Here is a 71,834-nt window from a genome sequence, read left to right on the forward strand (position 1 = left end):
TGATTTCTGTTCTGCCTAGATCTAGCTGTTAGCGTAGCAGATTTCACTCAAGTTAGTTTAATTTCCTCAACAAAAAAAAAATGCGTGGCAGCAGCCAACCCAAAAATAGTCCCGAATCTTTGAGCATGCTTAATTACGCACCCATCTCTGTGGATCGATCCCTACTTCCCTGTGCTAATTTTAGTATAAGTGGTTGAGGGTTTTTGAAGCGATATTCTGTGTGTCCGACGACCGAGGTCTTCCAACGATCCGTGAGTTCCTAGACCTTGTGATCTAGTGGATTCGCTGGACCTAGGAGACTTGTTATTCCTTTCTGTGCACACATTATTAACACACACACACTCGCGAGACCGTGAGAGCTTCACTGAGCGTAAATTGGCACATCTTACATCCATTTGCTTGTCATGGATACATGCAAAGAACCTCCCAAGAGAGTCGTGGGCAGCAGCAATTCAATCAGCAAGCTTTGTCGTGAACCGCTTACCTTCGTGGCCAGGTACGGAATCATGTCCATATGAGTTATTATACCATCATATGCTGAATGTGAGTCTATTTCGAGTTTTTGGTTCGATTTGCTACGTCCATGTCTCAAAGTCTAATAGGACTAAGCTTGATCCGAAGGCAAAGCGTTGCATTTTTGTTGGCTATGACACTCATAGGAAAGGATGGAGATGTATGGATCCGGAAACGAAGAAAGTTGTTGTCTCTCGTGATGTGGTGTTTGATGAAATTTCATCTGATCAAATTGATGCAAATGACAGTAGTGTCACAACTGATCTTTTGCCTATTCTTGATGATACTGAATCAAGTGAAAGCAGGAGTGTTGCTACTTCTCCTGAAGAGAATTTTCAGCAAAATGAGACGACAGAAGCTGGAACTCGAAGGTCTAACAGACAAAGAAGACCGCCTGCTCATTTAGCTGACTATGATGTGGAGGTAAATCTTGCATCAGTGATTTATGCATTTCTAATGGGAGAGTCATGCGATGATGAACCAAAGTCTTATGATGATGCTAAAGGCGATCCTAAATGGGTCACAACAATGAAAGAGGAAATTTTGGCTCTAATCAAGAAATACGCATGAGAACTTGTTAAGAGGCCAAAAGATATTCAACCTATTACTTGTAAATGGGTTTTCAAATTGAAGAAAAAGATTGATGGAACAATTGATCGTTATAAAGCTCGTCTCGTTGCTCGTGGTTTTTCTCAAGAATATGGTCTGGATTATGATCAGACTTTCAGCTCCGTTGCTAAAATGGCAACAAATCGAACCATTATTTCGTTGGCTGCTTGTAAAGGATGGAGGCTTTGGCAACTAGATGTGAAGAATGCATTTCTCTACGGAGACTTGGATAGAGATATCTTTATGGAACAACCAGATGGATTCGTTTCGGAAGAGTTTCCAGACTATGTGTGTCATCTTAAGAAGTCATTGTACGGTCTCAAGCAAGCTTCGCGTGCTTGGTATGGTAAAATTGCTCAATATCTTAAATTTTGTGGTTATAACTCTTCTAAAACTGATTTCAGTTTATTTATCAAGAAAACATCTTCATCTTGTATAATGGTTCTTCTCTACGTGGATGATATGATTATTACGATTAATGATGATGCTGAAATTATTCGTCTTCAAGAGGCCTTGTCTGTTCGTTTTGATATGAAAAGTTTGGGAGAAGTTAATTGTTTTCTTGGCCTAGAAGTAACAAAGTCAGATGGATATTTTGTCTCGCAACGAGGATATGCTTCAAACTTATTAGATCGTTTTCGTATGCAGGATTCAAAACCAATGACTACTCCTATGGAGTCATACTTGAAGTTAGCTAAAGATGAAGGAAAGCTGCTAGCGGATGCAACACTTTTTCGTCAACTTGTTGGTAGTCTATTCTATTTATCTATCACAACGCCTGGCATTTCTTTCTCTGTTGGAGTCATATCTCAGTTTATGGGAAAGCCACGAGAGCCTAATTTGGTTGCAGCAAAGCGAATTCTTTGCTACATCAAGAATACTCTGCATTTCTGATGGCATTATAAGCAGGGAACTTTATTCTCATTGAGTGGTTTTATAGATGCGGATTGGGCCGGTGATATAAATGATAGACGCTCAACAACGGGCTATTGTTTCGATACGGATCAGCAGCAATCTCGTGGTGCAGCAAAAAGCAAAACACAGTTGCCCTCTCAAGTTGTGAGGCTGAATATGTGGCAACTTCAATGGCTATTCAAGAGTATGTTTGGCTCAAGAGGCTCGTCCAAGAAATTTTTTGTGACTTGAAGTATTCAGTTTAGATTCGTTGTGATAACGAAAGTGCTATTAAGCTTGCTGAAAATCCAGTGTTCTATGCTTGAACAGAACACATCGAAGTGCATCACCATTTTGTTCGAGAAAAGGTTTTGAATCAAGAGATCGATTTGCAGAAGATAAGAAGTGAAGATCAAGTTGCTGACATATTTACAAAGGCACTTGGCAGAGCTAAACTTGAACAATTTCGAGCTGCTCTTGGTGTTGTTGACAGTAAGTTTTCACTAAGGGGGAGTGTTGAAAAATAGTGAAACTTACCGTTGGAATGGTCAAACTTTTGTTCCATTTTATTTATGTCTTCAGTTACAATATTTAGTGGTATTTAGGAGAGGTCAAAGTTTCTTCCATTTTATTTAAGTTTTCCGTTTCCTAATTTGGTGGTATTTAGGAGTAGGGATGTCAATCTAGTCCGAAACCCGCGGGCCGACCCAAATAACCCGGTAAAATCATAGGGTTAGGGCCGGAAAATTGTAACCCAAATACATAACCGGGCTACACGGGCTTACCCGTTTGGGTCGGCGGATTATGCGGGTTGGCCCGGGTGGGTTGTGGGTTAGCCCATGGGTTGAGCATTTAAAAAAAATATTATCAAATTTTGGGTTTATATACTTATATATATGAAATATATATGGCATATGAACCTATATATGGTAATTATGTCTTCTTTCTCAAATTAAAAGTTAGGGTTAAATGAAATATAGACTGTAATAATATCGTAATATGTACTCATATAATCACATGAAACTCCATAGAATTTATTATTTGACATACTATTATCTATACTATATTTTTTAACTTCTTAGAATTTATTTTTCGGGTAAATAATTAAGAACGTTATTTAACTCCTTTTGAAATGCATGATTTCCATTTAGTTGTCATTTAATTGTATTCAGATTCACACGTGCTACTAATTGAGTGATATGTTTATGTATTTTGTTTCAACTTTCAATAGCTATTATTTTCCTTCTCTTGATCATTTTGATAATACTTCACTTTACGACAATCTGTTTTTTTTACAAGTTAGAATATTGAATTGGATAGAAAGTAACAAATAAGATCACTTCTGACCCGAATAGCCCGTGGGTTAGCTCGAAACCCGAAGAGTTAGGGTTAGGACCAAAAATGTAAAATCCGAAAAATCCACAGCCCGAATAACCCGCACCCAAATAGCCCGACAATCCGAGTGGATTGGCCCGAACCCGAGCGGGTTAGCCCAATTGACATCCCTATTTAGGAGACTTAATTTTCAATAAGTTGAGATAGTAGAGGTTTTCTTTTGCCTTTAAATATCTTGTAATTTTTGTTATTTTATTCATCTTCAAATTTACAGAGTAATAAGATTTGTGTTCTCTGTTATCTCTCTTGTTCCTCCATATTTGTTGCTTTTATATTTATTTACAGAGAGTTTTTGTATTTCAAACAGAAATCCTAGAATAGGAATTGAGTCATTATATAGTTTTCCGAATGGAGATAGTTTTAGTCATTAGGATAGATTCGGAATGGAAGTTAGGCCATCCAGAAAATGATATAGAATGAAGGCTAAGTTTTCCATTAGAAATGTTTGGCATTTCATATGCCAAAGTGCTTATGATACAACACAATCTCTTTTCAAAAGGCTATTTAATAACAGTGCCATATAATTTCTTTTAAAAACTTAGTTTATCTGTTCAAATAAGTGCATGTCATTTGAACCTGATGTTATGCACTCTAACTATAGAGTGACAATAACAATTTAGTAACCTCAAAAGGATTAATTTATAAGTAATTCAACTATATACGAAATAAATCAAGGATTTCATAGCTTTTCAAAATTGACATATCTTAAAGAGGGTCATCATGATTCATGGTGAAACTTACAACACCAAGAGGTTAATCTGCATAGACATAGTGAAAATTATATGAATTAAATTGTACTCTCTATGTTCTAGCTAAGATGACACATTTCTTTTTCGTACTTATTCTGCAAAAATGATATAAAAAAATAGTTAAAGCGAAAAGAAAGTGAAATAAGAGAGAGAATAATATAGAAGAAACTCTCTATATTATTTTCTCTCTTAGTTGACTTTCTTCCCACTTCAATTATTTATTTATTTTTCCGAAAAACATGCGAAAAAGAATTGTGTCATGTTGGGACTGACGGTGTAATATAATTTTTGCACTTTAATAAGTGATTTTGAGACTCAATATGATTATGGTGCAAGTTTGGCATTGTGAGTATAAATAAGCACTTTACTTACATTATATTTTTCATTCTAATTTATTGTTTTTTATTTTATTTCATTTAACAATCAATTCAACTTATTTTTTTGTAACATATGCGCACAGAGTACATATTATATGCTTAATTTCTGCAACCCAAATACACAGAGTGCATACAATGTGTGTATCTGAATTAGCCAAGTAATAGAGAAACTAATGCAGAAGTCAAAGATTTCAAATTCGAACATGACCTTTAAATTTAAATTCATTTATCCTTTTAAAAAAGTGCATACACATTGATTGCACACTTACTTAAATGTAAGCACTTAGCATTATTCTTATGCAATATATGAACATATAGTACGCACTCGAAGTGTAGACCACAAAACAGTTATGATTTCTACTAATACTTTCTTAATGGAACAATACAAACACCGTAACGCCCCACTTTTTCAAACCCTAATTTTCGGGTTATAAAATTTTTGCATTAAATGCCTTAAATGCTATGATATGTGGATTATTTAATGAGTAATTAATTGCATGGTGTCTTTGTGACCTAATTGCGTATGAGAATTGAGATTGAGTTGAATAGTCAACTTGTTGAAATTATGACGTGGCTATTGAATAGTCAAAGATGTGGAAAATATGACGTGGCCGTTGAAAGGTCAGTGCGTAGAGAAAATGAAGTGAAAGTGAAGAAATGATTGATTGGTGAATATTTGATGCAGAGTAATATAATTGTGGTGAATTATTTTCCTAAGGGATGAGTGAGAATTAAATAGGGGCATTATTTAAACATGTGGAATTTTCGGTCTCTCCTATTTTTATTTGGAGAAGAAATCCTATTTTTCTTGGATTTAATTATTTGTTTGGGATGATTATCCAAATTAAATCTAAAGTCCAATTATACGTTAATTCCATCATGGAATTTTCGAAAACACCACCTTTGATATCCATGAGATTTTCAAAAATCTCATCTAGAAGGGAGGGAGAAATTATTTATTATACTATTTGATCTCTTATTTATTATATTCCATGAATAAATATAAATATGCTAGAATATCCTACCATATCTTGCCATATCTAAGAAGATATTGCCATATCCTAATTTAATTAGGATTTATATTAAATCCCTTTTGAGAATGAAACTACACGCCACTTTTGATATATATTGGGGAGATTTAATTATTTATTCTTGCTCCGTGAAATATTCAAATTAAATCATAGGCTAATTAAATAGCCTAGGAATTTCGAATTCCCCATTCTTCTCAACCTAATTAACGCCACTTCCCCTATTATCTCTCCCAAATATTTTTATTTATTTATTTGTGGGATATTATTCTTAACTCTATAAATACATGAAAGATCCTAAACCCTAGCATTCACAAAACCGGCGCCCCACTCCCCCATAATTTCGAAAATCTCTCTCCCCACTCTCTCTAAATTTTCTTCATCTTTTCTTCAAGAATTCTTCATCAATTGAGAAGAATCCAAGTTGAAATCCAAGAGTTTATTGTATAATCAAGGCTATAATTTGTTTCTACCGATTGTTCTTTTGGAAAAGGTACTTTAATTTTGATCTTTTCTTCTTCTACCGATCAATCGGTGTTCTTGAGTCCACATGCATTTAGATTGAGAGTAGGGGAATTAAATTGATGAATTTGGGATGTATGGATGTGTGTGTGTGTGTATGTGGCCGTGTGTGTGTGGCCATGTGTGTGTGTGCGCGCACGCCTCGGCTTGCGTGTGCACATGTGTGGTGTGCGTGTGCGTGTGTTGTGTGTGTAGAACACTCATGCGTGACACGATTTAATGGTGAATTTGGAGTTGTTATTTGAATAAAAATGATATGATAATCATACTTTGATTTTGATTGATGGTTTTGAAAATAATCGATGGGAAAAAGGGAAATATGGGAGACATGCATGATTTGAGATCAATGATTGAAACTGATTTGTGATACGCCTAATTTAAAGGTGATACTTCGCGCTCTCAGCGTGATAAACGAGGAGAAGAGAATACTCTCGAGCTAAGCCGACGAGGTGGGTTTTCTTTTAAAATAAGGACATTGTCCTAAACTGATATTGATGAGAATGAAATATGTGTTATCATGCCTTGATTTGTTTTGTCGTGCCTATCCCTCGTGGTTATGCCACTATTGATTTAATCGAATTCGGATCCTTGTAGAGCCGCAAACTCTACTTGGGTTAGTGTACACCAATGTTAGACCGAGTGTCAGCGTACGGGTTGGCCGGTCTAGTGACCTGGATTGCGGCCGCATTCCTTGTCATGTAGAATGAGGATATGGTAAACGTCGATGAGAAAAATGGTTGCGCGACCGTGATATTTGATAAAGAATATATTTTGGTGCCTCGGGTCTTTCTAAAGTTAAAACCCCGATGGACACTTGAAAATGGCATGATAATTACTATTGTTGATAAAACTGTTTTCGGCAATGAGTCCACTGAGTATGATTATAAGTATTCAGCCCTGCATGTGTTTTCCCTATGTGCAGGTTGAGCGGTGGCGAGCGGGCGGCGGTGTTGAGTAGGAAATAATAAGATGATCTGTTGGAACTTTAAGTGTCGTTGTGTCTCCATACATAGCTTCACTTCTCTCTTGATCGCTTCCGCTATATTATGAAAACTTGTGATCTATTGGTTGGGTTTAAACTCTTTTATTTTGTGGGAATATTTTGGATATGGAACAGTTGAGAATATTTTTGAATCTTTGATAAGCATTTATTGCGATAGCCTTTTGTTTGATTTCTTTGCTAAGGCATTATTCTTCTTCTACTTAATTGTTCATTAAATGCTTTGGTTAAATCCCTTTTTAAATGGAACCCTAGCCTATGATCTTTGATGTATTTAAGTCCGACTAGTTAACAATCGCCGCATTTACTATACCCTAGATGGGCGGATCGTTACAAACACTATATTTTAGGTATGTATGATAATTAGGCTTATATTGTGCTATAGAATATGAAGAGGGAAGAAGAATATTAGTACACATACTAATGAATAAGAAAGTGGGACGTACTATTATTCAATAATCTACATAAAGATTTATATCTAAAAAATTGTTGTACTATTTGAAGATATATTCTCAATTTTCGCCAAACATTCACTCATCAAATGATATAGCGCCCGCAAAAAGACCAATACATACCTAAAATTGATAAAATATATAATCACCATCATCAGCCATTAATGATTTTTTTTTCAGGTGATCAGCCATTAAATTTTAGTCTTTTTATAGTAGTAAGTATTTGATAACTTTGGAACTCTACTTTTTTTTTTTTAAACGCTTTGATAAAAGATAAAGGAGAAAATGATTGAGAGAAAATTAAAGCACACCTCGTACCGATGCAAAAACCTCTACAATATCCGACCAAATTAAATAAAATCATGAAGTGAATTAACTTCGATTCAAAGCAAAATTTTGGCGCCGAAAGATAGTGTGAGTAGTGGTAATATATTGTACCCCCACCACTAGCAATGTCATTTTCCCACCACTTATCACGTAAAACCCCCTATTTTGATTGCTTAATCCTTAATTATGCGATTTAGGATAAGGTTTTGAAGGTTACGGATTCGCCTAAGGTTTCGATCCCAAAAATCTTGACCCCAAATCGAAAGGGTCAACTTGTCGAGGACGAGGTGGTCGCACCTAGTTTTTTTAGTAAATACGCGAGGTCACATTATATAGATATAAATTAATTTAACAAAAAAATCGATTTATTCATAGTTATTGGTTCAATATCAACTTATTTAAGTTTTATATATTTCTAAATTTGGCTCCATATATTGCACTACCCTCCAAAGTCTGAATTTCTACTACTCCATTTCTTTCAACAATAAAGTCATATTTCACTTTTATCATAAATGATAAGTAGGTCTCATATTATACTAACTCATTTCACTCACATTTTACTATAAGACCAATAGTATAAAAAAATGGAGCTCATATTCCATTAACTTTTAGAATCTATTATTCTTTACATTTCTTAAACTCATATCTATATCCATACCAAATATGACTCCAAATATAGGACGAAAGGAATACAGTTTAAACAATTTGATGAGAATAATTTAATGGGCTTAAGATCTAATTTCACCAAAATAGATCAATCAATCAATGAATTATTTTCGTCCATCTATTTTGCTTGTAAAATAAATTCTAATGACTTTAATAGTTTATTAAATAAATTTTTTATATGGGTACACAATGAAATAGATAGATCAATTAGTAAACTATTGTTATCTAAGTATTTGGTTGTTAAAAGAAATCATAATGACTTTAATATTTGATTTTAAATAACAAATTAACATATTTAAATTATAATATTATAAAAGAGATATATCAATGATTTAATTATTTTAATAATTTGATTTGTAAAAAAACTTAATCTCATCCAACTATGTAGGAGTATGATTAAGATATAATATCACAAAATAGATAGAACAATTGATGAATTATTCTCATTCATCTATTTGAATTGTAAAATAAATTGTTTTTATCTACTCCTTCTGTTCCTTAAATTTGATCACATTTTAATCGAACACGGATTTTAAGAAATATAAGAAAAAAGTAGTTGACACTTGACAAAGTGTGTTATAGTGGGTAGTATTTCGCCATCTTTCATGTTTGCATGTTATTCTTTTAACTAAAGATTGCTTGTTATTCTTTTAACGAAAGATTGCATGTTATTTTTTTAACGAGTAACAGTGGAAGCTTGCATTGTTTTCAATTTCATGTCGTCTAATTAACCAATACTACATCATTACAAATAATATGAAAGACTGAACTACTTTATTTGAAAACTACGTAGTGTCTACTAGTAGTAGTATACACTGTATATATATGGTCAATATTGAAATTTTTTTAGAAAATTAAAGTACTAAAGTGGGAGTTTGAACCATAAATATTTGTTAATTTTCATAATTTTTATACCTATCACAATATTTTATATAAATAGAAGATAATGAAAAAAAAATTCAAGTTTGCGGGTATACCCAGTTAGTCGGGTTAGGTGCCCCGCATCGGGTATTAGGGTACCCGAAATCACATGCGGGTTGTGTAAGTCTAATTAATTTTAGGATAAATTGTAAAATATATTTAGTTTAGGCCTGTCCCAATTTTCTTATACCATAATTATAAGTCCATCTCCAATCATTAACACCAAACTCAAATCCATTTTTGAGTAGTATATGTTAAACTAAAAAATAATTTTACTTAAACTATTTACGTCAAATTTAAGATTTACACTATTTTTGAGATTTTGTCTCACAAAATTTTTGCAGTAACAACAAATATTGTGTTGTTTCACAAAAAACACCAAAAATGAATTTGAATTTTGTGTATGGTTGAAGAAAATTTCTACACCAAAACTCATTTTTAGTGTATGATTAGAAATGGTCTAAATCTCGAAGATTGCAAATTTAAGTCTCGAAGTTTGCAAATATCACGATGATCACATCTATCTCATTTTTTGGCGAAATACGCGATAACGTGACCTTTGATTTCAGACATATGAAAATGTTATGATTGTATTAGGATTGTTAACTCACTTCATTACAATATCATATGTTTATGTGGCAGATGTCATATTTTAAAATTTGCTACCGCATCATCGCATTTTTTACTTGAAAGAGTAGTTTGCGAAAATTTCAAATTTCCAGATTTACAATTTAATTTGGCAGTTTGCACTAAATTTTAATCAATTAATAAATACTCACCTGTCACTAGGCCTGCAAATTTAGTCCGCCGGTTTCGGATATATCCGATCCCGACCCAATACCCGACGGGTTTTGGGTACCCGAAACCCGAAATTATGGGTTCGGGTACAGATTTGGGTAGTTTATGTTAGGATTTTTCGGATTTAGGGTACCCAAAACCCGAATTAGGGTACCCGACTAATATCCGATTAAACCCGATTAATTATGTATTTGTGATAAATATTTTTATTTAGTATAGAGCATATGGCCCGTAAGGTAAGTGTAGAGTAAATTTATTTAATCACATGTAGATTTATGCCAAAAAAAATTTATTTTAAAATTAAGTAGTGTCTATTTGTCTAATGTCTATTATATACTCCCTCGGTAAAATAGAAATATGCCATATTTCATTTTTCGTCTGTCCCATACAGATAGCTCATATCCAATTATGACAACATTTTTCTCCTTCTCTTTACTTTATTTTTTTATGGGTCCACCATTCACTACATAATTTCAACTACTTTTTCTCCTCTCTTACTTTACTAATTATGCATTAAAATTCATGTCAATCCCAAGTAGCCTATTTCTATGCGACGGAGGGAGTACATATATATATATATATATATATATAGTCATAGAATCATAATCTAGAGAAAGCTAAAGCAATAGAATTGAAGTTTCGACTTTTAATAATAATCAATAAATTGTATTATTGTGTTATTTTTAATAATTTCTATTCTTATCATAATATAATTTATATAAAAGAATAAATTTGAAATACTAATTTCGGGTTTATGGGTAACCGAACCTAACTAATCGGGTACCCGCATCAGGTATTAGGGTATCCGAATTCACATACGGGTCGGGTATTGGGTATGACATTTTTGAAATTTCGAATTCGAATACCCGAATTTTCAGGTTTAGGTACCCGCGATTACCCGAATTTACATGCCTACCTGTCACACTCGAACAAAATGAAAATCATTGCTTTTTAAAGATTGCTGTCGTAATACAAATATAGAAAAATCTTAATGAAATACGTATATACCAAGCCCACAGATAATATATATTGCGTCCAACTTAATTCTTGTTCTGACTATGGAATATAAAAACTAGAGGGAAGAAATTCAAATTTTGAGCGTGGAAGACATCAGAATAGCTTTCATGATTAAACTTGTTTTTTACCATTTATAATTGCTAATTAACCAATGACTATTAAAGTTGGTTGATTGCATAATTTTCTTTCCACACCTATCCCCAGTATCGTGCCAAATTTTGATTGACAAACGCACTCTTGTATAAAAATAGTTTTCTTTGTTTCAACCCCATTGAGATAAGGTTTGTGACTGAAGGGAAATATTGAAACTTGATTTACGAATGGCATCATCACCAATTATTAAGCTAAAGGTTGTCACTGGTTCAATTTAAATATCAACTGAAGATAATTATATATATCTAATGAATTCCTTGAGGAATCATATTTAATTCTTTAGTATTAATATAATATTCTTGAAACCCATATAATGTAATCCCATTTACTTGAATTGTGATTAGGCAACCTTTAGCACCTGTCTTTAGTATAGAAGCTATAATTAAGTCAACTCCATCAAAACTATCTATGATCATACACATTAAATAATTATTAAAATTATTTGTTACGCTCTCAGAAGCCCTTCACATATTTATGCACATAGTCTATGTGATTGATATTGTTTCATGGTAGGTTTTGATTTAGATAATTTTCGTGATTTATATTGATGGCGATCATTTATTAGCTAATTTTCAACGATAGTATCAACAGTCATTTCAACATTAAAAGACTTCGTTCCAATAAATATAAAATATTTAATTTTCAGTATAGAATTTTATACAGTCTTTTTTGTGAATTAATGAATAGAGAGTAAAGTAAGAGAAATATAAAAATAAAAACGATAGTGTTATTTCTATTTTTAAAAATATTTTATTTTTAATGGAACAATTTAAAAAGAAAAACGTTTCATTTTTAATAAAATAAAGGGAGTATTAGAATGAAATGAAAATATGCTATAGTATATATGGTATGGCTATGATCTAGATTTAATTTTGCTTTAGTTCAAAGTAGCCCCCACAAATCGTGTAATTGGATACCACTAGGCGAGGCATGCTACACTATATATAAAACTATGTAAAGTAATTAATGGAATCTAGATAACTAATGTGCTCTGTCATGAGAGAACCTGTTCTCTAACCACTGATGTGATAACTCCAACTTACCACTTACCTACAAATATTATCATTTTGTAGGGACCATGCTTCACATGATGCCCAAAATTTGAATAAATCTCCAACAATTAAGCCTGATCACCGATCATTAGGCATAATATACTCATTAAATCATTGGATTAGTTAATGGCATGCTAATGGGAAACTAATTATGGTCATGCCTTCTTTTTCTCTATTAACTATCGAAATAAGATTCGTACTTGATCAATAGGGAATAACCAAGAATAATGAAACAGTAAAAATATTAGTAAATGTTAGCAATGAATTACTAGAGCATATTTCATGTTCAAACAGTAAAAAGGCCCAACTAGAAGTTATACTCCCTCCGTTCCTATGTAGTACATGCATTTTTTTTTCAGCATGAGAATTAAGAACAATTATTTTAAATGAGTTAAGTAAAAAAAAAAATAAAGTAAAAAGAAAAATATAGACAGATGAAGAAAGAGTAAAGTAAGGGAGATTAAAGTATTTTTTGCTAAAAAATGAAATATCTCAGCTATAGTAGGACAATTAAAAAGAAATACAACTCACTACAAAGGAATAAATGAAGTAGTTTAATTTCTAGAATCTAAATATTTTATTTTTACAGTATTATTACATGTAAATAAAAGTACAATTAATGAGATCAGTTACAATTCAACATAAAAATGAAGAATCACACGTTCACATACGAAATGAAAAAGAAAAGATTACGTGGTTCGATCAACTAGTATACAACCAGGGAAGAGCTACAATGTTAGGAAGTTACTCCTACCTGGTGATCAGAGTCCGAAGATCGGCAATTTGTAAAATAAACACAAATTAAATAATAAGAGGAGAATTATGATTTCATTAATTAAAAAATAATGACAAGGCTCCTATTTATAAGACCATGGACCCAATGGTTGATTCGATTATTGATGCACTATTTTTTAGTATTACAATTACTTGTAAGTATACAAGGCAGAATTAATATAGCTAAAGGTCAGTACTGGGATCGAACTCAGGGAATATAATTGCAATTGTCTATCATGTACAAAGCATCATATACTATCTAGAGAAACAAGAGTTTTGGGTTTTAAAACTAAACAAAAATAAATAAAGTAAAAACATAAAACAAATAAGATAGAATCTGGCAAACAGAGAAATTTCAAGGATAATGATTTCACTTACTCTTTAGTTATTCTAATTAGTTCTACATTCATCCGATTCAAGTTTTACCATGATTTCTCTCTATCATGCATCAATGCTCATGTCATAATTATTGTATGAACACATAAGATAAACCAATCAAAGCAATCACTGATCAGAGATTGGCAGTAATCAAGGTAACGGCCAATTAGTAGAACAAAAGCTCAAGAAAAATCAAGTGCAACGAGTTCTGAACATTAAACATAAAAAGAACTACATAAAAGTCAATTACTGTCAAACCTCAAAATTCTATTGTTTAGCAATCCATAGACAGATGAACTAAAACAATAATTAAAGTACGGGACATGAAATAAACAAACAAAACCCAATGTTGAATCTTGAAGTCTTCATGCTCCTCTTGCCTTGCATCAATCTCCAATAATGGTGGAAGAACTAAAATACAGAGTAGAGAGGGAGGAGCCTTGGACTCTTCCTAAAGGGAGCTATGAATTGTGTGTCAAGAATGGTAAATATTATGAATTAGGTTATTGGATATATATAGAATTGAAAAAGATTTAAACTTGGTAAAAAGTTTTCTCCAAGTAATAGCAAATATGGAATTTTTGTTCCCCATAGGTTAAGGAAAAGATTTGGCTTCATAAGGTAATCTCTTCTTTTCTTCCTTGAATTTCCGCCTAAATTCTGCAATTGACAGCTTTGTGCGACTTTGGTAGAATGGCCATAACTTTTCCATAAAACTCCAATTGAGATGATCAAGGTACCAACACAAAGCTCTTTCAAAGAAGAAGAGAATAGTACCCCATCCGTCCCACTTTAGGAGTCCCGGTATACCATTTTTGGGTGTCCCACTTTAGGAGTCCCGGTTGGAATATTCCATAAATAGTATTATGCCCCACATTCCACTAACCTTTTTCCACTCACATTTTATTATAAGACTAATATAAAAAAGTAGGACCCACATTCCATTATCTTTTTTCACCAAATTCCTTTACATTTCTTAATACCCGTGCCGAACTCAATCGTGACTCCTAAAGTGGGACAGAGGGAGTATGTAGTACGCCCTGATCGGACTTCAGAATCGCCGAAAAAATGGGTTTGAACAATGACAGCTGTGCGCGAACTGGCCCAGCGGCCGCTGGCATGAGCCCAACGGGCCGCTGGAGAGAGTCAGAACGTTCTAGACTGGTTTTCAGCGACAGCTGGCGTGCGCCAGTGGCCCGTTGGCCTTCTGCTCCAACTTTCGAATTTTGACCTTTTTATGCCTTTTTTAGTTGTATTTTGCACATTTCTCACAAAAGACGTAAAAATACTAAAATGATAAAATATGCAAATAATGGACATGTAATGCAACTTTGACACTTAGAGCATCTACAATAGTGTTGACATCCCAATAGCCTATCATTAGGACATCCCAAAAATAACTCCTGCCACGTTACTAGGACATCCCACTGCACAATAGCGAACTAACACTAGGACATCCCAATAACCTAGCACAATAATAAAAATTCACAAATTCACAAATACGCAATTACGGAATTATAATTTCGAAAGGAATACAGATGGAATTAAAATTCACTGCCTTGCGTCAGCATCCCCACCACTACCACCCGCACCACTATCACTACCACTAGCCATTTTTGGATCCACCGATCAAACGAGAAATGTAGATAGAAAGAAGAGACACTCGTTATGACAAGTGGTGCAAATGAAATGAAGTGCAACCAGCCGTATATATAGAGTTTTGAAAAAAAAATGAAAAATGCTCTCGGCCGTGGGACGTCCGTCGACTCACCACAATAGCGGGTGAGAGGACGGACGTCCGCGCATGACCACAAACAACCTCTCGTTCGTCCGGGACGTCAGTCGCCCGCTCGTCCGCCCCAAGAGTGGACTTTCCCGACGGACGAGCCGCTCGCCGGTCGGATGTCCGTTGGGACGTCCGCTATTGTGGATGCTCCTAAAATGGACCAAATAATGGCCTTAAAATAGTGCAAAATGCAAGCGTATCAATTATCTTTCACACTTTTGTGTTTAGTTTGTCTTATAAGAGATTCCACATTTCCTTTTTTTTGAAAAAAGTTCTCTCTCACATTAAAATACATGTAGTATTATTTTCTCTCTCTACTTAATACAAAAAAAAACATCTCCTAAAATCTCTTGTCATTATTCAAGTGTGACATCTATTATGGGATAGAGTGATTATCTATGACTTGCGTAGCAAAGGTCGGAATATACTATTCATTGCGGCTTGGAACGTGGAAGGGGCATTCGTGAGGCCAAAAGGCATCACCAACAACTCAGTGCCCATCGGAAATTCCGAAAGAAGTTTTGAATATTTGTTCTATTTTGCATGCGGATCTGATGGTATCCCGAGCATAGATCTAGTTTAGTAAAAAAAATTGCGGACCCCAATTATTTGAAAAGCTCGTCAGAAGTCTGGATTGGGAAGTGGTCCAGAACCGTGGCCATGTTTAAGGCTCTATAGTCGATGCAGAAGTAGAAACTTACATCCTTCTTATGAATCAGTAGGACGGGTGAGGAGAAGGGTACATGACTCCTCTGAATCAGTAGAAGCGTTAGGTTTCATCCGATTTTCTCCACTTGTTTCTTAATCTCATTTTTTTGAAAGTAAAGTGTCACGACAGCACTTTGCTAAGGATAGCGAAAGCGGGTAAATCGCGACTAATGGGGGATTAAAGAAGCGGGGAAAGAAAGGGGGAAAGAACTTGTGAATATACTCGAAGGCCAAATCGAACACTTCATAGAATAGGAGCCAAATATACCATTTCATGGTCGTAGAACTAGAATGAATATTACATCACTAAATCAGAGTTCGAAGGTGAGATTCTAAGATGTCTCACTTCACAAAAGAGCAGCGGAATAAGTCCATACTAGACGACTTCGTGTATGAAGACACGAATCGTGAGAGATCCACTTGATTATTTAGTAGCATCGACTCCGATCATTTCTCCAACCTCTTGACGTTCAACCTGCACATTTATAAATACATGCAGGGCTGAGTACAGGAGTACTCAGTGGACACATGCCGAAAACAAAACATACAATATATAGTTGTCATCCATCCACAGTATCGCACGGGGGTTTTTCTTAAAAGGCCCGAGCATACTAAATTCTCTGTGATCTTAAAAGTCCGACTGCAGTCTAAGTTCTTTCAAAATTTCTACCATATCTGTGAATCGTGTACCGTGAAGGTGGCCACCTTCAGCGGACACATCGCCGGCCAACAGCTGATGGCTCACGGCTCTCGTGCACATTATTCCGAACAGGATTTGCGGTCCTATTGGGAATCGAATTCGTTAAACTCGGGCTGGCATCGCCAAAACCCACGGGCTACAACCCCAACAGATAGGCCTCAAAACAAATATTTTATGGCATGACAACAACTTTAAAATAATCACTGCTTCATTTTGAGAAAATGATTTTTCATAACTTCAAAAGTATTTGCTTTATATCCACACTATAATGCTGTATATTAAAAGAAAGCCCACCTGATATGCTTATGTCTCAACTCAATTACTCGCTTTGGCTTCACTCGCCCTTGAGCAATTTATCCCTTGAAAATAAATAGCGTAGCACGCTAATTAATACTTGAATTATTTCTCTCTAGAAAGAATGCATGCACCCTATTGGATAACACCTACATCTCAGTCTCGGTCTATAGGATTCTTCTCAATCCTACCACGGCTTTACTATTCTGCAGAGTGTATTTATTCTCTTTATTAACTTGGAGAAATTCTGTCTTCTCTAACTTAAATATTCGGGCACTTATTAACAAGAATAGAAATTCTTGGAAAGTCTCTTCTTAAATCCTTTTCTTCGGATTTTTCTTAAGGCCGCCCATGGCGTCGCGGGGCGACGCCGGTCGGCTTTCGCGTCTCCCACTTTACTACTTTATTTTTCCGGACTCTAAATAAATTATTTGAGAATTTATTCCTCGGCCTTCGAGCTCCAACTCTATATTTCTCCATCTTTGGAAACTTAGTAAATTATCCGGGAATTGATTAATTGAGCTCCAACTCACTTCTTAAATTAAATTCCAACTTCTCATAATTAAATCCTTGGCCCAATCTACCAATTAAATGCTAGGGCCCAACAATAGCTGGAAATTTGGAGCCTTATGGGCTGAAAATCGAGAAGGAGATTGAGGGGAAAAGAAAGAAGATGCTCCTCTAGAGCTCCTTTGGCTCCATCACCAAAATAGCTAGCTTCCAACTTGCTTACTAGTGTAGGATAATGGAGTAGAGAAGATGTGTGTGTGTCACCCTCACATATGTAACATGTGCTAGATGTATCTCCAACATTCTTGTGTAATTTGTTCCTCAATTATTTATCTAATAAAAGCATAGCTTTACTTTTATCCTTGACACATAATTTCATTGCACTTTATTCCTTCCCCGAAACATACTTAAATTACTCCAAAGTCGAATACAACGAGGAAGGTACGATTACACAACTTCTAAGAGAAATTAATTAAGCTAATAAATCCGATTTATCTCGAAAGAAAGGATCGAAATTTCCGGGGCGTCACATAAAGGTATTTGTAGGGCCGGACATTAACGGGCTTTGTATTCAGTAGCAGGTGAATATGGTAGTCAAAATATTGGAGTCCGTGTACAAAAAGATGTGAGTGTACTTGCATGTCTAGTAGGTTGATTTGTGTCATATGTTTTCGATCACTATTTTCTCTATAACGATATATTTACATGTGTAGATGCAGTTTTTGGTATAGAAATGATGAAATTTCGTGCTGGAAGTTTTTGGGACGAATGGAGTATAACTTTTATTGATAAGTTTGTCAGTAACCATGAACTGTCGATAACCTCTACTGTGTTTCTGCTGTGTCATTTACGCACAAAAGTTAATTAGTAAATTTGCTAGTAATTTAACATTGTGTTTTCTGCTAGAAATCCATCGATGAATCTTCTAATGTCGATTAACTTCAATTTTTGTAGTGCACTGAAAAAACCCTCTAGTAATAAAAGCTTAACTGAAACTCGTTATTCATTAGAACTAGATTCGCCTTCAGACATCTTATTTAGGTTTAGTATTTAGAGATATATTCTTTATAGAGTCAGACACCTTATGGCTTTCAATTCGGAACATAATTTACCTGGAAGTGGCTTAAAAGTTAAAATTGAATTACTGAAATAGTATTATTAATAGTATTTTTGTGTTGGTTATTAGACCAAGGGTATCCATCGGTGACTATTCCTCATGCTGATTTATAAACACTTAAAAGTATAAAATAGTTAGTCCAATAATTTAAAGTTGCTCTATATCAAAGAGAGGGACCAATCTTCTAACCATTCAATTAAGAATGGGCTAGTTTTACGTCATTCTACCACGCTTTTGAGTTTATTAAGAGTTTTAGATAAGTAACGAAATTATATAGTTTGTCTTTTTAATATATTGTTGTGCCAATATTTTATGTTGTTTTGATATGGGAATAATTGTTGCTTGAGCTAATTCAGTGCACCGACTTTCACTTGGGGCAAAGATTCCTATTACCGACTTCTTTAATCAATTATCAATGTTATTCTCATTAAATTAGGAGTTAGAGATTCAATGTCGTTTGCCAGTTTTAAGGTATTTGAAATTAGTCAACCTCTTCGACGATGTGCAATGAGAAATTCAATGAACGTACGCAATAAATACATACACATGCAAGTAATTAACAACATCTAAATCGGTGTCGACCAATACATACATTTGCACTACATATTTGGCTACTTTTATGTTTTCTTCAATTAACTGAAGATATTATACACCTGATGTAACTTTTTTTTTTTTTTCAGAATTTTGAGTTTGTCTTAGGTAAAGATTCGATTAATTCTTGTAAGAGTATTTTGCTTAGGTTGGATTAATCAAAGAAGATGGGTTTGATTATTTTTGGTATTAAGTTGAATTAATATATGTCTGCTGCACGTATCCATGTTTCATAACTAAATGTAATGGAGATGGCGGTGGTTGTACCTGCCATGCTGGATGTATAGCACATTGTTCATCGCACGTTAACGTTATATTATGGAAATTGGTAAAAAAAATCATCAACTTTCGTAAAAATTTGATATTTCTCACAATCTTTTAAAGTGATCTTAAATATCATTGACTTTTTGAATTGTGCGGATTTTCCCATGCTAAAGATTTTGGCAAAAATTTTGCCTGCGTGAAATGCCAATAAAAACCTACATGTAATAGACATAGCCAGTTGCGGATCCAGGGAGGGGCAGGAGGGCTACCGTCCCTCCCCGATGACCCGCTACCGTGGATTCAAACATAGATTTTCTATAGACGCCTCCTCTGATAGCTTCCGATGTCGCCCCTTCCTCCTCCGTTAGCTTCTGATAAATTTTATATCGCCCCTTGATTTTAGGATCCTGGATCTGTTATTTAATCTTGTGGGGAAGATGATGATATAGATGCTCTAGATTTAGTATTGGAATTCCACATAGGCAAAATTTATACCGATAATTTTAATGTTGAAAATCCGCACAATTCAAAAAGTTTATGATTTTTAAGATCACTTTTAAATATTGTAGAAAACACTAGATTTTTGTGAAAGTTGATGATTTTTCTGACCAATTTCTCATTTAATTCAATTACAATAAATAGATATGTTTTTATGGAGTATTTAATAGAAACATATTTATATATGTGCTAGGTAAGATGTCTTATGGTCATGGGACAACAAAGTAAGAAATGCACGTGGAGGCTCATCCATTGCACTAGATCTAGATCTATCATCACTTTTGAGTTTTGAATACAACTTCTGTGTTTATTCATTTACATTTTCAAAATGCAAATAATTGCAATTCCAAATTCATGAAAAAGACAGGAGTAAAGGATGAAAGATACAAACAGATTCATTAGGTAATTAATATTTGCATAGTAGTAATGATTAGAAGTTTAATATCTGTTGGCATGTTTGCAAGTGCATGGTGGGTAATATATTTGGTAGAGTGCAATGAATCTATAATGTTATGCATACAATCACTGATCCCCACAAAAATATCAGTTGGTGCCCTTTCAAAACTTATTGCATACATAAAAGGATATGTCATATACAAATAATGTTATATCGCTAACTTATAACTTAATTGCTAACTACAATTAAATAATAGTTATTAGATATTCAAAGTAATGGCTTAGATCATCAATCTCTAAATGTCAATACGATAAAAAAAAACGCCAATAAAGCTATAGGATTAATTCCAAAAAATAACAATAGAGGTATTAATGTCAATTAACTACATGTTTAGTTATAACTAACTTTTAAAAGAAATCTCAAAACTTTAAATTCATACAACATATATCAAATTAAAGATAATTTCATAAGGATTCTAACGATATCCTACGTGCAATATTCTGACGTCAAAATTTGAAAAAAAAAATTTGAAATTTTTTTATTTTTTCGTACAGTAGAAATGTCAACATACTATATAAAATATGTCAATATAATACATGTAGAATGTCAATATAAGCAATGGGTCAACATTTTCAAAGCATTTTGTGACATTCTCAAAGCAATATGTTTATTTTCGAAACACTATTTTGACATTTTCATCTAAAACCCTAATTTGAAGTTTTTTTTAATTTTTTTTATTTTATTAATAGAAATGAAAATTACACGTGGCAAATTGTAGACCACACGTTTTGTAAAATCCCATGACCTTAAATTAATTATAGTTAACAATTAAATGATAAGTTAGCAATTGATCACTCTCCTTCGTATACATTTGCAAAATCGAGAATATATATGTGCAATAGTGTGTGTGATTTTTACAATGTTCAGTGATAACCATTATAATTTCTTCTTCTTTTGCCACGTGTGTGCATTTAAGAAATTATTTTTAGGGTAATGCTATGCAGCCACATTATGGCTGGCCATAATAGGATATTTAGGTCATTATACATAAGAAACAAATAATAAATTATTAAGCCTCTTTAATGTTTTCGTGTCTTTACAAAATTACCCTCTACTAACAAAATTAATACAACAATAAATTCTTTATTGGAGTATTGAGTTATAGGAATTCACGTATGGGGAATGGGTCTTGGGCAATGGCAGGAGTGGGAGGTCATAAAGTTTAATCTTCTACTTAACCTACTTTATTTATTTTTACGCACTTTCATTGTAGTATCGTTTAAAATAAAAATATCTTTTAAATTAAGTTAGTATAATATTAGTGTAATTCCGTATTTTATCATTAGCAATTGTTTTCGAGATATATAAATATAGTATCTAAATGGATTAATATACTACTCCGTATTTTATCATTAGCAATTGTTTTCGAGATATATAAATATAGTATCTAAATGGATTAATATACTACTAGGGGAGTGTTATATTGCTAACTACAACTCAATAATAGTCATTAGATATTTAAATTAAAGGTCTAAATCATCAACCACAAAATGTCAATACGATCAACAAAAAAGTTAATAAGGCTCTAGGATTAATTTCAATAAAAATCAATAGGGGTATTAATGTCAAGTTAGTTATAACTAACTTTTAAAAGAAATCCCAAAACGTTAAATTCATATAACATATATCAAATTAAAGATAATTTATAAGGATTCCAACGATATACTACATGCATATGTTCCGACGTCAAAATTTGAAAAAAAAAATCTAGAATTTTTGTATTTTTCGTACACAGGTTAATGTCAATGCAGCTAAGATAATATGTCAATATAAAGCATATACAATGTCAATCCTAAATTTGTGTTGACATTCTCAAAGCATTGTGTTGATATTTTCAAAACACTATATTGACATTTTCATCCAAAACCCTAATTTGGCGTTTTTTTTTATTTTTTTCGATTTAATTAATAAAAACGAAAATTACACGTGGCAAATTGTAGACCACACGTTTTTTAAAATCATGTGGCCTTAAATTAGTTGTAGTTAGCAATTAAATGATGAGTTAGCAATTGATCATTCTCCTATACTACTAACTACTAAATATTTATATAGGTATTTACGTCTGTATATTACTAGTAATTAGTATGAAAATTATAGTATAGTAGTTATTTAATATATTTATATATTTAAATTTTTATTTATATAAATAAATTAGATATTAAATAAAAAATTGCTCTTAAATTGAAGAACAGAAATTGAAATTAACATTGAAAATTTATATTTAAATCAGTATCAATTTAGACCCCAAATGAGTTGAATAATCTAATAATATTATTATAATCGTGTAAATAACACAACTTAGGTTTTCAAATTATTATAACGATCATTAAATTTTCAAAACCAATTGAGTTAATACCCAAATTTACTATAAATAGAGATATATGTACATATTTTTTTATCTGCGTCATTATGTTATATTATAACGAACTATACTTATTTCAATCGATTCCAGTTAACAGTTATAGATTTTCGCTCCCTATTATCGAAGCCAAAATTGAATCTTAATCGGTTCCTACACTAACTTATCAGTTGAAAACTGACTGATTAGTGTAGGAATCAAAATAACCGAAATCAAGTAGCAATATTCAATAATCAACACTTAGAATTCAATATTATACTATTAAAAAAAATGCAATAATCCATACCTAAAAAACAAAAACAAATCAATAGAAATTAAGAATAAGTTCAAGATCATATAAAAATTACAATTACGTGAAAGATTAATTGAGATCTGCAATTGAAATAAAGATCAATCAAAGACTAGCCACCGATTCAACAAAAATTTAAAAATTATACTCCCACCATCCCAGTTTTAGTAATTGACTTATTTTTAGCACGTGTTTTGGAAAAATGATAACAAAAATTTAAAAATTATACTCTCACCATCCTTCTTACTTTACTTTCTCTTCACTGTAACCATTTGTTATCCTTTTTTTTCCCAAAATAACGACTAAAAAAATCAATCACATGAGTTGGGACGGATGGAGGTACTTGAATTAATTTTCACGTGGAAATAATCAATTTTTGTAATTGTGAATATTCAATATAGTATAGTATTATATTATCGATTCAGTTTTATATGAACGACAATTCACTTGGTACAATTTACTACTCCTAATTACTACTCCATCCGTCTAATGCTACTAGCATTTTTTTTTTCAACTCATCCCAAACTACTTGCATTATTTTTATTGTAATAAAAGTTAATTAAGTATTTCCTTGTTAAGTATCCCCATATTACACTTAAAATTTGAATTTAATTATACCAATTTATTTTAAAGATTTCATTTAATATCCAACCATCAATTTTATACTAGTATATTTTTTATAATAATATTTTTTCAATCTACACGTTTAATATTGGAAAAATCTTTCCTCAAAAAATTTGAATGAATTTTATATAAAATAATTTATACTATAATGTTTATATATATTTTCTCTATAAGTTATTTAAATATAATGTTAAATATAATATAGCTTAAATTATTTCATTTGTAAGTGAATCTAAATACATAATGAATTTTAATATCATGAAGATATTTATATTCTAATTTAAAAGTAGTTACAAAAATTAAATAATATTAATATATAAAACATAAACAAAAGTAAAAAAAAAAAGGAAAACCGAAAAGAAATACGTATTCCACAAAAGAAACGTACACACACACGATGCAATATTTTCAAGATTATTTACTACTAGTATTGATTATACTCTACTCCCTATTTATGCCAAAAGGTATACTAGTCTTAAAAATGTGGTACTTTTAAGATGAACTGATTTCAAGTAAATTAGCATTAAATGTACAAAATTTTATTAATATTTTAATTTTATGGCTGGCCATATTATGGCCATTTAGCGTCACTCTTATTTTTAACACTGAAGCTTGTGATAATTTGGCACTGATAAAACAAAACAAATAAGCGGGGGAAAAGAGGGCTGTTAAGCGATATTTATTGCAAAGGCTTGAGCTTTAAAATACCGAACTTCATTTAATAAATTAATTGAGAGGGAACCCATGTTGTTCTTGGCGGTAAAACATGGACATTTGTAAATGGGTTGGGCTTTATAACCCAATTTGAGGCGGTAGTTTGGGCCCAATGTAGGACGCACGCCACGAACCATTTTACTTTTTTTTTATATATATAAATACCGTGGATCTCGAACTTTTAAATTGGGAATGTGAATTATATACCAATTAAATACTCCCTCCGTCCCACTTAAAATGAAACATTTGGGAATCGGCACAAAATTTTATATAGTGTTGTTTTGTGAGTTGATGAGGAGAGAGTAAAGTAAGAGAGATGAAAAAGTAGAGATAGAGTTGTTTCCATTTTAGGAAACGTTTCATTTTTAATGGGACAAACAAAAAAGGAAAACATTTCATTTTTAATGGGACAAACAAAAAAGGAAAATGTTTCATTTTTAATGGGACAGAGGGAGTACTCCGTAACATATGAAAATAAAAGAGAATAATATTTAAAACTGTATAAATTCTAAGAAATTATTCAATTGTAAAGTCACGTAATAATAAATGCAAAATACTATTAACACTTACTCCCTCCGTCAGTTATTAATCCCATTTCATGGCAACACGAGTTTTAAGAAATATTAAAAAAGTTGTGTGTAAAAAAGTTAGTGGAATTGATGTCCCATTTATATATATATATATATATATATATATATATATATATATTACTTTTAAATGAAATGTAAGTATAATGAGTTAGTGGAAGGTGAGACCCTATTATCATTTATGATAAAGGTGAATCGGGACTCCTTTTCGCTGACAGACTAAAATGAAAAAAAGGAATTACTATTCGCGGACGGAGGGAGTATTTTTTGTGGCACAATTAAACTAACAACTCGTATTACGTAAAAAAATAACTATAATATATGGACATCTTGAGTGGAACAAAGTGAATAGTATATTATTAATAATCTAAAAAATTTGTGATCTAACAAGATTATGTAAGAATTTCAAATGACTCCCTCCGTCACAAGTTACTTGAGTCAATTCTTTTTTTGGTTAAAAACAAAATATCTAATCACACCTACTTTATTCTTTCTTTTACTTTATTCTCCCTTCTCTCTCTTACTTTATTCTCTACTTTATTTAACTTATTAAACACAATTTTCTTCAATTCTGACCGAAAAGAACGCTCCAATTAACTGGGACAGAGGGAGTCGTAATATCTTTATTTAAATCATGTGATTTCATTTTTTTGATAAATGGGCCGGATAGATCGAACTGGATTAAATCGTAAATATGGATAAATAGGCCCAAAACAATAAAATGATTGTCCATCATTCTTAGGAATATATTCAACACTGGATTAGAATATTAATGTTTTGGTAACTTAAAAACGTATATTAGAAAATAGAATAGTAAAAATAATATAGACCATGAATTAAATGGCACGTGTATAAGTTAGGGAAGATTAGAAAATCATATTTTCGGATCAGAAGAAGAGTAGTAAATGTAAATCCAAAAAAACAGAAATTTGGTGTGATAAGAAAATGACGAAAGACAAGACAATCGGCGTGGCAATAGATTTCTCGAAGAGCAGCAAAGCGGCGCTGCAATGGTCGATCGATCATTTGGCTGATAAAGGCGACACATTCTACATTCTCCACGTCAAGCCTCACTCCGCCGACGACTCCCAGAGCCAACTCTGGTCCCAATCCGGTTCTCGTATGTCCAACTCTTTTATTTTATTTTTTTCTTTTAAAAATAAATTGATTATGATTTTGATTTTGATTGAAGCTGTGATGCCACTGGCGGAATTTCGGGAGCCGGAGAGAATGAAGAAGTACGACGTGAGCATTGATATCGAAGTTCTAGACATGCTGGACACTGCGGCCAGGCAGAAACAGGTTGCGTACTAACTATACTTACTACATTTGATTTCATAGATTAATATACACAATTAATTTGATGGATTAAATAGATAAATGTGGTGGTGAAGCTGTATTGGGGAGATGCGCGAGAGAAGCTTTGTGATGCTTGTGAAGAATTCAAATTGGATTCCTTGGTAATGGGTAGCAGGGGTCTCACCCTCATCCAAAGGTATTCATTCTTCTTCCTTGACTATTTTTCGATTCTCAGTCTCACCATAATAATATATACTAATATCCTTTCTACTTATGTTATGTAGGATTATTGTGGGCAGCGTCAGCAATTATGTCATGGCAAATGCAAAATGTGCAGTTACCATTGTCAAGAATCCATGATTTTAAAATTCTTCAACTAAATAAACCTCCACTTTTACTTTCAAAATGTACATCCAACATTGCCCACGATTATTGCTATGTATTGCATTTATTTTAGATTCATTAATTTTTTCTATGAATCCTGGGTTCGTTACAGTTACGTAACATAAACAACATTTTATATGAAAATTATTTGGGATATTGGTTCCTGAAATCACAAACTTTAACTGAAATTTGATATTTTCAACAAACTTTAAATTTGGTTGCAAAAATCATCAACTTAAGTGTTGAAGTCAATATCCCATCAATTCATGGAGTTCATGGTTTTTACCACCAAATTTAAAGTTCCTTGGATATACTACAAATTAAGCCAAAGTTTGTAATATTATAGATCAATAACTTTTTAAAATTTATTATATATTTTTTACACAAAATTTCTTATTTTACACCGTATTCGTTTCATATTAAATTTTTGTATTACTTCAAATGTGTGTAATCAAATATTTTATGTATTTTACCATACGATTTCAAATCCTAAGTGATTATTCACTCATCCTTGTGTAGCAAATATTTTAAATAGGAAACCCAATGAAGTTAATTGTACTTGAATCCCAAATTTTGGCATAATTTATTATTTTCTACTAACTCTAAATTTGATCGCAAAAATCATCAACTTAAGGTCATCCACATCACTATCTCTTATCCATCATTTAACCATCTCATCTCTTCACTATTCATGAGCCCCACTGTACTTTTCTGCTGCATCCCTCCATCTCTTAACCATCTTATCTCTTAACTATTCATTCAATTTCATTTTTTATTTTTATTTTCAACAAATTCAATTAATAAAAACACACTTCATTAAATAAAATAAAATTATAATTTTAAATCCTAAAAAAAATAAAAAAGACATAATGTAAAATACTAGAAATTACAAATTGCACACTTATAGAATAAAAAAAGAAAAAATAAATAAATAAAAAATTGGACCGTTGAACGCTCATATTACCGTTTCACATTTCTTAATTTTTTTTTCTTAAATTCGAATTTTTTAAAAAAATTATTACGTCATAAATACGACGCCCACTCGCGGGCCGACGAGTGGGCGTGACGCATAGCCGCTGCGCGCGCCACGTGGCATGGGCGCGTGGCGAGACATCTCGTCTCGCTGCTCTTCCGCGCGAGACGCGCGACGAGTTGGCTCGTTGCTTCGAGACGAGATGGCTTTCGCAACGCCTTCTCGATGCCATCTCGTCTCTCCGAGACAAGATGGAGACAACTACGAGATGCGCTGCGGATACCCTAACCCTTACAGTGAATTTCCCGTAAATTTTGAGAAAATAATTAATTTTGTGAGAAATTCACTACATAACATAAGGTCATGATATTTGCAGCCAAATTTAAATTAGTGAAAAATACTGAATTTTGACCAAAATTTATGATTTTAGAAACCATTAACATTGATTATTTTTATTGGTTAATCTAAAATAGAAGTTTGGTTTAACGAAATGGGTAAATCAAACTCTTACTGGGCTGGGCTAGTTACTTTTCCAACAGGTCCTCACACTTTATATGGGCCTTTATTTGCGTTAGATTTTTCGTTAGATCCATTTCCCGCATTGGCGTGTGTTCAAATTATCAATGACATAGCAGCTTGGACTTGTATTCGAAGCAAGAACTATCGACTTCTAATTATATAGTAGTACTACTTACAATTGTCATTTAAAATCTCATTTTAAATCAGATACTGGTTTTAAAAATTATTTAACTTTATGAAAATAAACGGCGAACAAAGTTGGACAGGGAAACATAAATTATTTTATATTCCATCCGACCCACAGAAACATGCACTTTCCAATTTTAAAACCTCTTTTCTCTCTAATAAGGTGAAACCTATTTTTCAATAGCAATACTTTAATTATTTTTTTTCTCTACCTCTCTTTTACTTTATCAATTTTACATTACAACTTGTGTAAATCCAAAGTGCATATTCTTTGGTGACAAAGAGAATATGGAGTTGGAAAGATTCAATTATAATAGAATATCGCTAAAATGATTTAGTTAAATGTAAGATTTAATTATCCAAAATATGAAAAAAAAAAAAATTGGATCGCGAATGTACCCAAATAGCAAAGTTGGATACTCATCCGTTCCAATTAAGTTAGGTAATTTAATTTTTTTGGCACGGAAAAACTGAAAAATTGTGTTATAGAGTTCAATGAAGATAAAAAATGAGAGACATGAAAAATTGTGTTATAGAGTTCAATGAAGAGAAAAAATGAGAGACAAAAAAGAGTAAAAAAAAAAGAGGAAATAAAGTAAGAATGATTTGAAGTTTTTTTTATGTATAAATTAATAACTCAACTTAGATAAGATATGACACAATTTAGTTAGGATAATTAGAATCTTCAAAATAAGACATGATACAATTTAGTTAGGATAATTAGAATCTTCAAAAAGTCATGCGTGAACGTCAATTGTTATACAAAATTCTATTTCTAATAGGTTCTAAACTCTTTTAAATCAACGTTAACTAATTGGCTTCAAAACTCCAAACTAAAATACATTTTTCACTGTGTGTTCGAATCTCAAACCTTTTATATGACTCAATAAGATTCTGAACAAAATTATATGAAATGAACAAATAGAATTTGCATATAGTTCTCAATAACTGCTAAACAGTTTCATAGCACTAAAGTAGTACAGAGTGAATAGTGCAAACTAAGTAACCGAAATGGTGATACCCAAAAATGTGTTAGTTGTTAGAAGGTGGTTGGTTTAAGTTATTTTATTTCCACTTATGTATTTTCTGTTAGAACAACCACCACTACAACATTTAGCACTAACCTTTTACCTTACAAGGAAAGATACAAAACACAAAAGGGAGTTGGATGAATAATGCTAATAACTACAGATTATGAAGTCTTAACTCTACCAAAAATAATTGATTGTACTACTCTATGTCCCAATTGCATTATACCTGCACAAATTTCACCTTTAAGCATGCTTTCATTATTAGTAGTACTAGTATAACTTTTTAGGCCATGTCCACAAATTTAAATTTCTGACGACGTTCTATTTTCCAGCAGATTTTCATTTTATATCTATTCGTGGGTAATTTTTATTGTTCAAGTATTTTGATTTAAGAAGCAAGTAAAACCCTAATTTTAACACACTAGTTACAACCCCTAATTGATTAAATGTAATTTTACTATAAAAATCATCATGTACCATAAATTAACTAGTACGTCTATCAAATTATGAATTAATTTTGACACACTATTTAGAATTTAACAACCCCTTTTTGTATCTTATTATGCTTTTCATTATTACTCCCTCCGTCCCTCTGTAGTTGGATTGTATTCCTTTTTGATTGTCCATTGTGGCTGAGTCATTTCATTTTTTTTTTTCAAAAAATAACAACTTTTCTTCTCTATTACTTTACTCTTTTTACTTTATTCTCTTTTCATCTCTCCACATTTTTCATTTCCTACTTTATTAGTATTCATTTACTTAACTCACTTAAAACAATTTTTCTTAAATCCCGTGCCAAAAAGAAACGCATCTACCGCAGAGGGACGGAGGGAGTATTATTCAAATTAATAAATTGATTGAAGGTAATTTTACTTTAAAAAATCATCATGTATAAATTAATTAGTACATCTAAAACTATCAATTAATTTAATATTACTAATCTAAAAATTCAAAATGCCAGTAATATGTTTTCTTGATATTTCCAAATACCCTACATATACTTTATTCCTAAGTCGATCAATCTGATACGCCGAGATTCTACTGAATCTACCAAACAAAATTAATGTCAAAATTGCGTTTTGATTTTGTTGCAAGTGAAAAAATCTGTTGTCTTCACTAGTCCATGATGAACTGAAACTGTCAGCAAACATGATTTTTGTCACCTAGTAATCCTCACATTTGTCTTGTGCCATGTGATGGATGAGTCTTCCCTACCTAATTTATCTTCATGCAACCCCAAAAAAATAAAATAAAATTCAAAAATATAAAATATAAAATATATATCATGATAAGTCAAATGTTTTACATCAATGATAATTTACCTTTATATTTTGGTGTGAATGCAATGATTTAATGAGAGCCCTTGTTGAAGCAAAGCGAAACAATGAAAGGGAAAAACGCATTGTTTAAGCAAAAAAAAGGCAGCATTTAGATTCAGGAGCCTCGCTGCCTCCTCTTCTCGTGAACGCATTTGCTAATCATTCTCCATAAAAACCTCTCCTATCATCTCTATAGACATCATTCTTATTCCCACTCCTTCACCTTTTTATTGTTTTATAAGCTTTTCCCACTTCCAAAAATGGCGGAAACCGAATCTTCCACCTTATGGATAGAGCTCTCTCATACCAAGATGAGATTTTGAAGCAGCCCTCTTCTGCATTGTCGCATTGGGTGTCGAAATCTGTCAAATTCTTGAAAAACAAAGCTACAAATTCGAGCAAAAGGTATCATTTTGATGGAATGGTAGTGAACAACTCTGTGTATTGTGATTCGATCGAGGAGAAAATGGAGGTGTTGATGAATGAAGAAGATGAGAATAAGTGTGGTAAAGTTGGAGAGTTGAAGGATTTGAATGAAGAAGAAAGCGGTTCGAGCTCTGAATTTTTGGCCTCTGAGGTTAGTCTGTGTGATGAAAATAGCAGCACTGAACAATCATCTTCGCCATCTCTGAAGGAGCCGCATTTGGATAAGAGGAAATTAGTTAAACAAGGATCCTGTGTTTCAGGTTATGTTCTTTTTAGCACTACATTTTATTGTCTTCTTCTTCTTCAACTTGAATTGTGTGTGTGTGTGTGTAGAGAGTGAGATGATGAAAGAAAGATTTGCAAAATTGCTGCTTGGTGAAGACATGTCTGGTTGTGGCAATGGGGTTTGCACTGCTCTGGCTATATCAAATGCTATTACCAATCTCTGTGGTATGAATGTATGTTTGAATCTGTCTATGAAAATTCTGTTTTTGATGGTGTGTCTTTGTGTCCTTAGCTACACTTTTTGGTCAAATTTGGAGACTAGAGCCTCTGCAGTCGGAGAAGAAACTCATGTGGCGGAGGGAAATGGAGTGGATTCTGTGTGTTAGTGATCAGATTGTGGAATTGGTACCTTCTTGGCAGACATTCCCTGATGGCACCAAACTTGAGGTGACTATGATTCTTGTATCAAATGAATCTAGTTTTGAAATCGATGTATTGAAGTGGATGGCATTTCCCGATTATGTGTTAGGTCATGACTTCCAGGCCGCGGGTGGATCTGTACGTTAACCTCCCTGCATTGCGTAAATTGGACAACATGCTACTCGTGAGATACTTGAATCTTCCTCATAGACTACTACATCTTGCTAATGTAATGATTCTCATTTTTTACTCTTCTTTTTGATAGGAAATATTGGAGAGTTTTGAGGGGTCAGAGTTTTGGTATGTTGAGCAAGGGATAGTAGCCTCAGAGAGCGATGGCACGACATCCTTCCGCAAGCCCCTCCCTAATCAACAAGACAAATGGTGGCTCCCCGTTCCCCGAGTCCCACCTGGTGGCCTCAGCCAAGATTCTAGAAGGATGTTGCAGCACAGGCGCGACTCCACAAACCAGATCCATAAAGCTGCAATGGCTATCAACAATGCTGCACTAGCTGAAATGGATGTACCTGATTCATATCTAGAATCTCTTCCAAAGGTAAGTAACAACAGTAAGATATAGTATTACATGATTAATATGAATAGAAATGACCCTTTTCTTTGAACAGAATGGGAAAGCAAGCTTAGGGGATGTGATCCACAGATACATCAGCAGTGATCAGTTCTCGCCCGAGTGTTTGCTGGACTGCCTGGACTTGTCATCCGAGCACCACGCCACAGAGGTTGCCAACAGATTGGAGGCCACCATTCACGTGTGGCGGAGAAAGATGAGCTCAAAGCCATTACACGGCAGCACACAGAGATCAAATTCAAGATCATCATGGGAAATGGCTAAGGATTTTGTTAGTGATGCGGACAGACGAGTCGTGCTTGCAGGGAGGGCTGAGAGCCTCCTCCTCTGCTTGAAACTGAGGTTTCCTGGTCTTCCTCAGACCACTCTTGACATGTGCAAAATCCAATACAACAAGGTTAGTTGGTTAGTTAGTTAGTTAGTTACATCAAGACATATATGTGTTGTTATTGTTGTTGCTGATGCAATTGGTGTTGACTGTCATTATCTAGGATGTGGGAAAATCTATATTAGAGAGCTACTCAAGAGTTCTTGAGAGCCTAGCATTTAACATCGTGGCACGTATAGATGATCTACTATATGTGGATGACTTGTCGAAGCATTCGGATCAGCTTATCTCAATCTCCAAAGTTGGTGTGATCACTAACAAGAATGTGGGGTTCAAGGCAACCTATGCACCTCTGAACTTCTCATCAGCTTCGCCGCTCATCAGCACCCCTGCCAAGGGAGAGAGAACGGTGCCTCACACCGAGAGAAGAAAGCTCCCACTTGGTGGATTTGGAGTGAAGAAGATCTTGACAGATTATCTTAGCATTGATGGTAAAGGGAAGGAGATGAGCGGCATGGAGAGATCGGATTCATTTTCGAGCACCACACGAGAGATATCTTCGTCTCCATCTCTTGAATATTTTTGAGGTTTGATTGAGGCCTAATTAGTTCCTTCATGTCATGGTTCTTTGACAAAGTTTATATTCACTTTTTTTTATTTTATTTTTTATTTTTTATGTAAATGGGGAGAAAGACTAGTGTTTTGGAGTTGGATGTTTTGTATATTTATGTTTTTATTGTATCAAGATTTCTTTCCACATTACATGAACCTGGTTGTGCTAGCCAAAGGATATCATGCTTCTTTACATGAAACATAATACTATTTGAACTACGCCTTAAAACACTAGAATGGATAGATTAAATATTAATGAAGTTACATTCAACTTGTCGTTGTAGTATAGTGGTAAGTATTCCCGCCTGTCACGCGGGTGACCCGGGTTCGATCCCCGGCAACGGCGTTTGTTTTTTATTTTTTTCCTGTTAGTACAAAAAAGTAAAATAAAAATGTGGTGGTGGTTAGGTTACTAGAGAGACACCAATTTTGAGTTGGGTGGTTGAGTCACCCAAATACCCACACACAATTCAACACCAATGCAATTCAAACAAACCATAATCATTCAATGCTTACTCACTTACTTAGTGCTTCTCACTTTCCTCTTTTCAAATTTCACACCACGCAACCCTCTCCTCTCTTCTATAAAATAAAAAACCCATGAAATCTCCTCCGACATCAAAACTCACCAACATTTCCATTTTACAAAAGCAATGTCTCTTCTCTTCAAGGTTGTTTGTCTCGTGGCCTTGCTCCTCGCCGCTGCAGGCCTCGGCACCGAGGGCGCAGGTGGCGCGTGCGGCAAACTGTCCCCGGACAAAGTGGCCGTGCAGCTGGCGCCCTGCGCAGTCCCCGGGCGCGACCCGAAGGCCGTGGTGTCGAGCAGCTGCTGCCTCCAAGTGAAGAGGATTGGGAGGAATCCTAAATGCCTCTGTGCCGTTCTACTCTCGGCCACGGCCAAGGCCTCCGGTGTCAAACCCACCGTGGCCATCACCATCCCGAAACGCTGCCGTATTGCTAACCGCCCCGTCGGCTTCAAGTGTGGACGTAAGTAGTCATGATCAACTGCTAACTAATTCCCAATACAAAGACATAACTTTATCAATACAACATGTAAAGTTAAATATCAACACAAAGATTTATATAAGTCTTATGTTGATATAATTATATCTTTGTATTAATAATTTTAACATACAAAATTGAGATTCTGATTTGAAAATTAATTAGCATTTTAATGTGAACCTTTGAGAGTTTGAAACTACATATATATGGTTAATTTGTTTAATATTATTCGTATGTGTTTGGTTTTGCAGCTTACAGCTTGCCTTGAAATGGAGTCAATAATTGCATAATCGGATAATAATGTATGACTGCGAGTTTATGACTTGTGTAATTGCTACTTTGTGTTACTAATATAACAAATAATTGAACTTCCTCTTTCATTATCTTGCATATCACAAAAAGGATAAATTATAGTACTCCACTACTACAATATGAGATTTATGTATTTATAGTTCCCCGATCAAGAAAAGGGAACAAATGAAGTTTACTTGGCTACAGTTACAAAATATTGACTGTGGCTAAGAGAGGCTGGCGTTTTGATATAATAACTGTCACCAGACACTGGTTTCTTCATTATAAGGAGCACTGCTTAATATATTTATGCCTGCAGAGAAGACCAAAAATAAAGTTATGATAATCATACAGAGGTTGCAATCATCTATCAAGAATGAGTTATAGTATGATTATTTACCTTAATAAGTACATCTATTTAGATCTTAATAGTAAAGAGATCCTGCCAAAAAAATAGTCAATATGATGCATTCATAAAATAAATTTAGAACATTCCATCAATGGATTCCATCTTATCTTTAGATACTAAGTACTAGATTGCATATTTTTATCACATTGCGCAAAATAAACGCACCCTGCCACCAATTCCCTCGTGAAGCACTGCCCGAGTCGTCTTCTCCTCCGTTATCTTTGTTGAACTATGACAAACAATGTTCAATGCATTAGATTCATTAGATTATGGGATTGCAAAACCACAACAAAGAGAAAGGCCCATGGAAGTAAATTTGGGAGATCATTTTAAGCTTTGGAATCATGTCTCACAAAACATAATTGACCCCAAATCATACATATAAATGATCAAAACATGCTTCACAGCAACAATAATTTGATCTAGTTAGTGAAGAGACATCAACAACAAAATACTAATTCAGGTAGTGAGCATGGTTACTCACACTAGTCCCGGGATTCTGAGCAGACTCGGGGCGAGAATAAACATCTTGACCACCGTAGTATATTGAGGAGCTGTAGTGAAAGGGCTGCACCTTCTCATCCGTATAATACGAGACATCGTCCTTCCTCTGGTTTTGCCCTCCTACAGCATTTCTATCTGGATTTAAATTCACACAAGTCAAGTCACATTAAACTAAAATCTTTTCAATACCAGCCAGCTGCATGTCTAAAGCTTTCACTAGCATAAATTGTGATTAAATATTAATCATCACCTCATGTGATTGATTAGGAATATATATATACCTGCAACACCATTCTTTCCAGTCCAAGTTGGATTTCCAGATATAATCTTCTTGTCTGTTCCAGAATACTCTTGTCCCACAACCTACACATATGATCATAAATCATAATCAGGATGCAAATCAATGTCTGAAAACTAAGTAAAATCATGACAACAAGTATTTGTACTCTTCAAAATCAAGAAATCTCCAACATCCACCTTTTCCTTGTATGGTTTGAACCAAAAGGGGTGTGAACACAAACTCAATTGTTAGTTCCCAATTTGAAACATATAGGAAATTCATTACAAAAGTGACATGCAATGCAAAAACACATCACAATCTAATAAAAACAAACCATAAAAAATCTAAAATTGGTCGGAATTGAAGAGAGAAGTGTGAGACAAATTTGATCACCTTTGGAGGCGGCGGAAACATGGAACCAAAAATCCCAGAAGAAGAAGAAGAAGAAGAATCCTTGGCCCCAAAGAGATCAGAGGCAAGTGAAGAGCTGGTTTGCTTTCCTCCTTCCATTTTCGCTCTGTTTCAATCTTAATCTCAAATTGAGAAAACGAGAAAACCCTCCACTATTATATACAAGAAGCAGACGTAACTGCCCACAATCTTTCCCCACAAACAAACAGAAACCAGAAGAAAAAGCGAAATCGGTTGCGGAAAAGGGAAAACAAAAAAGCCAAATAAATAAAATAAAAAAACGAAATGGGCAGTGAAAGGAAAAAACAGAGCAAGGCACGTGAATGTCTCTCTGAGTGTGATGGAGTATTAATTAAAATTGAAATGAAGAGTTAATTGAAATGAATTGTGTGTATCTTCATCGCCGACGTTGTCTGCAATTAATTAATTTAATCATAAAAGAAGTCTCCTTTCGGTTAAAAAATGAAAATTCAGTTTAGGTATTCAGTTTCAGTTACTCATCGGGGTTGTAGTCTAACGAGATTGCGACACGTGGCGAAGACAGTGCCAGATGTGGGTCCGCTTATTCCAACTCCCAGCCTTTCACTGCCACGAATACCCAGTGGATAATAACGATTACTCATTTTATTTTTTATTGTTTTATGTTTTTACCTCATCGTACTGTCGCTTTCTTGCAAACACACTTCTGACACTTTTATCGGATTCACACTATATATTTATTACTAAAATTAATCGTATGTGTGTCATTTCTTCTTCTTCTTCTTTACAACCGCCTTAATTATTTAACAGCCTTAGTTCAACAATAATTAATTTTATCAAACGAGATAATTTAATTAAAAATTTATTTTTTAATTATTAGTTATAAATATGCGGATGGTTAATGTCGAACTAATTTTAAAGACATCACATCTTAGTAATTCATTTTCCTAATTTAGTGGAAAAAATAAATCAAGCAGATTCCTTCATTTTATACGAGCTTTATTATTAAATCATTTTACTTTATTACATAAAGATTGAACTAAAATAAATTATTCCCTCTAGTTGAGTCATTTAATATTTTAATACGCTCAATAGTAATATATTTATTTCCCTTTTTAATGAAAGGTAACAAATTTCCCGTTACTTATTTTAACACTCACTCTACTTTTTTTATTTTCTATTTTATTAATTCTTTTACTTGACTCATTTTAACATAATTTTTCTTAAATCGCGGATTGAAAAGAAATACCTCCACTATCACAGACGGAGGGTATATATTTTAATTCGAAGGTTCTGCACTAAAATTAGTTTTGCCTATCGCACAACACCGATATTGCATTACTAGAGAAGCACCATATGATATGGTTCAGTGTATGTGGTCGAATCGAATACTGCATTTTTGCGAAACAACCACCGAAAGGCAATGGACTTATCGACAGTTATCTTGTTGTAATTTGTTGCAAGCATTGACTGCTACAACATAAAAGGACACTATTGGCATCAAATATTGGAAAATACATTAAATTTCTAGTACAGTCAAATTTAAGAGCATGGTCTTATCTCTTTATCTTGTCGGTCAAAGCATACCGATTTGGTCTTCTTCAATCTCCCTCTATCCCATGTTATCTAAAGCATTTCTTTTTTAGCAAAATTTTTGTTAAGATTATAATGCATTAAACAATTAATACTAAAAAGGTAGAAAATGGGAAAAGAGAGATAAACGATGAGAATGAAATATTAAAATTGAAGACTAAAATCTCTTAAAACTAAAAATGACAAAAAGTTCAAAAATAGTGGAAAATACCTCAAATATAATTTTTGTAGTTCTCTCTTTATTCTATTAGTATTTCTAGATTAATAACATACTCACAAATCTGTGAAGATGCCCCTAGTTTTTTTCTCATAAATTTGTCTGGTTAATACTGTTGTAGCGTGTTTATAGCCAGGTTCACCAAGGAGAGCAATGCCAATATATATCTCTTAGTATTTGGGTGTTGGGATATGGAATATGGAGTATAATACTAATATTTGTCTCTCACAAATAGTGAGCATAAATACCAAACATGTATAGACAATATTTTGATCTCTATTTTGTTTTTTCCTATCAATTACTGTCGTGCATACTTAGATATCATTAACATAGAGTTGAAAATATATGGATGATAGTATTCAGAAAGCGATTGATGGATGATTCATTTGAAACTGCAACTTTATTAATATTGAATTGAATTTCTACCGGCATATCGCATATGTATATTATCTAGAGAGAGTGAGATGAAATCTAAATTCTAAACTAGAAGAAACGGTGGGATTGGAGAAAATCTTATCCCCAAAGGAAAGTAGGATTTGAAGATGTTTGGCTTTCAACATTCGGTAAAGTTCGATGAATTTCGGCAGCAAAGAACAAATATTTGGATAACCTTTTTTGGAATGAATTTCATTGGACATACATATTTCAATTTGACTATATATTCTTTATAGTTTATGATGAAGAAAATTGGTAGTACTACCTAGCTTCCATTCATAATTATTGATATAATTACTTTCACGCATTGTATTAATAGATTCGGGCTTATTTGCGACAACTTGGTAAGAGCTAAATAAGAACTTATGATTTTAGATCATTTTAACTAAATTAACAATCCAAAGAAAATTGGTTGGGCCCTTTCATTTGTATCCTCCCATTATGAAAACAGGTCACTTTTGAGTTTGTTTGAAAATTGTGGTTTCTGATTTTGATATCTACATATTGGTGACTCGTTTGAAGCATCATTGGTATTGTGAGAGCCTGAGAGGGAAAAAAAACTCAATCCAGATCATATAACAAGTCGGAACTAGATATCAATGAGGAACGAAAGAGAGAATGGACATGTTATGAAATGGAGTTATATAATAAGAATCTGTTTGGTAGCTATGTTAGAGCAAGTTACAAACTCTTATCTACTTTTAATCACGCGTTTTGTAAGTACTTGTATTGGATTAAGTGAATACCCATGTTATTTTTATGGTCGAAGAATTTCACATTAGCATAAACCATGATCATTATCATAACTAGTCGTAACATGGATAATCTAGCAAAGAAGCGGTAGGTAAATTATATTTAGACCACTAAATAAGAAGGGGAGTTGATGGTTAGAGCAGTGTCTGTTTTATGTTAGTCCACATGTTATGTCTTTGTCTATTGCCCATGCTCCAGGATAATCTCTATACACTACTAGTTCGTTTTAATAATATAAGTAACACAATTTATTTACAATTTATTAAAATTTGCATATTTGAGCATGCTCTTTGCTCTTTGTATGTGAGGAGTTTTTGCATAACACATGAACTTTTTTAGATTGTTTCTGATTTTGCGCATGACTTTAATTCTTTTACTGTTCTTATACTATGATTTTATTTCTATAAAATTGGTCGCGATTTATTCTCGTCGCATTACCACATGAGATCGTGAGAACATCACAATATATGTCAAAATTTAAGTTATCACATGTTTAAGTTTATAAGAAAAATATAAATGCCTCAAAATTCATGTAATTTATGCCAATCATCTCTTGCATGTCAACCTTCAAGTATAGTAGCAGAATTACGTACCCAAGATTTTTTTGAGGTGTGCAGAAGCAGTAATTTTTTAAGCAATTAATTAAGTCTAAAGAAATCTACATTTCGAGGTTATTTAATAGATGGGATAACATTAAAATGGATATGATAATAATATGGTTGATAGTAAAGATAAGAATAAGATAGATATGATAATGGTTATTTGGCAGATAAGATTCAAAATCACAATAGTAGTATAAGTTAGATATTTGGAAACAGATATAGTAGTATTATTTTGTAAAGCAAATAATATGATTAGCTCAATTATTATCTTAGCTTATAAATCGTAACAAACGAAGCCAATTAATATGTAGGGTTTAGCTCTCACTTCTCCACTCATACATTAAAATGGATGAGTAACGTCTACATCACTTTTACTCTGTAGTGCCAAATTACTGATTTGATAACTCTAGGACCACACAAATTTAGATCCATGCAATTACAAAGCGATTCAGATTTCTAAATCATCTAAATACATATAATCGTCAACAAATTAAATAGTTATTGGAAAGTGGTGTTAAAAGAATGATTGATTGTTGAAAACATAATGTTAATCATAATAATGCATAACGAATGATTGATAGTCATAGTAATGTGTGTCGTATAATATGTACTATGGCGCATAAATTAACCAAATTATATAATCACCGTCGATGGAATAACATTATTGTCACAATTGGGGCAATAAATATCTTCAATTTAATCCTTATCTTAATCTGGTGGTCTCTGTCCTATTTCAGTCTGTGGGCAAAAATGTTTCCCTCACATATCTTCTACAACAAAAGCACTCCGATCATTAGTTTAGTCGTGTGGGGTAACACATGGAATTAAAGAAAGATATAGAAGTAGAACTAGTTGGAATTTTTACTATAAATGAGATCACGACGATTTTCCTATTCTGGAATCATAAAACTATATCACACATTGAATTATTCATCTGTGTGATAGTACAATTTCTAAATTATTAGTACTACCATAAATCATAGACAGTTAGTAGTTCAGATTATGTACATGGGAAAGACATGTTTTATAATTATTTGAGTTTCCCCCACATATATTTCCAATTATCTAAATTCCTTCCTTTTCGAAGTCAAAAGACGGGAATCAATGAAATATCTCTTGGATTAAAAGAGTTATTTCCTAATAATTGTTGTACCTCACAAGTCACTTTATTTGGTTGACTAACTGTAACGGTTGAGTTCTTGGATTTCCGAAAGTGTAAAAAAGATGTGTTCTAAATCATTACTATTTGACTCAGACCCGTTCAAGGTATTTATTGTTTGTTGATACGGAGAAAGTCGGGAAAAACCTCTAAAATTATTTCAATAGTGAACCTTGGACATATAACAGTTCTGAATCAAATCTCTTTAGAAAAAACATCTTTTGTCTCATGGTAGCCTGCTCCAGTCCCCTTACGTAACTTTCATTATCAGGTTAGCCATACACTTACATGTTTCTAGCCATTCACATGGCATCATCAAATGAAACAAGTCTTAGTTAAGACCCCGGATGGTCAAGTAGAATTGGCGCATTCCAAGAATTTGGGGATCCGACTACAACAAGACATGCAATCTGATAAAGCCACTTTGGCATTTTTTCCTTTTATATATATATATTTTTTTTTTTTTTGCGAGATTTTACATCGAGTATACCAGAGTGAATTTCATAATTTGATTTTTTCTAATGGAGTTTTTTTTTTCTTTTTCTGTACAACTAAGATAACCCTACTTATTTATACATCAACAGAAACAAGGGTGGCTGAAGCCCCCATCAACCGATGTTAGTTCAAATTTTTATGAAATCGTTAGATATTATATGTGAAATGTGTGGAAAATTACTCATCAATAAATTGAATCCTAAAAATATTGTCTTTTCAATATTTTGAACTCGATATATATCTAAAGAGAGTTTAAAAAGGGGTAAATTGATTAATGTTGTAAAAAGAATCTCCATAGCCCAACTATCTAGGCCCGTTTACGAGCGACGTGGGATTGCTCTTGATTTTTTTCTTTTCTAACCTCCTCTACTACAAAATGTCATTTATATTTATCAACAGCCCGTAAACCCTGATTACTTGGTGCACATTATTGAGAGTGTTGATTTAATATGCAAGAATTTATATTTCAAATATCAAATGTATAAATACTCTTTGTTAAAATCTTCAAATTTGGTCCACGTCGACTTAGTGATAATTATATCTTATCTATATAAGAATGGATAGCTCTCCCACCTTTTAAAAGGGTGAATCAATTCATTTCTAGTACTCTCTTTGTCCTCCACTAAATACCTTATTTTATCATTTTGAAATATTAGTCATTACATATCTCATTTCACTAAATTATTTCATTTATATTTTTATTAACTTTCTCCCTCAGTTCCTCACGCTCCTTATTGCATAAACATGAGTAGATGGCAAACATGAGTAGATGGCTACCGGAAGAAGTGGGAGTATTAGCTATGAAGAGTACTTCCATGTTACGGAAAAAATAAATAATTATAATCTCCAAAGAAAAATAAAAATATCTCTATTCTCTGGGAAATTATTGCATAACTCCGTCATGTAGAGTATTTATAGCATGATAACACAAACTCTGTTACACAATATATTTGCACGAGATCTAAAATTTACGATTTGAAGCCAATATAATCGTCGGAGCAAATTCTTCAAAAATTAATACTCCGTTAATAGTTAATAACATCATAACGATATCATTTTAATGCACAGAAATTCTACTCCTGATTTGTTATACTATTGCTTTCAATTTCGGTCCTAATTTCTTTTAAGAAAAAGTCAGATGAATAAAAGTTCATGTATTTGGATTTAAAACTTTTTCAAGAAAAATGAATATTTATACACAAATACTCATTCAAAATAGCATGTGGCCGCCATAGTCTACCTAAAAGATAAAAATAATATAATACTAATATCCTCATGAAGTAATAAGTACGAATACCATCCCTTACATAATTTGGTAAAAAAATCCTATTTTTCCACTAAATCAATACAAGAATAAAGGATAGAGAGAAACAAGACAATCTTGAAAATAGAAGGGAACAACAAAACTAAAAATCAAGTCTACCAAACAAGAGCAGAAAATGTTATTATACTGGTGTCTAGCAACAATACCAACTAAACAAAAAGCACCCATTTTATTGCTATATACTATACCACATAAGGCATCATGCTTCAAATTTAGACGGTATAACAAAAACTAATGTTATTAAAGCAGAAATGACATTTCCTCTCCTGTAATTTTTGCCTGGTTGTTCCTATATAAAATCCGAGCCGTTGTGGAAGTGCTCCAAGTCTGGATGCAATCCTCCTCCAGATCTTGGTGGATTTCTGGATACATTCATGTTAGTATGCAGCATGCGTGTTAGGAATGTCCATAGTGTCACATATACATCATATTACACTAGTATTTAATCGTCAAGAGAGGAAAAATTTAAACTATGGGGAAATATAGTCATGGACAGTTTTGACTCATTACTAAACTAGACAACGAAAGTAGTGTTAACTACCTGGCAAATCGACCAGGCTCAAATCCAGGTACATCAGGAGGTCCAAAAGGATCAAAGCGGGCACCAGGGGGTACACCTCTGTTCAGAAAATACACGTGTTAGCCCATCAAAGAATACATACTACTATCATATAAGCAAGCTGTCGAGAGACAATACTCACGGTAGACCACCGGGAAATCCAGGGCCACGAGTTCGATCCCCAAAGAACCTCGGATCATCAGGACCTGCAAACAAACGATGAAAAGTTAAGACAGCAGAATAAGCTATTTCCAATTAGACTTTGCAATCGACACCAGACACATACCCACCAACATGCTTCCACCTCCAAAATCACCCCTGCAAGAAGTTGGAATGAATGTTACCAATAAATGCAAAACTCAATTTCATGCACAAGAACTCGAAAGTATCTCGATATGGCAATGAATAGTCAAACCTGGATGGGTACATTCCAGCCCCTGGGCCAGGAAAGAGGTCACTGCCGCCAAAACCAGGAATTGGTGGAACAACGTATCTGCATAGTTATATGCAGTAGTCTAGTAAGTATTGTAACCACCATAAAATTTATCATTTTGTAGTGCATCCAGTTCCATCTTGCTACTTAAGCAAAGGGAAAGTAAAAGTGGTTGTCCTAAAATTATGCAACTACTTGTTTCTGTGGAGTACATTCACTGTAGCCTCAGGAGAGACAATTATATACGGTCTTCAAGAATAAAGCAAATGTCCCCTGGAGGATCTAAAGTACGTAATTCAGATCATTTAAAGATATTGGGGGAAGCGACTGTATGAGGTTAACCAAAGTGCTTATCAAATATCCTACCATCGAACATCATATAGGCTAGAACGCCATCACAAGGGGATAAGGAGAATTACCCAGGATGTAAGGGCGTGTAAGGGTCTTCCGTGTCAGGTCCTACCCTGAGCGGATCTCTTTCTTCTCTTACATTTGCCTCTGTACTGCAATTCACATAACAAACCAACTTAAGAAACGGATACATGAGGCCTAAAATAAACTAGAGTAAGATTATACAGAGAAAGTAAAACAGCACAGAAGGAATACAGATACCAACAACCACCAGACATCTCTTATAAATACCAAGTGTAGCACACATGAAATGAGCAATGCTCCGGCATGGCCACTACCACAGTAACATTAGAACCAAGTAAATAGCAATGATCAAACAACATAGTAAGTACCTAGAGCTTTTCGCTGACGAGCTAGAAGCCGAAGCAGCATCCAGTTTGTTTAAGATTTCCTTATTAACATTCTCTACCAGCTTCCCCAAATTCTTGAACTGTGAACCATAATTGTTCCCGGCATCCTCTTGGACATACTCGCCAGCACTACAAACCGATATACTAATGAGCCAACCGCCTCGGAAAAGCCCTTAATATGTAAGCAAAGATAATACTATGAAAGCTCTTATACTTATTCAACTTACTCCAGTTCAAGATGCAGAGGCTCGGAGCCTCCTTCCTTAAGAACATCAACAATCAATTTATCATTCATCATAAGGCACTTCACGAGCACCTTTTTTGAACCCTTCTCCGGGTTTGAGTACACGAACGCATAATTATCTTCGACATCGTTCCAACCATCCATCCCAACTTCATCTGCGCGAAATCACATCCACAGCATAAAACAAATTGAACACATAGTTATTGGGGGAAATAGCATTCCAAATCCAAAACAACGCGTTCTCAATTTATCAGCGATCGGAAAAAACCCTAAAATAGTGAAATTCCCGTAAATTACCTTTACAGGATACGGAGAGAGCGTCGTCGGTGAAAGCGGGAGCACCGGTGGCGTGGAGGACGTATCCGGTGGCAACAAAGGAGGCGTGGACGGCGTAGGCTGCCTTATCAAAGGCGGTGCGGAATTGTGGCCGCGCCGCCCGTATCACAGCCAAAATCGACTGTTCAGTAGCCATGAAAAGGGTTTCGTAGTGCTTACTCTGTAGATTTTGGGTGGTGTTGCTAAATACTTGGCCTACTTTCTTTCTTCTTCTTCAAGTCTAACAAATTTTAGATGAAATTAAAGTTAAATCTATCAATATAAAGAGAGGCGCAGGTTTGAATACAGATCCACTCCAGGTTTTAATTTGGTTTGGACTATTAATATACATTACTTTTAATATTACACTATATGTTTCGAATTATATTTTTACTAATTAATTGAATTATATATGGAGTAAGTATTATTTTTCCTTCTATTAGATTCAAAATTGAATTTGTGCTAAAGAGTTTAATTTGTCTTACATTTGGGTTAAAAAATGAATTTATATTCATTATTGTAATGTCTCTTCTTTGAATTAAAAGACAACACAAATATGTACTCTTTCCAATTATTATCCTATATTTTAATTAGTCTTCAATTAGTTAAATAACACTCCTATGTTTATAGCATAAATTATGGAATTAGATGAATTATAAATATTTAAATTTAATCTAAACTTATAAAGTTTGTATGGCTTCTTATAATATGAATAGTAGTGTAAATTGTCACACTATTCAAAATAAACAAAATGCATAATATGATGTTGTCATTTTAAGTGATAATTTACTTTTATACTTATATATGGCAAGAAATAGAAAAATTTGTCTTTTTTCAATATTAAAAATGGATGAGGTATTTGACATGCATGCCAAGTTATGCAATAGTCTGATATTACAAATAAGAAAAAAGTACTATTAGTTAACTATGAGATTACCAAATTTGTATTAAAAATTATACTACAACTGAACAAATATTTTATTAAAATGAACGATACACTTCAACTTTTTTTAAAATATGATATTTTTGTCTTGTATATACTCATATTCATCTTTTCCTCTAAATTACATATTTCTTTTTTTCGAAATGTTCCAATCTAATTAAAACATTTCCTAAAATGAAAATATTATTATTTCCACTTAAGAGCATCCACATCGGTGCTTAACGGCAAGAGCAGGAGTCGGCCGTCGGCACAGACATGCTCTTGCCGAAGAGCAGGCGACGTGGCGGCTCTGGTTGGGCGGTGACGCCCAATCACCCCCTGCGCGATTGGGTGTCGTTTTTATACCGTTAAATTTATTTTTAAAAGGAAATTGTAAAAAACTGAAAATAATCCAAAAAAAAAAAATTGGATTCCCAAAAATGTACCTGTTTTTCGACCATTTTTTTTTCAATATTTTTATCCCAAAATCATCTATAAATACCCACATTCATCATCCATTTTTTTACATCAAATTATCTCTCACTCATGAATTTTATGAATTTAATTATGTTCTTTTAAATTTTTTAGTAATTTGTAATAGTATTTCTGATATTTTTAATGCATTTGAATGTTGTGGAAATGTTTTTAGCAATTGAAATATTTAAATTGAATAATAGAATGGTGAGACTCATGAATAGTGTAAGAGCATGCTTTGCGGAAGAGCACGAGTGTGGGTGTTGTGCTCTTGCGGAAGAACGAGGAATTAAAAATGAATAAAGGTGGGTCCGGACCCATATCCGTGCTCTTGCGCAAGAGTATAGATGTGGATGCTCTTATCCTTTCTTTTACTTGATTTCTTATACATCCAACTCACAAATGGATGGAATGAGACACCTTCCACACCGAGAGTCCCAACGGGACGGGACACCCGTGGGGTCTTGACGCCGAAAGGAGGGGTCCGAGCTCCCGGCGGACTGCCATTGCGGGTGCTCTAATAAGACACACTCCAATTATGCAAAATTATTTTGTTTTACCCCACTCAATTCAGAAATTAAATTTGTATAAAATTTAATGTTGAATATGAGATACTTAAATTTAAAGTGGGATGAGACAGTACATTTCTCTTTTTGTTATTGAAGAGTCTGGTTATGTAGAGTTTAATGGTCAGCGAAAGAGTGTTCTAAAATTAATAAAGAAAACCTTGAGCTACCTGTCGTTGGGCACACAATCACTACCTTAACTCCCCCTTCAAAACCCTCAACCCACTTTAGCTAAGAAAACTAGTACAGGGAAGTAGGGATCGAATCCACAGAGATGGATGCGCAAGTAAACATGTTCAAAGACTTGGGAACTATTTTTGGCTGCTGCCATGCAATTTTTGGGGTTGAGCTTTAATTCCTAGACTTGGTAAATGAAATATTTTACTCTAACAACTAGATCTAGGCAGAGACATAAAAGCATGCATATTAACCGAAATAGAGCAAGACAATTACTAGACCGAGCGAACAGTTACCTAAATTAACCTAGACTTGAGAGAGAAAAATTAGACGTGGGGACCATTTTCTGAAAAGGCAGAGTACGATCGAAAAGCTGCAAAATAACTAACTAAAGGACTAACTAACAACGACATCATCTTCTCCAATATTTATCACGAAACAACCAGTTAAAAACAGAGCAAAACAAAGATCGAAGCAAATTAAACGAAATAAAACCGATAGAAATGAAGAACATGTAAAACTAAAGCAGATCTACGACTACTAGACGAGGCAAAACAAGAATGCAGAACTTAAACAACTAAATGAAACGAAAACAAGCAGATCCAACCACGGGACGCTTAATCCACTCCGGATCCAAGCCATCCACAACAATCAAACATTATCTCCATCTCCGATCCTCACAAGTTTACGTAGATTCAACCGATCAACAACAAATTTCTCACAAACCAACTCCAAACTCAGATCAACCAACAATAATCAGCAAATAAAACCAAAAACACCACGATAAGATAAATGAAACAAAAGTAGCGATATCCATTGCAGAGTACGAAGTATCCAACAATAATAACAAAACAGAACCGAGCCTCGAACAGCGAGGGCTCGGCGAGTACGAGAAGTAAATAGAAAAGGAAAAGATGATTGTTTCTTCGCCTCCGTGGAGACGGTGTTGCGACATTATTTAACTGAAATGTGAACCCCCGCACCAAATTCCCCGTGAGTGTGTGTGTAGAAAAGTGAAAACTAAGCTAAGAGCTGAAAAGTGATGATGCTCATGTCAAGCACATGCTCTTATTTATAGCGGACAAAGCTTCTAGACTGTTCCTGCAATCTCCATTTTGCCCTCTGATTTGATGCTCCTTAGTCTATTGGTTCTTCCTTTTCTTCCTGGGGCTAGCGGTTTCTCTACACACCTGGCTTATAAAACCTTGTTAGACCCATGAAATCACATAATTTTACCCCATAACCGATGCATGAAATTAGCCTTATCAGTTCTCTATCTATCTATACATATATAAAAGGTTTTGGGAGGTTTTGAATAACTATTTTGTGCAAGGGATGTAAATGCAATACAACAAAACTATTAAATTAGTTTTGGCAACTAATTATAGTATTATTTGACCTAAAATTAATGACCGTTACAAATAAAAATCATCCTTTTACAAATTTATGTGTGCAGTATCAAATAAAAGTTATTTTGACCTTTTTAATGCAGCATAATGCCGAATATAATGGTAATTGACGTTATTGTGCATCTTTAAATATAAAACCAAAAGGCCGGTTTCACCCAGAATATAAATCCATTAGTGGGGAGGTCGTCTGTTGTGAAACAAAGTAACAAACCACTTGATGTTCATCTCTGTCACCACCATCTGTTCGAGAATGATCTCCTCGAGTGAGGGGTACAACATGCGCAGAAGCGAGGAAAAAAATTAAAAGAAATGGAGTCTCAAACATGCATAGACGACGAACCGAGGAAAAATCGAGACAACTACGCATCAACCCCTAAATAGGGAGACATTTCTGAAGAAAGTACCGACGGTAGTGGCGTCTGATCTACGGTGGGGAACCAAATCTAAAGTAAGTACCAAAAGGTGGGAGCAGTGAGAAGGGAGTCACCTAGAAGCACATAGAGATAAATGATTGAAGAGCGAGCGGCATGGTGGATTAGTGGTGAAGTGGTGGGGTAAGAAAAGATATATCGAGAATGAATTCTAATTAGAAGTGTTGAATAATTGTGGTCTAATTTAATTGGACCTTTAGTATTTAATTAAGTATTGGGTCTGTCCCAAATTGATTAAATGCTATGGCCCAATGTTTGTGTAATGGTGGCCCAACCCAGCTTGATCCATTACTTACCCAGGCTGCACCGATGCTTGCCGTGTGGGGCTCTCACTCGGATCCTGCTTTGTACCCGTTGATTCTGTGTTGTGTTTGTTAAGTGAGAGGCTGACCTCTCACTTACCCTAATTCAGTTTTCTCTCTCTCTCACTCCAGAACTCTCTCTCCGTCTTCTCTCTTCGTTCTCTCTCTTGTTTTCAGGCGACTTCGCCGGTGAACTCCTCAGATCTTTGGGTTACACCGATTGATCCTTGTTTTAGTGGGTTCTATCGGTTTAGATCTTGAGTTTGGAGACTTTCTCGGTTTCCAACACCTGTGGTAGAAGCGTGTGGGGAGGTCTTTGGCCTAGTGTAGTTACTGTTGTGACCTGAGCCATATCCTTACTATTCTGTCTTAGTTGCATTTACGTGTTGTTACTTAGATCCGAAAGGATCTTGTGTTGGTTCACTAATATATCTACTTGAGTGTGCAGGTACTAATTGGGCAAGGACTTGGATTCCAGATTGGTTAAAATCTTGGAATAGTTAGGGCTCCAATTAGGGTTTGATATCTGTAATAGTTAGATACCTTAGTGAGTTAGATTACATGTAATCTTGTAACGCCGTTGTACTTGGCTTGTAACTTCTGAGATTAGCCATCTCAGAACCCAATCAATAAAAAGAGGTCCCAGTAATTAGTGAATCCCGAGTGATCTGATCCCTACAAGAAGGTTTATGCGTATTTTGCTTGTGAAAAAATAGTATACAATCATCTTAAATATGTGTATGCGCCTGACTGGTTTATAAAGTTGTTTAATATTATGTTTTGGATTGTATATTTAGTTTGTTTACACATTTATAATTTTAATCCTTAAGGGCCTGTTCAGTTTCTCTTTTAGCCAATATTCAGATTTGTACCAACACCAGAATTGAGGCAGCATAGCCCACCATATGAAGAATATAATATGGAGTTTAGTTATCAGGAAATAACTCTAGATTTGATGAATTAAAAAATTTATTTAACAAATGCATATTACAAACTGACCAAATTAACCTTTACCTCAAAAATGAATAATTTAGCTCTCCCCCCTGAAATGAAAAAATGGGCGGCACTTTTGAAACTTTTCGGCGACTTTCCCTCTTCAAATGGGTGCTCACATGGTATTTTGAACACTCGCAACGTCTGTGAGAAGATCGAAACTGCGATTCCAAACACACCTAGGTATGGGTTAAGTCCAATTGATTTTAGATTAATCTCCTCTCCATTCGATTTCCTCTCCGGAGATGCGTTGATGTCACACTGCCGGCTCATCTGCGTTTTTTAAATCTACGTTGCTTGCATTCTTGGCACGAATCCCGAGTGCCTTCTTCAAATCATTCGCAGCGATTCCCACAAAGAATTTTTGTATCTGCAACAAAAGAAAAACGTGATTAGTCCATGATAATTTCCGGTCGACGGAGGGCAAAAACACCGCTACCACTATGGTGCTGCTGCAATTTTTTTTGGCTGAAGGAGGAGGATGAGTTTTGAAATTATTGAACCCTAAAAAATGCAGAGGCAAATGAAAAAGAGGGGAAATTCAAAATATTCATGGGCAAAACTGTAATCTTGACCCCATTTCTAGATTGGTGGGCCCAGACAGCTTTCAAAAACCAGCTCGTCACCAAGATTTTTTTTAGCTATTTCTGAAGTGAATAGTGCGGGCCATGACCATCTCTAGGGCCATGCACAATTGAGTGAAAGAAAGTGAACATTGGATTAACCTCATAAATGAGCCCAATTCTTGGCATATCTAATAAACTGAACAGGCCCTTAGATAGTATAACTGTATCTTTAAGTAATTAATTCAAAATATAAATGTATTGTGGATTAAATTTAATATTTGTGCATCGCATGGGTGTGACACTAGTTGTTTATAATGTTATGAATACTCAACACATATTTTTATCTATAAACATCATTATATTCTCTTTTGTCCAATGTTTTTTTTTTATATTTTAATACACTCATCTTAGAATTTTTATCTTCATTATTTAAAAATCTTATGACCTGTGTATAGCACGGGAGGAAATACTAGTGTTTCCAAAATGTAAAGAGGGATGACGAATTTACCCAAAATTGAGACAATTTGTCATTTTTATCATTATAAAAAATTAAAGGGATTTAACTATTTTAATTGCATTTTTATTTTCATTTTAAAAAGATTTTTTTTAGCACTAAAGTGGTTGCAAATAGGGGTACGAATACCCAATCGGGCACCTGCAGTATCTATCCCGCTAGCTTCTCGAGTATACTCGATACCCGAATCGGGCACCTGCACGGCTGCACCCGACATTAGTAGGAACCCGAACCCGACCATTCCAATAAAATTCATTGAAATACATGGACACCTACGACTGGGGTTTATATTGATGCTTTATATTTTCATTTGCTTTTAAAGCATGATGCATTGCAATTTTAATGTTCTAGTTGCCTTCTTAATTAGTGCATCGATATGTACAAAGTATAGAGTCGACGGCAAAGGAAGGCTTATACTATATATATATGAAGCAAAATAATTGTTTTGCAAATTTTTTGATTATTCATTTACCCGTTTAGTGTTTGATGTGGTGCAGAGAACATAAAATCTATAAATATTGTGTTGATAAGTCAAATGGCATTCTAACTAATATTGGGTGGCGTGAGCTTTGGTTGTGTTTGTTGTTATTACTCTCTCCGTCTCATTATATGATAGATTTCTTTATGACTATTGTTTCGGAAAAATGGTTTCACTATATGATAGATTTCTTTACTACCAATGTTAAGGAAAAATGATAGAGTAAAAAGTAATTAAAGAAAAGATAAAATTAAGTAAAAGAGAGAACAATTTTGAGAAGACTCTTTCTCTAATAAAAATGTTTTAATTTTATAAATATGACATTTTTTATAAACCTTTTTCCTTAAACTTATATAAATAAATTCCAAAAATAATTATTTTGGCCATTTTTTACTTTAAAAAGTAACTTAGATGCAAATCTCTTAAAAGTAATGGAGATTTTTAAGAAAAAAAATAGTAATGATATATTTTTACCTGAAATTTTAGGAGAGGAAAATTAGTACTACTAATACTGCACAATTAATAATGAATCGGTTCAAAATAAATTGATGTTATCCGATTCAAAATTGACAGACATATTATATTAGAGCATAAGCATTCACAGATCCGCTATAAATTGAAAAAAAAATGTTTATATAACAGGAGAAAAATAGATTGTGACGGTATTTTCTGAGCACAAGTTTGATTAATATCCTAACAGATCTAAAGAATAAGGGTAGCACACTACAGTGTTTGTTTGTTAGAACGAAAAAACAGAGTATAAAATAATATAAATGCATGTTGAATAAGAGATTTTGGAACTTTCCCTTACTAAAAATATGTATATTTACATAAAATTAAATAGTTGAAACATACAAGCATCTGGTATTTTATTTTACAATTGGAGAGGTAGATTGCATCTTTTTAGAATCCATTTCCATAGGCTGCACTGAAGGTCTTCCACGTGTGGCGCGGATATAACAGAAAACCGCCATCAGAAACACTGCGGCTAGAACTCCGACAACCACTCCGCCGCCGGCAACCGACTTCTCGAAAGAGCCATGATGATGGTGGTGGTGGTTCCTTTCCATCACCTCTTCCTCTCCCGGCGCCGGCGCACTCCTAAAATCGTGCTTCCCCACTTTCCGTTCGGCCGCAATCACTTGCTTTTCTTCCATCTCTGCACCCGTTGCTGAGATCACCATTATTATCAACCACAAAACAATAAACCTTGCCATCATATATTTTGAAAATTATTAATAATGAGAAAGTCTCTATTTATAGACAGAGGCTTCCAATTTGCATGAAATAAGAGTATTTAAAATAAAATATAGGTGCATGGATTGGGGGAAATATAGCTGGCATTCGGTGAGAGTCAAATGCATATGAAGCCGACAGGGTCACACGTGGAGTGAATATTAACAAGGAAGTACGATCAAAACTCGAGCTCCACCGTCATACAGCCGTCTTTCCAGGAAAACCACGTCAATCCCAACAGATTCAACTTCTTTATACAAATTCATTATACTCCCTACTCTCTCTTCAAATTTTACTTGCTTTACTTTTCTACTAGTGGTACATTTTTTATTTACTCAGAACCCCAGGAATTTGTCGGGCTAAATCCACTTTTCATATAAAATATTTTACATTTATTTCAATTTGATACAAAAAATTTCAAATTTACATAATTAATACAAAAAGTTATGTCGACGTTTAATTTTGATAAAAAAAAAAAAAAAAAACTCCATTAATTGTGTGCTTATATGGTATGTGACTAATCAAAATACGCCAAAATGAAGGAACAAAGGAATAAGAGAGGCTGCCATTTGCCAATTTCACATTGCCTTTAAAATGACCATTCATTCATCTTATTTTTTATAGAGATGAACTCAAAGCTCCATAAACGATCATCGCGACTGCCTTTACCTCCACGAGAAAAAGCTGATGGTATGTGATCGACACCGGGTTCAATTCTTTGTGTCGATACACAACCACCACTTGAGACCAATCTGTCAGCGCAACCATCAATGGCTCCCCGGATGAGCATGGTCTGCTGCTTGAAATGGCTGCTCTCTTTGAAGAGCACTACAATTACATCTAAAATACAACTATATATCGTCCAATTCCAACCAATAATTTGAAGCTTTTCCACAACCGTTATTTAAGACTAAAAATCGATCAAAAGCAACCAATGTTCCAAATTCCCTACATTAAAAATCAAAAAACAAAATAGTAATAACCCATAACTAAAATCACAATCAAATCCATAATATTAGGAAAAAGATGTAGGAGAAGATAAATGACTATAGAAAGAAAATTATTACTTCGTCCGTCCCATAGTAATAGAGTTATATTGTCATTTCGGTATGTACCATAGTAATAGAGTCATTTCTTTTTCTAGTAAAAGTCAACACATTTCTCCACACCTACTTACTCACTCTTACTAAATTCTTTCTTCATCTCTCTACCTTTTTCATTTTTCAATTTATTTTCTCTTTATTTAACTCACCTAACATAATTTTCTTAATTTTCGTGCCAAAAAAGAAACGCGTCCATTACCATGGAACAAAGGGAGTACTTTAGGACTTAATACCAACAAAAATTGACAGCAAAATATGAAACCGTCCAACATTGCTACAAAAGTTAACAGCAATATAAATTGTCTAATATTGCAACAAAAAGTAACAATAATATCAAAAGCTGACTTAATATCCAAAAAAAAGTCATTCAAAAGAAAGGATAAAAGTAGCCATTAAATCATCATTCAAAACATGGAGAGCGAGATCATCTGAATTTTAAACATTAGAAGGCTGACTTGATATATCTTGATGCTCTTGTGAAGTGATAGCACTCTTCCTTCTCACTGCCAGCTTTGATCTTCTCTAACATTTCCCCGACAAGCTTGCCTACCACATGTTCTTTTATTGTGGTCTTGGCCTCCACACTTAGAACAATTTCCCTTTACTTGTCATGTATTGGCTAAAATTTTCGTTCCATCTTTTGCTACTTACAAACCTGCCCATCTATTTATTTTCTCCTATGCTTTTGTTTTCTTCCTCTCATCACTTTCATGGGAGGTGGTTGCACCAGGAGATAACTTGTTGCTACCTTAAATCTATATAAGTTGTAATATTCATGCACAAAGAGGAAATTCTTTCTTTCTTGTAAGATGCAAGGAATGGTGTGTTGTCAAGGAATTCCAGAAGGCTGCCATTGGCGACAACTACAAGTCCGAGCATCTAGATCAACCACATATAGTTTCTCCCATATAGCAACGCTGTATTTTCTAACATCAGCTTCAATTGTCCAACAATTAGACGACAATTCCTTATATTTCTCAAGCTTCTTGATGATCTTGGGAAAAATAGTCTGATAAAGCTAATTTCATGCATTGGTTATGGGTCAACAGTTTCCTGGGTCTAACATAACTTTTAAGCCAGGTGTGTAGAAGAAACAGCCAGATCCAGGAAGAAGGAAGGAAATTGCCTGGTGAATGAGTCTGGCGGGAAAGTGAGCAGAAGAAAGGAAAAAGTTACCAGACGGAGGAGATTTCTAGACGGAGGGCAGAAAGGAAAATTCAAGAGAATATTCTAGAAGATCAACTCCACGCCTATAAATAAGAGCACGCAACACACCTGATGAGACTCTCATTATTTTTCGCTCTTAGCTCACTTTTCACACTTCTACACACACATTTAGGGGTTACCACATTCAGAGGGTAAGGGTTCGTAGTTGGATCATCGTTGTGTACCACCATCTCTACGTGAGGCGAAAAAACAATTTATTGCTTTCTGTTTTAATTTCTGCTTTGAATTCCCCGAGTTTTCGCTGTTCGAAGCTCAGCCTTGTTTTGTTGAATCGTTGTTGAATTCGTGATCGTTTAGCTATGGAAGTTTGTGTTATGTTTTCGTATTATGTTTGTGCTGATTGCTGCTTTACCTTGGATACTTTTCGCACTTGATCTGTGTTGTTTGAGTTGAATTGTGCTGGAATTGTAGTTGATCGGTTGAATTTGGTTGGATCAGAGTGATCGGAGATGGGAATTGTTGTGGTTTGTTGTGGATGGCTTGGATCCTGAGCGGATGAAGCGTCCGATGTTTAGATCTGTTAATTTCTGCATGGGTTTTGAAGTTTAGTTTCTGTTTTCTCATTTACCTCGTCTAGTGGTAGTAGATCTGTTCTATTTTCTTAGTTAATCATAATTTGATAGTCTAATTCGACATGCTCTGTTTCGATTTGATGTTTACTCTGTTTTCTGCATTTTGTGATCATGAATCGTTGGTGAAGATAAAGCTAGTTGTTAGTTAAATCCATAGTTAGTTAGTTGCAGATTTTTATTCGTACCTTTACTGTTTTAGGAAATGGCCCTCACGGTCTGTTCTTCATCTGTCTAGGCATTTTAGGGAAAGTAATTCACTAGGTCTGGTAAACTTCGCCGCTGGAGTATTGATCTATTTACATCTCTGTTTTCGTTATGCATGCTTCCGTTAGGTTTCAGTTTTCCTAGGTCTAACTGGTAGAATAGATCGTTTGCATTTCCCGAGTCTAGTAGTTAAGTTCTCAACCCAAAATTGCGTGGCAGCAGCCAAAACCTTTCCCAAAGTCTCTTAAATGCTTCCTTACGCTTCCATCTTTGTGGGATTCGATCTCTACTTCCTTATACTAGTTTTTAGTATCGTGGATTGAGGGTTTTGAAACAGAAAAAGATTGTGTGCCCAACGACCGAGGATTTCAAGGATTCCCTGAGTTCCTAGACCCTGTGATCTAGCGGATTTTCTGGATCTGAGAAGTTTGACCATTAATTAAAAGTGCACACATCGATAAAACTGGACTTTTCATAGCCCCAATGTACTTATGAGCCACCTTCCCCTTCAAACACATTCTTTTCATCAACTTCATTCTAATCACTTCTAACATTGTAAGAATTGATTGATCTCAAGCTTCCAAAATATAGCCGTTGAAACTTTCGCTATGGTTATTTAAGAGAATGTCACACTTGGAAAAATCCCTAAAGTGTGACTTGGACCAATGCTCGGGGCTTATTTTATCACCACTCTCATGCCTTGATATCTTCTTTCTTCATTAGAGTCATTCTCATGTAATATTCTGCAGGATAGGTTGCTTTTGCTGCATTCCATAGCAAATCCTTTAGTTATGGGCCATCTTTTATAGTTGTTGCCCTACACAAATTATTCTAGAATGTCTTACATAAAATCTTTTCTCCTTATGTGGCATAAGTTCATCAATAGCAACAACCAGTCTCTGAATCACAATGAATTAAGTTAGTGTAGAGAAACAATCAATCCCTAAAACAAAGCAACTAGAAAGTACCTTTCTTTATCACTCATAAATGTCCAAGAGCCTGAATTTTCAATATTTAAGTCGATGGACAACTTTCTCACAAACCAGGTCCATGATTCTCTGCTTTCAACATCTACAACTTCATATGCAATGGAAAATCTGCAATCATTTGGATCAATTCCCACAGCCACAAGGAGTTGCGCTTATCTAACTTTAAGGAAACAACCATCTAATCCTACTAAAGGCCTACAACCAGCTAAGAAGCCTCTCTTACATGCATTGATGCATACATACATGTTCTGAAAAATTAGATGATCAGTCCCTATAATGACACTGGTGTTGGGGTGATATGATCGAATTTTACACCATTTTAAAGTCATTTTGTGGTCCGTTTTGAGTGTCAAAGTTGCATTACATGTCCATTATTTGCACATTTTATCAATTTTGGTATTTTGGCGTGTTTTGTGAGAAATGTGCAATACAACTAAAAAGAGGCATAAAAACGACAAAGTTTGGAAGCTGGAACTGAAGCGCAACCCGGCGGCCCACTGGATCCAACGCGGCGGTCGCCGCAACCTGTCCAGAGTGTTCTGACTCTCTTCGGCGGCCCGCCGGACCCTTGCCGGCGGCCTGCCACAAAAAATGTGGCGCACGACAGTTGTGTTCAAACTTGATTTTCCGGATATCCTGAAGTCCGATCAGGGCGTTCGCCATGTCATTATTTTCTTCTTTGAAAGAGCTTCGCGTTGGTACCAAGATCATCTCAATCGGAGTTCTGTGGAGAAAGTTATGACCGTTCTACCAAAGTTGCATAAAGCTGTCAAGTGCAGAATTCTAGGCGGAAATTTAAAGAAGGAAAGAAGATATTACTTGTAAAGCCAAATCTTTTTCTTCTACTATGGGGCACGAAAATTCCATCTTTACTATTGCTTGGAAGAAACTTTTTACCAAATTTAAATCCTTTTCAAGCCTATATATACCCCATAACTTAATTCATAGAATTCACCCTTCCATAGCCCCCAAAAGGGGAGTCTTCATGGCTCCTCCCTCCATTCTCCAACCCTAATTCCTTCATCCATCATTCCATCACTACTTTAAGATTCATCCTTGGGTTTTGTTTTTTTATTTCATGTCTCGTACTTTAATTAATGTTTGAGTTCATCTTTCTATGGATTGCTAAACAATAGAATTTTGAGGTTTGATAGTATTTGACTTTTATGTAGTTCTTTTTATGTTTAAGGTTCAGAACTCGTTTCCACTTGATTTTTCTTGAACTTTTGTTTGACTAATTGGCCGTTACCTTGATTATTGTCAATCTTTGATCGGTGATAGCTTTGATTGGTTTATTTTATATGTTCATACAATAATTGTGACATGAATATTGATGCATGATAGGGAGAAATCGTGGTAAAACTTGAGTCGGATGAACGTAGAACTAATTAGAATAACTAAAGAGTTAGTGAAATCATTATCCTTGAAATTCCTCTATTTGCCTAATTCTATCTTCATTGCTTTTGTTGTTTTACTTTATTTATTTGCTTTATTTATTTTAAACCCAAAACTCTTGTTTCTCTAGATAGTATTTGACGCTTAGTACATGATAGTCAGTTGTAATTATATTCCCCGTGTTCGATATCTCGGTACTGACCTTTAGCTATATTAGATCTACCATGTATACTTGCAGGTATTTTTAGTGCTAATAAAAAGTGCATTATGGGGTTAAATTTTTTCAACTCTTCTGCATAATCCCTGAGTTTACCATATTGCTCAATCTCAGATTTCATAACTTTTTCTAAAGCATGCCTTCTTGCTCTCCAAAGCTTTGACCTACATGTCTTTGCTTTAAAGTCTACCTCTAGTTGATGGACCAATGACTTAGAAGAGAATTTGGGGTCTGCTCGTAGGTGTTCTTTGTAAGTTTCGCTCAACCATTTGTAAGTGATATATATCTGCAGAATCTCTAAAGCGCATTTGTGATTGTCCTTGAACTTCTTTATTTGAATTGTCTTCTCTTTCTTATTTGTAGATGCTCTGATCATCCATTCTTCACGGTTTAAACAATTAGAATTAACCCTATCATTTTCATCCCTCACAACCTTTACATTATACTCCCTCCGTCCCTAAAGAATATGCACTTTGGGTACGGCATGAGTTTTAATGCAAAATTGGTAAAGTAAGAGAGATGTAAAGAGAAAAAGTAATAAAAGTGTTGTTAGTGGGGAATGGTCTCACATCGTTAGAGAGAAAAATAGTTTCCAAAATTGGAAAGTGCATATTCTTATGGGACGGACTAAAAGGAAAAAGTGCATATTCTTGTGGGACGGATGAATACTTGTTAACAATGGCATATTGGCTAATAGTCTGCTTCAACACCTCCTTGTTTGTAAATAGCATCTCATGCTTGAACTTTGGGTCTTTCATATCCCACTTAGCATTGAATACATGTCATCTTGATCTTGCTTCCTCATCACTAGAATGAATACTTGTCATTGCATCAGACTCACTCCCTTCACCTTCATCTTCTACCCAGATCTCATCTTCTTTATCCATATTCTCATCAAACTCAAATTCATTAATCATCTCATCTCTGCCATCTCCATTCCTTTCATCCTCCCAAACATTAACATAAAAAGGAATGGTATCAACACCATCATTCAATTCATCAATATGAGTATCTACTAAGTCGAAATCACTGTCTTCAAATGTTAAAATACAATCAATCTCATCAAGATTGATATCAATATCAGAATCTGAACCCAAATCTACATCTATCTTATACCTATAAATAAATAAATAAAAACATAAAAATGTAAGCATATTGATTAACATATATATGCTCCTATTCAAACTCTTATATTTTTTAAGCAAATAATAACTGTACTTAAATCTGATTATTTTAAAGAATTTCAAGATCTGTTGAACTCAATGTAACTCAAAGTAGAAGTCTCTATCATGTCGTCCATATGGAGTGCATGCAATAATAAGATTTTTTTTAGAAAGGCTATGCAATTTACTAAAGCATAATTATTGATAAGGCTCGTTTCATGCATTGGTTTTGGATGATATTACGTGCTTTTTGGGAAGACACATATTGACCTTTTCATATAATTGTATCTCTAATTTGTCCTAGTGACCTTTTCATATCAATCATTAAATTCAATGGAATGTTATTGAGTCAATTTTAGATGCGCTTATTATATTAAGGCATCTTTATATAATCAGAGTCACTGATCAATTATGCCGTTCGCTAATTTTGAAAGGTAAAATTCCAAAGTTGACATGTTATAATAAGTTGACTATAACTTTCCATTATTATAAGTACTCCATTAAACATCGTGCTATCTCATGATCATATTCTCTCTATTTTTCTCTTGAGGTAATTATCTTATTTTTATTAATTACAATAATTTTTAGTTCTAGTCTTTTGTCTTAGTTGCTCCAAAATCTGTTTCGACCGTGCATTTGTGCAGCTACCGTTAATAATATCTAAAGGTTTTTTGAAAAATAACCTCAACTTTGATTTTATAGTGACTTTCTAATCTGAATTTATAATAATTAAATATACTTATTTCATTATTGAATTAACAGCTATTTACTGTACTTAAAAAGAAGATGGAGGAAACCAAATAGTCTACTAGTATTAGAGTTTGTTATATGGAGTACTGCGGATTAAATATGATTCCATTCTTAGATGGAACTATAGGAGAGGCTAATCAAACTCTAATAAAGTTTCATCTTAAAAGTAATTAGTGATAAGAGAACTAACTTACTAGATATTTAAGTTGATCTATGGAAACTTATGTATATTCTAATACGCCTCCTCATATGTGGATCCTTCATATATGTTTTATACTACTGTTCGGAATCGATAATTTGATGTATCACCGATAACCAAATTGAAAATTGATTAATTAAAACTGATAACAAATTCAAAATAAATTGATAATCGAATAACCGATAATCAAATATTTCAATTTTAGTTGGATCTCAATTATCAGTTTTGGGCAAATAATTTGTAGGTTATAACGTATAATCAACCGGTTAAACTGAATTAATCAATAAATAACCAAACTTCAAATTAAATTTTAACTTCTTAAACTATTTTAATACGAAAAGCCGTGGACTCTCATATCAAATCTTAGCCCAAAACTTCGAGAAATACACAACATGACTAATTTGGCAAAAGTATTTTATTGTAGTACTCCATTAATATACTCTTATCTTTCTAATTATAGTCGGTTCACGATGCTAAAAAATTCTACTCCGTGTTTATAATCGGTGTGAGATGCTAAAAGATATAAATAACTTTGGACTTATGTTTTTTCAATCAATTTTCAAATGGCGATATATATAGACTGAAGCAACTAAGATTTTTCAAATGGTGATATATAAAGACTGAAGCAACTAAGATTGCATCTGACCACAACTGGTAGGTCGTCCATTAACAAAGAGCCTACCCGACCCGATGTTTAATCTTTATGTGGAAGTGATGGATGTTAGGTGTTATCAAGTACCTGCGTAGAGTATAAGTGGGAGAGTTTGGGCTGTATTTTTATACTATCTTTGCCTCTTGAAAATAGAAATTATTTTTATTTTGGTTCGTCCATTTAAAACGGAAAATTTCTAAACTTTCTATTTTAAGAAGTGGGCCCACAATCAACTAACACTACTTCCATTACTTTTTGTCCTGACTCTTACCTTATCTGTGTTTCTCTTCTTATCTCTTACTTTACTAATTATGCAATAAAACTCGTGTTGTTTGAAAAGTTTCTACTTTCAAAGACGGAGATAGCATACTCGAAGCATGTTTTTGTTGGGATCGTCGATTGCACATTAATTTGATATTGTCTGCTTTGGGTGAAGCCAAGCCCGCATGTATTTGTTTTTGGGACACTCCAAAAGGTCTCAAACTAATTAAGCAGGGATAGCACTTATATACTAACTCAACTTCCCTCACTCATCTGATGTGAGATGAGTTTGTAACTCAACAAACCTCCCCTCAAACCGAGACCACATCGGGAACACCCAGTCGATACATCAAGACATTACGGGTCCGACTCGAATTTGAGTCATCCTGGCCCCACTTGAATATGGGTCATCCAGGCCCGACCCTAAGCCACCCCGGCTCCGACATCACTTGTTGGAATCGTCGACTGCACATTAGCTTGATATCCGCTTTGGATGGAGCATTCAGTATTAGTTATTTGCTACTTTGACTTGTTAATATGTGTGGGCTATCCGTCACCCTATATATTATGGCATGGTGATCGAAGAGTTGTATTGTTACTTTATGGAATAATATTTTGATTCGTCAGAATTAATATGGTCCTTTAAATATGTCGATATCAAGGATTTATTGTATAGAAATTTAGATTGTTCAAATGCACTTGTAGTACCAGCTTATCAAATATTTAGCACTCTTGATTAAAAGAAATTAATTAAATTGAGCTAGTTAATAAGCTCGATTGATCAATGGATATAAAACACATGAAATGAATTTTAAAAAACCACAAATCATGTAATTTAAATTTGAAATGATTATTCAATATTAAACATGATAATGACACTGGTTATTCCTTAAAACTCTAATTAAATTGGGGTTTAATTTAAATATTTGGATAAATTTGCACAATAAACCCAATTTATCCCAATAAAATCAAACCCCAAAATTCACTACATAATCCGTAGGACATTTTGAGAATTTGATTAGCAAAGCATGTCAATCTTGCCGTCGTCTCTCTCAATGCCGCAACCTCTGTCATCGGCAAAATCTCTCTCCGGCACCCCCATATGGGGCCATTCACTGTGCCTCGCCAACAAACTCTCACACCTCTCCCTCAAAACGACGCCGATTAGGATGGGCGGCGGGCCCCGAACCTACCCGGGAGGCGTCTCCAAGTGGCAGTGGAAACGGATGCAGGCCAAGAAAGCCAAGCAGCTGCTCAAAGCCCGTTTGGACCGTGAACGCCAGATTTACGAGATGAGGAAGCGGGCCGAGCTCAAGGCCGCCGTCTCCGAGCTCGAACGCCCCTGGGAGGCCGTCGAAAAGCCGCCCAATCTGTTCTCCGTCAGCGCCGATGACCAATTGAAGGTCCTCGCTGATAGGTTTCAGAAGCCCGGCGGCCTTGATTTGTGGTCTGAGAGGGACGGCCCGGAATTGTTCCGCCCCGATAATGACTTCCCCTCTTCCCGATTTTTCCCCAAAGGGGTTGTTCATAGCATTCAACCCTATCGAAAATCGGGTACGTCGGAGGAATTTGGGGGTTCCGGTTTGGAAGAAGATTTGGGGGCTATTGAAGATGGTATGAATAAAGGGGGAATGGAGCCGAGATTGAGAAGGTCGGATGGCGAAAATCGGAACATGAAGGGGAAATTAAGGAAGAAGGGAAATAGGAACATGGAAAGATTGAGTTTTGGAAATAATTCTAGAGAATTTAGGAGTAGCAATGATGTAAAGAAGGGTCAGAATGTGGAATTTGATATGAGTTTGCAAAATGATGGGAGCTATGGGTTTGAAGTTGGAGAGTTGAGGTAGGTATGATTGAGTTCAGGTATCCATGATTACCATTGTCTTCTTCCATTTAGTATATGTGCATATTGATTTTGATGCTCTGCAAATACCAGTGTTGAATTGTAAGTACATATTTGAATAGTTTGGACCATTGAGTTTCTTATACGAGTGATCATATTACTTGATAGTGGGGCTATGAGTCAACTTAATCAGTTCTTGTTACTCAATTCCATGTGTGAAAGAAGGCTGGTTTTATTTCAAATGTGATAACCTTGTGCATAGTGATAATCACTGATGGTTTTGTCATCAGCATGATGAATGCAACTGGTAATGCATATCAGTGGATCTAATTTTTTGGGACAGAAAATGGATGAACAAAGAATTAAGGGGACAGGAAAAGAAAACGAAAGTTAGGGGCACATTTACTTGAATTTAGATGATCCCAGTCTTGCTTATACCTTAACTTTCAAAGTTTGTTACTTGAACTTATCTTTATCTGTGTCTGTATGTTTTTCATATGAGCACTAGTCTCAATAGTTTAGAAGCTACATGAAGCTATATGTATTTGTTAAGTGATCATCATACTGTGTTTGTTTTGTTGGCAATCACTTTTTCATTCTTTAGCTTGTTTTGATATAGTACTGTGTTTCTGTCTTCTTGCTTCATTTCATCTGAATACACTCAAAATCATGGAAATTATATTTCATATCCAAACAGATGACAAAGCTATGAAAACATATTTGTATGCCATCTGCAAACCTTGAAAAATCTATGTAGCAACAACCATGGCATGTCTTCCTTGACCCCAACCTTGCTCTCGTCTCTATTAAACAAGATTTATTTCGTGGCTTCAACCAAGTCTTGCACCTTCTCCTCCAAACCCTTAGTGCGGGCGAGGGAGCATTACTCTCTTCCATGTTGTGGCAATGCATCCTTCAGTTTCTTGGTTTGCATACAAAAATCACAATCTCAAGTCAAAATTGCATCAAAAATCACTAATAGCTGCATTTTTTATCCAATTCAATCGATTATGGTTGCATTGGCGCAGCTGAAGTCTTGTGATTCTTTGTCATATCAAATCTTGTAAATTAGAATATGCTGTTGATTTTTAAGGAATATTTTATATAACTAAGTCATCAACCAAACATTAGCAATTGAGATAAAATCCAAATCCAAATCCAAACATGAGCAATGTTAATGGACCTCAGGAGAAGGGTTTTTTAAGTCTCTCTTCCATTTAATTTGGTTTTTTTCCATCATCGGTGCGGGTCGAGTCAGGGTTGTTGAAGGATCTACGCTGATAGTAGGTGCACGCTTACACGAGTTTTGCCTCAAACCATTTCCAATCTATAAACTAAGAATTGTCTTTAATCTCCAATCTATGATAATCAATAATGAATTCAATGGTATTTAAGACGAATTCATCATTTTTTCGCAGTAAATTCATCGCATAATAAATCATACTACAAAAGGGATTTTTAATAAGTAGTACTATAAACCTGCCCTGCATATACACAATACAAATTCTAGCCCACCAAAATTGTTAAAATAAATAAACCGCATTAAACTATATAACAATTTTCATGCAGCATCCACAAAACTGCTACTTTCATGGATTATACAGTTACCGTCAAGTCATAGGCGTGGCTGGTTGAATTTTACATACAAACGAGTGAAGAAATTTTTTTTATAGAACTAATAGCAGATGAAAAATAGAGAGGAGGAGAAATGGTCGAAATTATGAAGCAGAAGCAGCAGCCTCTTTGAGCAATAACTTAAGTGATGAGAAACCATACACTCACTACTACTCATCCAACAAAATCATGCATGATTTGTCCATCGATAATGTCTCTCCCAAACTGCCGAGTTTGCGTTGCGAACCCGCTCACCACGTAGCCCTCCCCATGCGAATCCAGCCCAAAACGACGCGCTGCATTCAACGGATACACATCTCCCAATCCTACGCTGTTTTGATGGAGCCCCAGAGTTAACGAAACACCACCACCCCCGCCTCCGCCACTTAATCCCACGCCCATATGATGCTGAGGATTATGCAGCAGATTATCGTACGCCATTTTCATCTGCTGCCCACCTGGAGCCTCGGTTGGGTCCTCCCGGCTGCGTTTCAAAGGGAAATCTCCACTTCTCTGGATCGAGGTAGATGCGTTTTCTCCCTCGATAGAGCAGCTCGTGGGGAGATGCTCGCTTACCTCTTCTCTCTGTGAGCCCTTTTGGCTCTGCCGTGTCTCCAACATGTGTATCTCCTCCACCATCGGCTTCCACAGCCGCACTCTTGCGTTTATAAACCAGTTCGAAACCTGGTGGGTCGAGCAACACGAGCATGTAATAATGATCTATTCAATATCATGATCAAGCAAGATAACCGACATTTACCTGGTTCCTCGAGAGGCCCGTCTGTTTCGCCAGCATTAGCTTGTCCGTGTCAGTCGGATAGCTGCAATAGTGCTTCGTCATCAGCAAGGGTAGTGAATTAGAGATGAAACTATATACTCCCTCCGTCCCACCTTAAGCGAAGCGCTTCCTTTTTGCGCACCCGTTTTGGAAAAAATAATATACTATGTATGAAATAGAGTAGTTAAAGTAGAGAAAATAAAAAGTAAGTGAGAGAATAGTGTAGGGAGTTTTCCCTACATTATTCTCTCCCTTATTTACATTCTTTTCACTTTAACCATTTTATATCATTTTTCCAAAAAATGTACTAAAATGAAGCACCTCGCTTATGGTGGGACGGAGGGTAGTATTCAGTTTACGGTAGAGAAAATACACTTACGGATGGAGAAAGTGTTCGAACAGCCAAGCACGGAGGACAGTGACAGCGCGCTCAGGGAGGCCTCGTTGAGGGCGCCAGATGGGTTGATCGACAAATCCAGCATGAAACGGTTTCTGGCCATACGACCCACCACGGCTTGAATTCTCGACATGCTGCGTTTCATCTCTGTCCACGTTGATCTTGCCGTGAGACTTGGATGTGAAGTGCAGCTGATCAGTGATAGCATTCTTCAAAGTTGTGAAATGTTTGGACATGGCCTTCAACGCCAGATTCGCAAAAGGGGCTGCGCCGCTCAGTCCAGCAACAGATTCGAACGCGGCTACAGCAGCCTGCATCTGCTGGTAATATTGCTTGTACCTCTTGTAAACCTACATGGAGTACAAATTTAAGAGATTTTGCAAAGTTCAAATCATTAAAGCTGTAACACTTGAATTTGGACATCATGGATCAAAGAGTTTATTAGAATGGCTGCCACAATATTTATAGGATTAGAGATTATGCAAACAAGAAAGTATGAAGTATAGAAATTAAGACCAGTAGATAATTAATGGTTTGTTCATTTAATTGATGACATAAACATTAAGTTTAGAGTTGGAATTTTCATCAACATGTTAATTTTGATATATAGGGGATGCTGGGTTGGACAAGAACAAGATGCTTACCAGTTTTGATAATTGATCAATAATAGGAAATGGTTTCATCAAAGACGACAAAAATTTAAAACAGAAACAATCAATTGGGAATACATTCCAGACTTTTCTCCATCCCATCAGAGAAAAATACTCCTACATGATTTTCCACTACAGTCTCGAATTTGATACTACTTGATAGTAATTATTTGCTTGAAATATGCACAAAACTAAGATTCCACATTAATTGGATATATATCTTGGTTGAGGATAAAACTCTATTTAATATCATTGCGCATTTAGTCCAATACAACAAAGGATCAGGAGCAATGATACCAAAACAAATTCCAAATTATTTGACTGGAAATTTTTCACAAACTAAATTTTGCAACTACATTCAACATGAGTATGAATTTAGCACCAGTTCCATCATAACCTCTTACATCAGTAACAAATATCTTGACTGCAATAATATAGTAGTAACAAATTTCCTAACTAATCGAGTAATGTTGTATTTTCGATAGGCTAAACGCTGAAGTGGATTAACATAGGTTGTATGCTGAGGTAATCTTTCTTTGCTCCATTATATAGTACCCCCTCTCTTTAGAAAAAACAATACATCTATTTTCTCTTATTTTTTAAACCATACTACTACTTTATTCTCTCTACATATTAAACATCATTTTTCTTTAAATTTAGTGTTCAAAAGAATGTGTCGCTTATGGCAGAACACGGAGGGGGCATCTTTTTACATTTATTTCACTATGAAGCATGACTAGCTAGCATTGTGAAGTTAGGCACATTATATTAGACAGAATCATATTCTTCCACTTGAATACAAAAAAGAAAGATAATAGGATTAGTAATAAAATACATTAGTATTAGGCATTGGCAGCCTAAAACACTAGATTTAGACAATAAATAATGAGTTTACAATGCAAGATGCAAAGCAAACCAAATTGGATGAGGCTGAGGTTGTCAAATCACTTTTTTCTCGTACCATTCCCTATTCCTACAAATATCACATTGTTTATACAAGAATCTAGATCTCAGCCACAGAAATATCCATTCTCTTCTCCCACACACAATCAAACTTAATTATTGATTATTGTATATGCTTTTGTGGCAATATTAATTTTGAGAAACAAAACCTCTTGCTTGCTACTACTCCACCTAGCACCAATCTAGTACTACTAGCCCTTCAATTCAAAGAATCTATGTATCTATGTTTACCACAGCACAGGAATTAAACAGTATGTGGAGATGAAGAGCAAAGAAATAGTGAGAATTTGAGTAGTATTACCTCATCAAGCATGGAGAGTAGGGTGGATTTGTTCCTATTGTGGTCGGCGGCGTTGAGTGAGTCAGTGAAGGAGTCGAATGGCGGAGGGTGGTCGGAATCAATTAGGCCAAGCTTGTCGGCATACAAGCCTCTCCCGACATCGCAAAGCTCCTCGAGCAGCTGCTGCGCCGGCTTCAAGAAGCGCGAGCCCTTGAGCACGGAGGCGTAGCCGGTGAAGGGCCCCAGCGGCACCGACACCGGCGCCGGAGGATTCAATTCGAGAGGGAGGTGCGAGGAGAGGGAGAGGGAGAGGGGATGGTCGAAAACGAGGCTGATGTCTTGAATAGCGGGATCGGCGTTGGCGTAGATGTGATGGTTGTTGAAGGTGTGGTTGTTGAAGATTAGAGATGGATCGTAGAGAGGGATTAAGGTGTCTACGCATCCCACTCTCAGCTTATCTCTTCTGCTTTGCTGTGGGACATGATATGCTTCAAATCCTTCAGCCATTCCTCTCTACACACAATCTCTCTTTTCTCTTCCTTCCTATACTGTATATATATGTAATAACAAAGACAAAGAGATGCAGGTGGAGAAAGTGTTTACTATTATTAAAGGGGAGAAAAAGAGAGTAACAGTGAAAGAGATGGGGTGATGATGAAATGAGAGGCTGCCACTGCCATCATATTAATCTTTCGACTCAGTATATACGATTCTCCTCTCTTTTTTTACTTTGTTTTCCCAATAAACTCTTTAATTTTAAGAAATGCTATTAAGACAAATTAGTGGAAAAAAGTAAATGGAATATAGGTCCACTAGTTTTAAATGAAATATGAGTGAAATGAGTTAGTGGAACGTGAGACCGTATTATATTCTATGGTAAAAGTGAATTAACAATCCAATTAGCGGACAGACTAAAGTGAAAAAATAGGACTCATATTCGCGCTTTAGTACAATTCAAGAAGTAAAATGTTTCATTTTTATTTTTATGATAGAAAAAGAGTAAATAAAAATAAATAAAATGGGGAAATTAAAAATGGGAGAGGGAGACCCCCCAACCGCGATAACTTTCTTTCTATTCTATCTCGTGGAGTAGCAGACAAAATCCATACAGTTCCGACGTTCAACAGTAGAGTACTATTCATGTGTGAGAGAGAGTGTGTGGGTGTATTTGTGTTTGAGACAGTGATGCGGAGTAGTATTAATCATGTAGGCATATGCCATGCCTTTTTTTCTCTTACACTGAAACGCGGTCGTAATTATTACGTAGAGATGTTTCACTACTATATCTAATCTATGTAATTTTTGTTCCATACTTTTATAAACTCCATTTCACTTTATTTTTTATTGTCATGGAAATGTAATCTAGGATGAAAATAGATTGTCTTCTAGTATATCGATTGTAAATTGTCATTCTTGATTAGATATTTAATGTAAAAAGTGGAACACTGGTAATGGATACGCAACAAGTTTTATTCCTTTCTATTGTATGAGTATCTATACCTATAATAATGAGTTAATAATTGTAACACGAGCACTTTTTTAATACTCCTTCTAGTGTATATAATTTGATTTGGAAGTAGAGCTGTAGAGGAATAAATGGGAGGAAAAGTCTTAGAGCTTGCAGGGTGTGTTTGTATTGAAAATTAAAATTTTAATACATGTCTAGGGATTTAACTTTATGAGTAACTAATCCCATTTTATGATATAAATCCTGAAGCGGATACGGTGACCAAATGATAAATACTAGTACTACATTCATAGAAAATTGTATAGTAATATGACAATATAAGGCTTGCATGAGAAAAAATTACCAAGATTTTTAAAGTATTGAATCCTACATACATCGTCAAATGTCACATAAATTGATAACATACTATCTTAGATTCCACTAAACAGATAAAGATTCAATATGAGCATCACTTTATTCACAGGGTCATTGCCATTAAACACAACCATTAAGCACTAAAGTTTTAGGCACTATACCATTTATCTACATTTTCTATTTTCTATTTTCTATTCTTAAATTCTTTGTTATTATAAATTTTAGTTAAGTTGGTCTACAAATAACCGAAATGCCACAATAAATTATAACAACAAAATTTATATGATTGATATAAAAAAAAATTACAGTAGGAAATCCACATGAATTCGGTAGTATCACCCGACCACCTAGATACGACTACCAAGCCATTGAAGCTTATATATGATAATGATTGTACTTTGGCTTAAGTCGTTTTGTATATAAGTGATTGAGAAATTGCAAACTTATTGGGAGAATTTGAAAAAATAAAATAGAGAATTAAAATTGAAAATTGTCGTAGAGAAAAAAAGGAGCAAAGATATGATAAATGAAGCGAAAAATTGGAGTAATAATATATGCGTTTAAAAATTTATAATGTTGAATTGAATACATGTGACGCCCTAAGATAGGCCCATGAAGAGTGTGCTGAGTTTGACGTTGTTAATGCTCTAATATGACGCCCCATAAAAATCACGTAAATTTGTAAAAAAAAATAAGTTATACTAGCACTTTATGTAATGAGAGTTCCAGACAATTTTTGCGTTTATTTGGTCAATATCATAAATTTTGAAATCACAATATAAAAATATAACTAAAATTTTATTTTTTTCACATTGTATCTCGCAGTAGTCAAAATAGAAATTCAATGATAAAATCAAATATAATATGACAATAAAACAATGTTTTGATAATATGATCAACTTTAAGTAACTATATTGACTTTTCTAAAATAACGTGGTTTTGTTGTCACATTATATTTAATTTTGTCATAACAATTTCAATTTTAAAAATTGTGACATTATGTGACAATTGTAAATCCTAGTATTACAATTCTATGTTCTACTTCTTGAAATAATGAAATTGAGTAAAAAAGTTAAGTACTAGTACTATGAATTTATGAGTATGGAAGTGGAGTAATTAAATACTAGCTTAATTGTAAAATGATTGATTTAGATTAGCGTAAGAATATAGAAGGTGGAAGCGCACGTGACGACAGAGTTAAAAAAATAAGGCTGAGTTTGGGCACCACCACACTCTATCCGCCAAACAGTTGCTTTTTTAGTGTATCACTTCTTACGATGTTTTATTAAAGAATGATATGATTGATTGAAATAAAAGCTTCTCAACCATCTGATTTTGTTGCCCCTCTAATTTAATCACTTATTTTATTCACTATCACTCATTATCTCTAATCCAATTATTGGTCTACTCAGCTGTGCCTGTATGTAGTTAATTGCGTAACACATCTAAACCACAAATGCATAAATCATTTTTAACATTGAATGGCG

At 34.4% G+C, this 71,834-nt stretch overlaps 7 protein-coding genes and 1 non-coding gene across 9 annotated transcripts; 5 read left to right on the top strand and 3 right to left on the bottom strand.

Annotated features, from left to right (window-relative positions):
- The first annotated feature begins 26,043 nt into the window (after positions 1–26,043).
- Positions 26,044–26,884, top strand: LOC125217864 (universal stress protein PHOS32-like). Of its 2 annotated transcripts, none has more exons than XM_048119426.1 (4): positions 26,044–26,243; positions 26,316–26,425; positions 26,500–26,618; positions 26,707–26,884. In XM_048119426.1, the coding sequence occupies exons 1-4, from the start codon at positions 26,069–26,071 to the stop codon at positions 26,780–26,782; spliced, it is 480 nt and encodes a 159-aa protein (XP_047975383.1). In that variant the 5' UTR covers positions 26,044–26,068; the 3' UTR covers positions 26,783–26,884. The 2 variants fall into 2 exon arrangements, with proteins under 2 accessions (XP_047975383.1, XP_047975384.1); XM_048119427.1 differs by having other exon boundaries at positions 26,518–26,618.
- Positions 26,885–30,897: 4,013 nt separating this feature from the next.
- On the top strand, positions 30,898–33,567 carry LOC125218875 (rop guanine nucleotide exchange factor 7-like). Its single transcript, XM_048120663.1, has 7 exons — positions 30,898–31,520; positions 31,594–31,710; positions 31,778–31,932; positions 32,015–32,089; positions 32,171–32,461; positions 32,532–32,891; positions 32,986–33,567. The coding sequence occupies exons 1-7, from the start codon at positions 31,121–31,123 to the stop codon at positions 33,406–33,408; spliced, it is 1,821 nt and encodes a 606-aa protein (XP_047976620.1). The 5' UTR covers positions 30,898–31,120; the 3' UTR covers positions 33,409–33,567.
- Positions 33,568–33,708: 141 nt separating this feature from the next.
- On the top strand, positions 33,709–33,780 carry TRNAD-GUC. The gene has a single exon. It is a non-coding gene; the product is annotated as a tRNA-Asp (tRNA).
- Positions 33,781–33,945: 165 nt separating this feature from the next.
- LOC125223287 lies at positions 33,946–34,816 on the top strand. Its single transcript, XM_048126370.1, has 2 exons — positions 33,946–34,421; positions 34,688–34,816. The coding sequence occupies exons 1-2, from the start codon at positions 34,088–34,090 to the stop codon at positions 34,702–34,704; spliced, it is 351 nt and encodes a 116-aa protein (XP_047982327.1). The 5' UTR covers positions 33,946–34,087; the 3' UTR covers positions 34,705–34,816.
- LOC125223286 lies at positions 34,797–36,668 on the bottom strand. The gene is made up of 6 exons (XM_048126369.1): positions 36,314–36,668; positions 35,922–36,003; positions 35,621–35,775; positions 35,302–35,365; positions 35,128–35,169; positions 34,797–35,040 (listed from the first exon to the last, which is right to left on the bottom strand). Exons 1-5 carry the CDS (start codon positions 36,428–36,430, stop codon positions 35,153–35,155), a joined length of 435 nt encoding a protein of 144 aa, XP_047982326.1. The 5' UTR covers positions 36,431–36,668; the 3' UTR covers positions 34,797–35,040; positions 35,128–35,152.
- Positions 36,669–42,984: 6,316 nt separating this feature from the next.
- On the bottom strand, positions 42,985–45,478 carry LOC125217679 (probable proteasome inhibitor). Its single transcript, XM_048119198.1, has 9 exons — positions 45,183–45,478; positions 44,869–45,040; positions 44,624–44,770; positions 44,300–44,383; positions 43,863–43,940; positions 43,734–43,765; positions 43,590–43,653; positions 43,430–43,507; positions 42,985–43,250 (listed from the first exon to the last, which is right to left on the bottom strand). The coding sequence occupies exons 1-9, from the start codon at positions 45,355–45,357 to the stop codon at positions 43,178–43,180; spliced, it is 903 nt and encodes a 300-aa protein (XP_047975155.1). The 5' UTR covers positions 45,358–45,478; the 3' UTR covers positions 42,985–43,177.
- A 17,502-nt stretch (positions 45,479–62,980) lies between these two features.
- Positions 62,981–64,010, top strand: LOC125218659 (DEAD-box ATP-dependent RNA helicase 48). Its single transcript, XM_048120375.1, has one exon. The coding sequence runs from the start codon at positions 63,029–63,031 to the stop codon at positions 63,845–63,847; it is 819 nt and encodes a 272-aa protein (XP_047976332.1). The 5' UTR covers positions 62,981–63,028; the 3' UTR covers positions 63,848–64,010.
- A 1,356-nt stretch (positions 64,011–65,366) lies between these two features.
- On the bottom strand, positions 65,367–69,173 carry LOC125224398 (BEL1-like homeodomain protein 9). The gene is made up of 4 exons (XM_048127794.1): positions 68,547–69,173; positions 66,615–66,982; positions 66,218–66,278; positions 65,367–66,141 (listed from the first exon to the last, which is right to left on the bottom strand). Exons 1-4 carry the CDS (start codon positions 69,030–69,032, stop codon positions 65,632–65,634), a joined length of 1,425 nt encoding a protein of 474 aa, XP_047983751.1. The 5' UTR covers positions 69,033–69,173; the 3' UTR covers positions 65,367–65,631.
- Between the last annotated feature and the right edge of the window lie 2,661 nt (positions 69,174–71,834).

The sequence above is a fragment of the Salvia hispanica genome, chromosome 4 (assembly GCF_023119035.1).
Source record: "Salvia hispanica cultivar TCC Black 2014 chromosome 4, UniMelb_Shisp_WGS_1.0, whole genome shotgun sequence".
In the NCBI taxonomy this organism is placed as follows: domain Eukaryota; kingdom Viridiplantae; phylum Streptophyta; class Magnoliopsida; order Lamiales; family Lamiaceae; genus Salvia; species Salvia hispanica.

What these genes read in the sequence shown, in the direction of transcription:
- LOC125217864 (XM_048119426.1), top strand. Translation starts at nt 26,069, where the DNA reads ATGACGAAAGACAAGACAATCGGCGTGGCAATAGATTTCTCGAAGAGC. An exon ending in CTGGTCCCAATCCGGTTCTC is followed by an intron (nt 26,244 to 26,315) that starts GTATGTCCAACT and finishes TTTTGATTGAAG; the next exon opens with CTGTGATGCCACTGGCGGAA. An exon ending in GGTCTCACCCTCATCCAAAG is followed by an intron (nt 26,619 to 26,706) that starts GTATTCATTCTT and finishes TATGTTATGTAG; the next exon opens with GATTATTGTGGGCAGCGTCA.
- LOC125218875 (XM_048120663.1), top strand. Translation starts at nt 31,121, where the DNA reads ATGGATAGAGCTCTCTCATACCAAGATGAGATTTTGAAGCAGCCCTCT. An exon ending in ACAAGGATCCTGTGTTTCAG is followed by an intron (nt 31,521 to 31,593) that starts GTTATGTTCTTT and finishes GTGTGTGTGTAG; the next exon opens with AGAGTGAGATGATGAAAGAA. An exon ending in TGCTATTACCAATCTCTGTG is followed by an intron (nt 31,711 to 31,777) that starts GTATGAATGTAT and finishes TTGTGTCCTTAG; the next exon opens with CTACACTTTTTGGTCAAATT.
- LOC125223287 (XM_048126370.1), top strand. Translation starts at nt 34,088, where the DNA reads ATGTCTCTTCTCTTCAAGGTTGTTTGTCTCGTGGCCTTGCTCCTCGCC.
- LOC125223286 (XM_048126369.1), bottom strand. Translation starts at nt 36,430, where the DNA reads ATGGAAGGAGGAAAGCAAACCAGCTCTTCACTTGCCTCTGATCTCTTT. An exon ending in TGTTTCCGCCGCCTCCAAAG is followed by an intron (nt 36,004 to 36,313) that starts GTGATCAAATTT and finishes TCATATGTGTAG; the next exon opens with GTTGTGGGACAAGAGTATTC. An exon ending in TGGAAAGAATGGTGTTGCAG is followed by an intron (nt 35,776 to 35,921) that starts GTATATATATAT and finishes ATTTAAATCCAG; the next exon opens with ATAGAAATGCTGTAGGAGGG.
- LOC125217679 (XM_048119198.1), bottom strand. Translation starts at nt 45,357, where the DNA reads ATGGCTACTGAACAGTCGATTTTGGCTGTGATACGGGCGGCGCGGCCA. An exon ending in TCTCTCCGTATCCTGTAAAG is followed by an intron (nt 45,041 to 45,182) that starts GTAATTTACGGG and finishes GATTTCGCGCAG; the next exon opens with ATGAAGTTGGGATGGATGGT. An exon ending in TCGTCAGCGAAAAGCTCTAG is followed by an intron (nt 44,384 to 44,623) that starts GTACTTACTATG and finishes TGTGAATTGCAG; the next exon opens with TACAGAGGCAAATGTAAGAG.
- LOC125218659 (XM_048120375.1), top strand. Translation starts at nt 63,029, where the DNA reads ATGTCAATCTTGCCGTCGTCTCTCTCAATGCCGCAACCTCTGTCATCG.
- LOC125224398 (XM_048127794.1), bottom strand. Translation starts at nt 69,032, where the DNA reads ATGGCTGAAGGATTTGAAGCATATCATGTCCCACAGCAAAGCAGAAGA. An exon ending in TACTCTCCATGCTTGATGAG is followed by an intron (nt 66,983 to 68,546) that starts GTAATACTACTC and finishes TACTCCATGTAG; the next exon opens with GTTTACAAGAGGTACAAGCA. An exon ending in CGGGCCTCTCGAGGAACCAG is followed by an intron (nt 66,142 to 66,217) that starts GTAAATGTCGGT and finishes TCGACCCACCAG; the next exon opens with GTTTCGAACTGGTTTATAAA.